General features: G+C 46.9%; 2 protein-coding genes across 2 annotated transcripts in view; one reads left to right on the forward strand and one right to left on the reverse strand.

Annotated features, from left to right (window-relative positions):
* Positions 1-3,742: 3,742 nt before the first annotated feature.
* Positions 3,743-25,849, reverse strand: LOC141164646 (E3 ubiquitin/ISG15 ligase TRIM25-like). The gene is made up of 2 exons (XM_073650128.1): positions 25,770-25,849; positions 3,743-5,973 (listed from the first exon to the last, which is right to left on the reverse strand). Exon 2 carries the CDS (start codon positions 5,969-5,971, stop codon positions 4,364-4,366), a length of 1,608 nt encoding a protein of 535 aa, XP_073506229.1. The 5' UTR covers positions 5,972-5,973; positions 25,770-25,849; the 3' UTR covers positions 3,743-4,363.
* A 40,227-nt stretch (positions 25,850-66,076) lies between these two features.
* Positions 66,077-72,089, forward strand: part of LOC141164651 (uncharacterized) — an 8,211-nt gene continuing 2,198 nt past the window's right edge. The window contains exon 1 of the mRNA XM_073650132.1: positions 66,077-66,186. The gene's annotated coding sequence lies outside the window, so the exon portion shown is untranslated. The remainder of the gene's footprint in view (positions 66,187-72,089) is intronic.

Below are 72,089 nucleotides of genomic sequence, written 5' to 3' on the forward strand. Positions count from 1 at the left end.
AGTGGACAATAAAGACAATACAAAGTAACACATAGTAAAACAGTTACAAGCGGAGCGAGGGTCCTGCTTCACTGGTGGACCCATACAGAAAACGGCCCCAGTGCAAGAACAATATGTGGGCCCTTTGCAGTCTAGTAGCTCATCATAAAGCACAATTACATGAGTTTTAGAGGTAGAAATGGGCCCCCTTACCTCTAGGACCCCTGTACGGCTGCACAGCTTGCATCAATGATAAAAAATTAGTGTAAAAAAAAAATTCATATCATGGTCTAAAATCGCAAATTAAGAACTGACTGTGGGTCTCCAGACCCGAACTTAATAGTGTCATATATACCAATGAGGCTATTGAGTTCGGGTCAGTAGTCCAGGAGCCAGTCTGAAAAATAATCATAGTGGGACAGTAATATACAGATATCTTAATTCCACCATAAGGTACTTTCAAACAGATTTATTTTCAGCATATGTACTATCAAATGTCAGCCTTTGTGCAGTGTAAAAAAATTGCAACATGCTGCCGTCCGGTCCGATTCACAGGCCAGACTAATGCATGGAAATAGTAGACAGTTCCTGCACCCATCTATGTGGACAAGCAAAGGGGGCCATCTGAATGTACCTTAGAAAAAGTAGTAGGTACACTGGCCCTTAGATCCATATTAACCTGGAAAATCCAGAATAACCCTCTAACGACTAGTGATAACTAGTGATGTGTGAGCGTGCTCGTCACTCGCCCGAGCATCACAGTGCTCGAGATGCTGGTTGTTACGCACACGCCCGGACTGACTGGCGTGAGCGTGGTTAGTGATCTCACTGGACCATGAACCGAGGAGTGCCTGGAGGGGCATGACCAAGTATCAACTTGGGCCGACCAAGGTCGCACGGCGGCTCAGTCGACTCCGTGAACCAGGGAGGAACCGAGCAGAGGGACCAGGTGCCACTCCAGGTCAGACCCCGGTCACAGCTGTTGACCCACACCGGGGAATGCAGGAACAGGCAGGTTAGGCTGGCATACAGACAGGTGGGTACTGGCAGGCACAGCTGGCAGGCAGACAGATGGGTACTGACAGGCACGGCTGGTGTGCAGACAGGTGGGTACTGGCAGGTAGGAACGCAGGCAGGATAGGGGCCAGTACAGACTGGTATACAGGAACAGAGCCGCAGGTGCGGTAGACAAGCAGAGCAGAACAAAACCCGCAGGTACGGTAGACGAGCTGAGCAGAGCAAAACCCGCAGGTGCGGTAGACGAGCAAAGCAGAGCAAAACCCGCAGGGGCGGTAGACGAGCAAAGCAGAGCAAAACCCGCAGGTGCGGTAAACGAGCAAAGCAGAGCAAAACCCGCAGGTGCGGTAGACAAGCAAAGCAGAGCAAAACCCGCAGGTGCGGTAGACGAGCAGAGCAAAGCAAAATCCGCAGGTGCGGTGGACAAGCAGAGCAGAGCAAAACCCGCAGGTGCGGTAGACGAGCAAAGCAGAGCAAAACCCGCAGGTGCGGTAGACAAGCAAAGCAGAGCAAAACCCGCAGGTGGGTAGACGAGCAGAGCAAAGCAAAACCCGCAGGTGCGGTGGACAAGCAGAGCAGAGCAAAACCCGCAGGTGCGGTAGACGAGCAGAGCAAAGCAAAACCCGCAGGTGCGGTAGACGAGCAGGGCAAAGCAAAATCCGCAGGTGCGGTAGACGAGCAGAGCAGAGAAAAACCCGCAGGTGCGGTAGACGAGCAGAGCAAAGCAAAACCCGCAGGTGCGGTAGACGAGCAGAGCAAAACCCGCAGGTGCGGTAGACGAGCAGAGCAAAACCCGCAGGTGCGGTAGACGAGCAGAGCAAAACCCGCAGGTGCGGTAGACGAGCAGAGCAAAGCAAAACCCGCAGGTGCGGTGGACAAGCAGAGCAGAGCAAAACCCGCAGGTGCGGTAGACGAGCAGAGCACAGCAAAACCCGCAGGTGCGGTAGACGAGCAGAGCAGAGCAAAACCCGCAGGTGCGGTAGACGAGCAGAGCAAAGCAAAACCCGCAGGTGCGGTAGACGAGCAGAGCAAAACCCGCAGGTGCGATAGACGAGCAGAGCAAAACCCGCAGGTGCGGTAGACGAGCAGAGCAAAACCCGCAGGTGCGGTAGACGAGCAGAGCAAAACCCGCAGGTGCGGTAGACGAGCAGAGCAAAGCAAAACCCGCAGGTGCAGTAGACGAGCAGAGCAAAGCAAAACCCGCAGGTGCGGTAGACGAGCAGGGCAAAGCAAAATCCGCAGGTGCGGTAGACGAGCAGAGCAGAGAAAAACCCGCAGGTGCGGTAGACGAGCAGAGCAGAGCTAAACCCACAGGTGCGGTAGACGAGCAAAGCAGAGCAAAACCCGCAGGTGCTTTAGACGAGCAAAGCAGAGCAAAACCCGGAGGTGCGGTAGACGAACAAAGCAGAGCAAAACCCGCAGGTGCGGTAGACAAGCAAAGCAGAGCAAAACCCGCAGGTTCGGTAGACAAGCAGAGCAGAGCAGATACACACAAGGTGCTTACAATGAAGTAACGAGTGGACACTAAACTCACAAACAGAAGTACAGAGACGAGTTGGAGTTAGGTGCAGGTTCAGACACTGCAGGAAAAGGGAAGGTACAGACATAGAGACGAACAAGTAACGGGCTAGGACACTGTTCAGACAGGAACTGAATCAGAAACAAGATACAGGAACGAGCCTGGGAACTCAGCCCCCAGGGTGGCAGAAACAGACTAGAAGTCACAGATACAAGTAACGGGCCTGGGTATACAGCCCCCAGGGTGGCATAACAGACAAGATACAGGACAGGACCTGGCAACTCAGTTGCCCAGAACACACTGAAAGTGTTGCTCAGGCACCTCCTACTGGGTGGAGGGGGTTTAAGTATCCAGCGACTAACAGCAAATAGGCTGGGGACACATTAGGAGTGCGCTCACAGTAACTTTAAGAATCAGGCAGTAACCGCACCACCACCCTAAGCAATCAGACAACAGACATGCACACAGCAGGTACTGGAGCAAAGTGTGCAGCCTGGACTGATAGGTAAGATGGCGGTCTTGCATGGTGGGAGGTGGTAAGCCATGCCAGCACGCCGCCAGGGATGTTACACTGGATACTCGGCGAGTATTTATTTTAAATCTCTGGCGGAAGCTCGAGTCCCCGCCCCGCATGTTTGGCGCTGTTTAGACAGCCAATAAACATGCAGGGATTGCCTGCCAGTCACGGTATTGCCGTAGCCAAGTTGGAAGTGGCATTACTGTGATTGACGCTAGGCGGCCAGCCATCGGGTCTATATAAAAGACTCGGGACCCTATGCTCGTCACAGTCTAGCCTTCAGACAGGCAGAGTAGAGAGAACTGCTGCTGAGCGAGGGAGAGAATTTTACCTGCATTTAGGCAGGGATTCAACATCACATTTATTTCTGAAATCTGCAACAACAGCCCTTATTAGGGCTCATTCTAATGAATATTAATACTGTCACATTTCCCCCACAACATTGCCATAGTTGTTTAGGAAATCACAACCAAAGTGACAAGTGGCCATTACAGTAAATGGTTGTATTTATCCGGCTTTTCTGCTTTCCTCTGCACATCACTGACCACAATGAGAGCACAGATATAACTTTTTCACATTCTTACTTTGCGGCATTTTTTCCACATCTGCCTCAATTTTCTGCTCAGTACTATAGATCTGACCCGACTGCAGGTGGCCGGGTATAGTGTCACAATTCCACCATATTCAAAAATAATAATAAAATAAATAACTAATATTGTACAGAATTTTATTTTCTATTTTTACCAAATTTGGCAGTAAAGGCAGTAGCGTTAGATATTTTATGCACATTTTTAATACAAATTGATAAATCAGATTCCTTTAGAAGAAGAACATATAGGAGGTAAGGTACAATCAGTGCGATCAAGACCAAGAAATAGATATTCCACCCCAATCCCAGTTACTAATGGAGGACAGTAATCAATTATGTCACCAGATGATCACAGAGAGTCAGATACAACTTGTCCTGTTCTTTTATGTTCTCCATCTATTAGATTGGCAAATGGCACTAAGAAGTCTCCTTACAAATTGTTGGGCAAATTATTAAACTAGTACAGAAAACAAGTCAACAATTTCCCAGGATTATGTTGTGAAGAACAGCTCGTCTGACCTTTACTAGCTGCTTCATTTATGTAGAAAACTGAGGAACATCTGATCAGAGATTCCATTGTAGAACAACAGCGCGATGGGATGGAAATGTCTTCTAGTAACTGAGAGGGAATTATAAGCAGCGTATAGATATATGATCAGGAGGATATAATATTAGCAACTGATTATCAGCAAAAATAATATAATCCCTTCATTATTAGATTCTTTATCACCATTTTCTTATATTATGATGGTTTCTTCCAGTTGCTTCTTCTCCCGAATATCTTTATAGAACCTTCCCATACATATAATGCAGCATGAAGGGGCTCGGAGAAGGTGGCAGTGAAGGTGTGTAAGTGTCTGATGGGGTCACACAGCTCATAAAAGGACAGCTGCCCGGCCTCATAATCCAGACATATCCTGACTCTATCACTGGAGATCTTGTCAGCTAACCGGATCACATTACTGTCATATCTCACTGAATCCTGATTGTTATATCTCCTCAAACTCCAAGACTTGTCATTATCTCCAATCAGTGACTGATCTTCCCTCCTGTCTATACTGGGATAACACATCCCCACCCTCCACCACCCTGATCTGCTGATCTCCACATCCCAGTAATGTCGTCCTGAGGTAAATCCCCTCCTGCTCATCACCTGATTATATGTCTGGAATTTCTCTGCTGTTTCTGGACGTTTCTGCTTCTCTCGTGTCCAGGTTGCAGTTTTCAGGTCGTCTGATATAAGGATATAATTATGAGCTGTGTTTACATCCAGTAATATGTCTGCAGGACCCTCCATATAGATCCCGCTCCTTATACCTGATATTACATCACATAATGTGTGTAATGTGTGTGAGATCACAGCCACATCCAGGTCATCTCCATCATGGGGCTGTTTATCATGTCCCCCTGTGTCCTCATCACCTCCCTCCTCCTCAGGATCACACAAGTCACCGGTGTCTGGTTCCTGTAAGACAGTCAGTGGATCCGTCATGTTACACAGCTCCTCAATGTGTCTCATCTTCCTGGACAGCTCGTCCTTCTTTATCTCCAGCTGATGGATCAGAGCAGACAGTGACAGTGACTCTTCCTTTTCCTGCCTGGAGATCTCACTCAGGACCTTCTTCTCCAGGTCGTCCACCCGTCTCCTGATGTCTGTACACAGGGCAGTGACTCTCTCGGCTTCTCCAGATGCATTTTCTTGAGCTTTTCTCCAGCGCTCCTCCAGACTCCGGACTCTTTCCTCAGTCTCCCCTCTTTTTGTGATCAGTTTCTGAAGAACATTTTTACATTTTTTCTTCTTCTTCTCAGAGGCCTCATCCAGTGACTCCATTTTATGTCCATTATGTTCCCCAATCAAACTGCAGGACACACAGATACAAGCCGCGTCCTCAGTGCAGTAATATTCCAGGATCTTCTTATGGACAGAACATTTCCTTTTCTCCAGAGAAGTGCTGGGGTCAGATAAGACGTGTTCTGGTGATTTGTTGTGAGACCTCAGGTGTTTATCACACAGAGAAGCCTCACAGTGTAGACAGGATCTAACAGCAGGTACAGGAGAGTCCACACAGTAAGTGCAGCAGATCCCGGTGATCTCCTCTTGTTCTTGCTGAGTAATCAGGAAACGTTCTGCGACATTATGAAGATTTATGTTCCTCATCAGTGTCGGCCGCTCCTGAAACTCTTCTCTGCATTCAGGACAGGAATAAACTCCAGACTCGTCCTGTGTATCCAGCACACGATCAATACAGACCCGGCAGAAGTTGTGTCCACATCTCAGCGTTACAGGATCCTTAAAGATAGATAAACAGATGGAGCAGAGCAGCTGGTCTCTCAGATCAGCAGACGCCATGGCTGTCGGAAGAAGGAAGAGAGAAATTAAAGTATCTGATACTCAGAAAGCAAATGGAGAGTTCACCTATATAGACACAGGATACGGCACGATCTTAACAGGTATTCAGTCCTTTAAATATGATGTAAGAATCTACTATATAATTGTCTTATCCCGTCTGTCTGTCTGTCTGTCTGTCTGTCTATCTGTCTGTCTGTCTGTCCAGGAAATCCCGCGTCGCTCATTGGTCCGGCAGCGGCCAATCAGCGCCGCGGGATTTCAGAAAAAAGATGGCGGCCGTTAGCGGCTCATCTGCAGGACGGAGCTCAGCGGCGTTGCAGCCGGGAGAGTAGCGCCGCGAGGCGCTCATCTCCCGGCCGTTACCAGCAGAAGGACCCCGACCGCCGGACCCAACTGCGGGACGGAGATGCAGCCGGGAGATGAGCGGCGCGAGGCGCTCATGTCCCAGCCGGCAGCAGCGGAAGGACCGCCGGCGTCGCTGACATCCATGCGGAAGGGAGGACCGGGGAGCGGCGCTGTGGGTCGGGATACTTCTGCTGCGAGCGCCCGCTCATGTCCCGGGTTCTCGCAGCGGAAGTAGCCGCACAGGCAGCGCCGCTCCCCGGTCTTCACCAAGACGATTCAATGATTGGTCGGATCCGAAGACCGCGACCAATCACTGATCTTAGCGCAAAAGTTAAATACCGCTGTGCTGATTGGTCGAGGACGCTGCCCGCGACCAATCACCGATTTGGGCGCCAAATTTAAATATCGGCCGCGACCAATCACCGATTTGGGCGCCAAATTTAAATATCGGCCGCGACCAATCAGCAAAGTAGTGGTTAACTTTCTCCGCAAGATCAGTGATTGGTCGCGGGCGCTATTTAAATGTGGCGCCCAAATCGGTGATTGGTCGCGGGCAGCGCCCGCGACCAATCAGCGATTTTCAACACAAATGTCCGGACCTTTGTAACACCATGTGGATACTGTGGGGAGATCAGCGGCTAGGGTGTGAAGGGAAGACCGGGGAGCGGCGCTGCGGGTTGGGATACTTCTGCTGCGAGCAGTTGCTCATGTCCCGGGTTCTCGCAGCGGAAGTAGCCGCACAGGCAGCGGCGCTCCCCGGTCCTCACTAATACGATTCCGCTCCCCGCTCCTCACCAATACGATTTGCTGATTAGTCGCGCTCTCCGCACGCGACCAATCAGTGATCTTGGCGCTAAAGTTAAACACCGCTCTGCTGATTGGTCGCGGCCGCTGCCCGCGACCAATCACCGATCTTGCCACCACATTTAAACACTGCTGTGCTAATTGGTCGCGGACGCCAGCCGCGACCAATCAGCGAGCTTGGCGCCAAATTTAAACAACGCTCTGCTGATTGGTCGTGGACGCCAGACGCGTCCAATCAGCAGTATTGGCGCAAAATTTAAACAACGCTCTGCTGATTGATCGCGGCCGTCAGCCGCGACTAATCAGCGATTTTGGCGCCAAATTGAAACACCGCTCTGCTGATTGGCCGTCAGCCGCGACTAATCAGCGATTTTGGCGCCAAATTGAAACACCGCTCTGCTGATTGGCCGTCAGCCGCGACTAATCAGCGATTTTGGCGCCAAATTTAAACCCCGCTTTGCATCGCTCTGCTGATCGCAGCCGGCGACCGCGACCAATCAGCAGTATTGTCGTCAAATTTAAACACCTCTTTGCTGATTGGTCGCGGTCGCGACTAATCAGCGATTTTGGTGCCAAATTTAAACATGCTCTCCATTCCTCACTAACACGGTTCGCTGATTGGTCGTGGCCGCCATCCGCGACCAATCAGCGAGTTTGGCGCCAAATTTAAACAACGCTCTGCTGATTGGTCTAGGCCGGCGACCGCGACCAATCAGCAGAGCGATGCAGAGCGGGGTTTAAATTTGGCCCCAAAGTCGCTGATTAGTCGCGTCTGACGGCCGCGACCAATCAGCAGAGCGTTGTTTAAATTTTGCGCCAAAATCGCTGATTGGTCGCGGCCTTGACCAATCAGCGATTTTGGCGCCAAATTTAAACACCGCTCTGCTGATTGGTCGCGGCCGGCGGCCTCGACCAATCAGCGATTTTGGTGCCAAATTTAAACACGCTCTCCAGTCCTCACTAACACGGATCGCAGATTGGTTGCGGCCGCCGCCCGCGACCAATCACCGATATTGCCGCCAAATTTAAACACCGCTTTGCTGATTGGTCGCGTTAGGCAACCGCGACCAATCAGCGATTTGGGCGCCAAATTTAAATGCCGCTCTGCTAATAGCGCCCCGTCGGTCGCATACCTATTCTAGAATACCCGATGCGTTCGAATCGGGCCACCATCTAGTCTATATATATAATCGTCTTATCCCGTCTGTCTGTCTTTCTGTCTGTCTGTCCTGGAAATCCCGCGTCGCTCATTGGTCCGGCAGCGGCCAATCAGCGCTGCGGGATTTCTGAAAAAAGATGGCGGCCGTTAGCGGCTCATCTGCGGGACTGAGATGCAGCCGGGAGATGACTGGCGCGAGGCGCTCAACTCCCGGCCGGTAGCAGCAGAAGGACCTCGACTAACAGAGCCATCTGCGGGACGGAGATGCAGCCGGGACATGACAGGCGCGAGGCGCTCATCTCCCGGCCGGTAGAGCGGCGCTGCGGGTCGGGATACTTCTGCTGCGACCAGTCGCTCATGTCCCGGGTTCTCGCAGCGGAAGTAGCCGCACAGGCAGCGGCGCTCCCCGGTCCTCACCAATACGATTCCGCTCCCCGGTCCTCACAATACGATTCGATGATTGGTCGCGGTCTTCGGCCGCGGCCAATCACTGATCTTGCCGCAAAACTTAAAGACCGCTGTGCTGATTGGTCGCGGACGCTGCCCGCGACCAATCACCGATTTGGGCGCCACATTTAAATAGCGGCCGCGACCAATCACCGATCTTGCAGACACATTTAAACACCGCTGTGCAGATTGGTTGCGGACGCTATTTAAATGTGGCGCCCAAATCGGTGATTGGTCGCGGGCAGCGTCGGTGACCAATCAGCACAACGGTGTTTAAATGTGGCGCCAAGATCAGTGATTGGTCGCGGCCGATATTTAAATGTGGCGCCCAAATCAGTGATTGGTCGCGGGCAGCGCCCACGACCAATCAGCGATTTTGAACACAAATGTCCGGACCTTAGTAACACCATGCGGCTACTGTCGGGAGATCAGCGGCTAGCGTGTCAAGGGAGGACCGGGGAGCGGCGCTGCGGGTCGGGATACTTCTGTTGCGAGCGCCCGCTCATGTCCCGGGTTTTCGGAGTGGAAGTATCCGCACAGGCAGCGCCGCTGACATCCATGCGGAAGGGAGGACCGAGGAGCGGTGCTGACATCCATGCGGCTAGGGTGTGAAGGGAGGACCGGGGAGCGGCGCTGCGGGTCGGGATACTTCTGCTGCGAGCAGTCGCTTATCTCCCGGCTTCTCGGAGAGGAAGTAGCCGCACAGGCAGCCGCTCTCCGGTCCTCACCAATACGATACGCTGATTGGTCGCGCCCTCCAATCAGCAGAGCGTTGTTTAAATTTGGCGCCAAGCTCGCTGATTGGTCGCGGACGCCAGACGCGTCCAATCAGCGAGATTGGCGCCAAATTTAAACAACGCTCTGCTGATTGCGCCCGGTCGGCCGCATACATATTCTAGAATACCCGATGCAATAGAATCGGGCCACCATCTAGTCTATATATAATCGTCTTATCCCGTCTGTCTGTCTGTCCAGGAAATCCCGCGTTGCTCATTGGTCCGGCAGCAGCCAATCAGCGACGCGGGATTTCAGAAAAAAGATGACGGCCCTTAGCGGCTCATCTGCGGGACGGAGATGCAGCTGGGAGATGACCGGCGCGAGGCGATCATCTCCCGGCTGGTAGCAGCAGAAGGACCTCGGCCGCCGGCGCCGCTGACCTCCATGAAGCTAGGGTGTGAAGGGAGGATCGGGGTGCGGCGCTGCGGGTCGGGATACTTCTGCTGCGAGCAGTCGCTCATCTCCCGACTTCTCGCAGCGGAAGTAGCCGCACAGGCAGCGGCGCTGACCTCCATGCGGCTAGGGTGTCAAGGGAGGACCGGGGAGCGGCGCTGCGGGTCGGGATACTTCTGCTGCGAGCAGTCGCGCATCTCCCGGCTTCTCGTAGCGGAAGTAGCCTCTCAGGCAGCGACGCTCCCCGGTCCTCACCAATATGATTCCTCTGCCCGGTCCTCACCAATACGATTCAATGATTGGTCGCGATCTCTGGCCGCGACCAATCAGTGATCTTGGCAAAAAAGTTAAACACCGCTGTGCTGATTGGTCGCGGACGCTGCCCGCGACCAATCACCGATCTTGGCGCCACATTTAAACCCTGCTGTGCTGATTGGTCATGGACGCTGCCCGCGACCAATCAGCGATCTTGCCGACTCATTTAAACAATGCTGTGCTGATTGGTCGCGCGCTGACCTCCATGCGGCTAGGGTGTCAAAGGAGGATTGGGGAGCGGCGCTGCAGGTCGGAATACTTCTGCGAGCAGCCGCTCATCTCCCAGCTTCTCGCAGCGGAAGTAGCCGCAGAGGCAGCGGCGCTGACCTCCATGCGGCTAGGGTGTCAAGAGAGGACCGGGGAGCGGCGCAGCGGGTCGGGATACTTCTGCTGCGAGCAGCCGCTCATCTCCCGGCTTCTCGCAGCGGAAGTAGCCGCACAGGCAGCGCCGCTCCCCGGTCCTCACTAATACGACGCTGATTGGTCGCGGTCGACGCCCGCGACCAATCAGCGATATGGGCGGATAATTTAAACGCCGCTCAGCTGATTGGTCGCGGACGCCAGCCGACCACGACCAATCAGCGAGATTAGCGCCAAAGTTCAACAACGCTCTGCTGATTGGTCGCGGTCGGCTGACGTCCGCGACCAATCAGCGAGATTGGCGCCAAATTTAAACAACGCTCGGCTGATTGGTCGCGGCCGCCAGCCGACCGCGACCAATCAGCAATATTGCCACCAAATTTAAACACCCCTCTGCTGATTGGTCATGACAGCCGGCTGTGACCAATCTGCATTATTGGCGCCAAATTTAAACACCGCTCTGCTGATTAGTCGCGACCGCCAGCTGCGACTAATCAGCGACATTGGCGCCAAATTTAAACACCGCTATGCTACTTGGTCGCAGTCGCCGGCCGCAACCAATCAGCATTATTGGGGCCAAATTTAAAGCCCGCTCTGCTGATTGGTCACGGTCGCAACTAATCAGCGATTTTATCGCCAAATTTAAACACGCTCTCCGGTCCTCACTAACGCAGTTCGCTGATTGGTCGCGGCCGCCACCTGCGACCAATCACCGATATTGCCGCAAAATTTAAACACCGTTTTGCTGATTGGTCGCGGTTGCCAGCCGCGACCAATCAGCGATTTTGGCGGCAAATTTAAACAACGCTCTGCTGATTGCGCCGCATACATATTCTAGAATACCCGATGCGTTAGAATCGGGCCACCATCTAGTATGTATATATTTCATAATAGATTAACCCCTTCACGACCTATGACGTTTTGGTACGTCATTGGTCGTGTCCCTGCCTTTGATGCGGGGTGCAGCGCTGATCTGATCAGCTGTCATTTGACCCTCATGGCATATATTCTATGAACGCCGGCCCATTGCCACATTCAAAATAAAACAATTTAAAAAAAATGTGGTATTGCTGCATTCAGAAATGTCCGATCTATCAAATATAAAGTAAATTAATCTCATCGGTAAACGGGGTAAAGAGGAAAAGAATCAAAATGCCAGAATTCCGTGGGTTTTTTTGGTCGTCGCAGCATTGCAAGTAAATGCAATAACATAGTGTCTACCCCAATATCATATCAATAAAAACGTCAGCTCGGTGAGCAAAAAATAAGCCCTCAACCAGCCCCAGATCCCAAAAAATTAAGACACTACGGATCCCAGAAAACTGCGCCTTTTTTCTACATTTGAATTTTTTTTTAACTACCGTATATTCCGGCGTATAAGACGACTTTTAAAGACTGAAAAATCTTCTGTCTAGTCTGGGGTCGTCTTATACGCCGGTAATGCTTTTGAACTTTCAGAAATTGACATGCGGGGATACTCTGGGGGTGTTAATAAGCTGCCGTGGCCGTATCCCTGCCATGTCGGAGTTAATATAAGGTGGAGGGAGTTAAAATACGGCGGCGGTAGGTCCAGATAGTCAGCGCTTCTGTGCTGAAACGGACACATCGCTGCGTATTCCCAGCTCCGGACACAGCGCAGGGCTTCTGTGCCGACAGCTTTCACTTGTCACAGAAGCGCTGCGCTGTGTCCGGAGCAGGGAAGTTCGCATCGCTTCTGTGACAATATATGAAAAGCCGGCAATTCAGCAGCGGCATAAGCCGGCACCCGACAATTTAGAATAGAAAGAATAGAGCTTCACACATAGATTAGATAGATAGAAACATGTCAGTCACATATATATGAAGTACAGTGACAGTATTGCTTACTGTACTTGTCATTTAGTGTAAAGGATTTATTAAAACAAATAATAGTGTTTTCATGCACCGTCTCTTTAAAAAAGCCGGCCGGCAATTCAGCATCTGTACCCGACAATTTAGAACAGAAAGATAGAGCATCACACATAGATTAGATAGATAGAAACATGTCAGTCACATATATAAGAAGTACAGTGACAGTGCTGGTTACTGTACTTGTCATCTAGTGTTAAAATAACGGATTTATTAAAAAAAAAAATTGGCGTGGGGTTCCCCTTAATTTTAGTCTCTAGCGGAGGTTAAGCAGACAGCTGGGGCAGATGTTTGAAGCCTGGGAAGGGGATAATACCCACGGAGCTTCCCAGGCTACTAATATCAGCCCCCAGCTGAATACCTAGCCTTTACTAGCTATTAAAATGGGGGATCCCAAAAAAATGACGTGGGGTCCCCCCTATTTTAATAGCTAGCAAAGGCTAGGCAGACAGCTGGAGGCTGATATTAATAGCCCAGGAAGGGAGCCATGAATATTGGCCCCCTCCCAGGCTAGAAACACCAGCCGTCAGCCGCCCCAGAAATGGCGCATTCATAGGATGCGCCAATTCTGGCACTTAGCCTCGCTCTTCCACGCTGCCCTGTAGCGGTGGCAGGGGTAATAGGGCTGGGGTTGATGTCAGCTTATAATGCCAGCTGACATCAAGCCCAGGTTAGTAATGGAGAGGCGTCTATAAGACACCCCCATTACTAACCCCATAGTCAAAGTTAAAAAAAACACAAACACCCAGAATAAACTCCTTTAATTGAAATAAAGACACAAATCTTTATTGTTCTAAATTAAACCATACTTACCATCACGCCCATTCCAGCTGAAGCCAACGATCTCCTGCAATAAAAGAAAAATAATAAACCAACCTCATCCTTACCTTTCCATGGTTCCCAGGACGGGTCCAGCTCTGCTACATCGAGATGACAGGCTGGACCGCAGCAGAACGCTGCCATCCAGCCTGTCATCCCGCAGACACTGAGAAGCGCAGGCATGCTTGTGCTCCTCAGTGTCTGACTGTGACGGCATCCAGATGAGCCGACAATGAACTCAGCTCACCTCCTGGACGTCCGTCACTGACAGCGTGGGAAACTTCTACTGCGCATGCGGGAAGCAGGAGAATTTTCCCACGCTGTCAGTGACGTGCATGAGGTGAGCCGAGTTCATTGGACATGATCTCGGCTCATCTGGATGCCGTCACAGTCAGACACTGAGGAGCACAAGCATGCCTGCGCTTCTCAGTGTCTGCGGGATGACAGGATGGATGGCAGCGTTCTGCTGCGGTGCAGCCTGTCATCTCGATGTAGCAGAGCTGGACCGGTCCTGGGAACCATGGAAAGGTAAGGATGATGTTGCTTTATTATTTTACTTTTATTGCAGGAGATCGTTGGCTTCAGCTGGAATGGGCGTGATGGTAAGTATGGTTTAATTTAGAACATTAAAAAATTGTGTCTTTATTTCAATTAAAGGACTTTATTCTGGGTGTTGTGTTTTTTTTAATTACTTTACTAGAAATTCATGGTGGTCATGTCTAATATTGGCGTGACCCCATGAATTTCGGGCTTAGGGCCAGCTGATAATGCCAAGCTGGCCCTAACCCCTTTATTACCCAGTGAGCCACCGCACCAGGGCCCTGGATGAGTTGGGTACAGCGCCAGAAGATGGCGCTTCTATGAACGCGCCATTTTCCGGGGTGGCTGCGGACTGCAATTTGCAGCGGGGGGGGGCCCAGAAAGCTTGGGTCTCCCTGCGCTGCAGATTCCAGCCCCCAGCTGCCTAGTTGTACCTGGCTGGACACAAAAATAGGGCGAAGCCCCACGTATTTTTTTTTTTAATTATTTCATGAAATAATTAAAAAAAAAAGGGCTTCCCTATATTGTTGTCTCCGGCCAGGTACAAATAGGCAGCTGGTGGTTGGGTGCAGCCCGTTCCTGCTTGCTGTACCTGGCTGGACACAAAAATATGGCGAAGCCCCACGTCAACATTTTTGGGAAAAATTAATTACAAAATTAATAATTTAGGGACTGCATCTTTATTAACCCCTCAATTGTCATTTAGTGTTAAAATAAAGGATTTTTTAAAAAGAAAATTGGCGTGGGATCCACCATCATTATAGTCTCTAGCGGAGGTTAAGCAGACGGTTGGGGCAGATGTTTGAAGTCTGGGAAGAGGGTAATACCCACGGAGCTTCCCAGGCTACTAATATCAGCCCCCAGCTGAATACCTAGCCTTTACTAGCTATTAGAATGGGGGACCCCCCCAAAAAATGACGTGGGGTCCCCCCTATTTTAATATGTTTATGAGTGACAGTTTTCCTGCTATATACCTGCATGTCATAAGAATTTAAATTAAAAAAGGACCATGTTAAATTCAAATCTGTTTTTTTTAAATTTTTACCGGTGTTTGGTATGCGTTGGAAAAGGGGTAGTCTTATACGGTGAATATATCCTAAACTCTATATTTTAACAGGAAAGTAGGGGGGTCGTCTTATACACCAGGTCGTCTTATACGCCGGAATATACGGTACTTAAATAAAAAAAGAACCTATACATGATTGGTATCTGCGAATTCGTAATGACCTGGAGAATCATAATGGCCAGTCAGTTTTAGCATTCAGTGAACATGGTAAAAAAATGTGTGTGTGCGTTATATACAATGGGTACGGAAAGTTTTCAGACCCCTTTAAATTTTTCACTCTTTGCTTCATTGCAGCCATTTGGTAAATTCTAAAAAGTTCATTTTTTTCTCATTAATGTACACTCTGCACCCCGACTGAAAAAAAACAGAAATGTAGAAATTTTTGCAAATTTATTAAAAAAGAAAAACTGAAATATCACATGGTCATAAGTATTCAGACCCTTTGCTCAGTATTGAGTAGAAGCCCCCTTTTGAGCTAGTACAGTCATGAGTCTTCTTGGGAATGATGCAACAAGTTTTTCACACCTGGATTTGGGGATCCTCTGCCATTCTTCCTTGCAGATCCTCTCCAATTCCGTCAGGTTGGATGGTGAACGTTGGTGGACAGCCATTTTCAGATCTCTCCAGAGATGCTCAATTTGGTTTAGGTCAGGGCTCTGGCTGGGCCAGTCAAGAATGGTCACAGAGTTGTTCTGAAATCACTCCTTTGTTATTTTAGCTGTGTGCTTAGGGTCATTGTTTTGTGAACATTCGGCCAAGTTTGAAGTCCAGAGCACTCTGGAAGAGGTTTTCATCCAGGATATCTCTGTACTTGGCCGCATTCATGTTTCCTTCAATTGCAACCAGTTGTCCTGTCCCTGCAGCTGAAAAACACCCCCATAGCATGATGTTTCACTGTTGGGATTGTATTGGGTAGGTGATGAGCAGTGCCTGGTTTTCTCCACACATACCGCTTAGAATTATCACTAAAAAGGTCTATCTTCATCTCATCAGACCAGAGAATCGTAATTCTCATAGTCTGGGAGTCCTTCATGTGTTTTAGAGCAAATTCTATGCGGGCTTTCATATGTCTTGCACTGAGGAAAGGCTTCCGTCTGGCCCATTCTGCCATAAAGGCCCGACTGGTGTAGGGCAATAGTGATAGTTGACTTTGTGGAACTTTTTCCCATCTTCCTACTGCATATCTGGAGCTCAGCCACAGTGATCTTGGGGTTCTTCTTTAACTCTCTCACCAAAGCTCTTCTCCCACGATTGCTCAGTTTGGCTGGATGGCCAGGTCTAGGAAGACTTCTGGTGGTCCCAAACCTCGTCCATTTAAGGATTATGGAGGCCACTGTGCTCTTAGGAACCTTAAGCAATGCAGAAATTCTTTTGTAACCATGGCCAGATCTGTGCCTTGCCACAATTCTGTCTCTGAGCTCCTTGGGCTGTTCCTTTGAGCTCATGATTCTTAGGCTATGTGACCACGATGCAGAAATGAAGCAGAAAATTTCTGCAGCATTGCTGCATCTCCCTGGCAGAAAAAAACGCATGCAGATTGTGCATGCGTTTTTCCTGCAGAATACATGCGGAATACATGCGAATTCACATGCGTACCCACATACGTTAACGCATGTGTTTCCGCATGCGAACTGACAAGCACTTTCCAAGCGATAGCATCACTTGGAAAGTGCTTGACAACTAGGTCTCACTATATAAATCCATGCAAAAGGCATGGATTTATATAGTGTGACCGTAAAAATAAAAAAATAAAGCTATACTTACCCCCGATCCCCCGCCGCGTGTGCTGTCGCGCTCGTCCTGGCTTCTTCCGGGTTGCCGGCATCTCGCGAGACAGCCTGCGGTCACATGACCGCGACGTCATCTCAGGTCCTGGAAGGAGAAGAGCTGCTGGGGCCGCCGGACAGGTGAATATAAACTTTATTTATTATTTTATTCTTTTTTTTACAGGTACAATGGTACCCAGGTCTGGATGAGAGTCTTCTCTCCTCCAGAACTGGGTACCATCCGCACATAGAGACGCATAAAATCCGCTTGTACAAATGTACAGACACGGATTCTTTGCGTCTCAATGCAAGTCAATGGCGGCGGTTCCGCTGCGCTTCCGCAAAATTAATGAACATGCTGCGGATTTATTTGCGCTGCAGAAACGCTGCGGAAAAATCCGCAGCATGTGCATTGACATTGCGGAATGCCATTGGGGACCATGGGGTGCGGATTACCATGCGTTTTTGATGAGTTTCCGCTGCGGAAATACCGCAGCATAAACGCATGAAAAACGCATAGTGTGCACGCAGCCTTATAGTGTCTGACATGCGCTGTGAGGTCTTATATAGACAGGTGTGTGCCTTTCCAAATCAAGTCCTATCAGTTTAATTAAACACAGCTGGACTCCAATGAAGGAGTAGAACCATCTCAAGGAGGATCACAAGGAAATGGACAGCATGTGACTTTAACCCCTTTAACCCCTTAAGCCCCGAGGGTGGTTTGCACGTTAATGACCAGGCCAATTTTTACAATTCTGACCACTGTCACTTTATGAGGTAATTACTCTGGAATGCTTCAACGGATCCCCCTGATTCTGAGACTGTTTTTTCGTGACATATTTAACTTCATGATTGTGGAAAAATTTCTTCGATATCACTTGCGTTTATTTGTGAAAAAAACGGAAATTTGGTGAAAATTTGGAAAATTTTGCAATTTTCAAAATTTGAATTTTTAAGCCCTGAAATCAGAGAGATATGTCACACAAAAGAGTTAATAAATAACATTTCCCACATGTCTACTTTACATCAGCACAATTTTGGGCACACAGGGGCTCTCCAAACGCAACATGGTGTCCGCTAACAATTTGAGCCGACAATTTGTTAGCGGATATCATGTTGCATTTGGAGAGTCCCTGTGTGCCCAAACATTGGAGCTCCCCCACAAGTGACCCCATTTTGGAAACTAGACCCCCCAAGGCACCTATCTAGAGTCATAGTGAGCACTTGGAACCCCAGGTGCTTCACAAATTGATTCATAAAAATGAAAAAGTGTTTTTTTTTTCACTTTTTCATTTTTACGAATCAATTTGTGAAGCACCTGGGGGTTCCAAGTGCTCACTATGCATCTAGATAGGTGCCTTGGGGGGTCTAGTTTCCAAAATGGGGTCAATTGTGGGGGAGCTCCAAAGTTTGGGCACACAGGGGCTCTCCAAACGCAACATGGTGTCCGCTAACAATTTGAGCCGACAATTTGTTAGCGGATATCATGTTGCATTTGGAGAGTCCCTGTGTGCCCAAACATTGGAGCTCCCCCACAAGTGACCCCATTTTGGAAACTATACCCCTCAAGGATTTTATTAAGGTGTATAGTGAACATTTTAAACCCAGAGGTACGGCACAGAATTTGTTTACATTAGGTCATCATACTGAATAAGTTGTCATTATTCTTGAGCGCAAGTGCTCGTGTAGCACCCCGAGGGCTCGGCTGCTACAGGGGTATTGCACCTCGAACCAGAGGTGTGGTATTCCACTCCCGGGTAAGGATGGAGTGTGGACTAGAACTCAGTTAGCTGCATGCACCACACACACCCCATTTCCGAGGAACAGACCGACGGTACTCCCACTAGAAAGATGTGCAGGTACGACAGCTTCTGTTCCTGGCTGGAGTGGGGAGGGGGGGGGGGGAATATCCCAGTGGTGTAGGGGCAGATGGGAGTGGGTTTCTGGGCATAGGAAGGAGCCCATTGGTTGCTAGTCACCTGGGCTCGGGTGTCAGAGGGAGTATAAAAAGTGGGCACCATCTTAGGAGTGAGTTCAGTCAGACAGAAGAAGAGTGAGAAGAGGAGTGACAGGGAGCAGCAGCCCTGTCTGGGTGCTGCCCCTGGAGGGAGCAAGAGTGAAGAAGAAAGGAACAAGAAGCAAGGAAAGAATGAAACATAAGGAAAGGCCCAGAGACATGAAGCAAGAAGGAACCCGAACACGCTAGGAGTCAGCGGGTGAAGGGTTGGCAGATCAGGGTACCGGATCCCAAACTGGTGGAGGCCACTTATCCTCAGCCAGGAACCGGAGGTCGTGGCCACGTCTTGGTGCGACCACTCACTACACCCACCACGAAGGCACGCCACATAGGGTCAGGGAGACCGGAGAAAGGTTTCGCCACCAGAAGGCCCGAGGAAGCTGGACATGGGTGGGCCCCTAGTGGGGACGGCCAGAGAAAGGAACGGGGAAAGGAGTTCAAGGTCACACTCTGGAACTGCCTGGGGGTTGGTCGAGCCCCGTACCTGGTGGACGCAGCATGGCTCGGGTCGTCATCACCTGCAGGACTGACGTTAATAACAACTGTGAGTAAAGCATTGAAAACTGCAATCAGTCTCTGTGTTCCATCGCACCACCAGCACCATAGGTACCGGGACACTCTTACTATCACTCCCTTCACCCGCACCAGCTGCCCTGAGGCTATACCTCTCCCGTTGGGGGTTATACCACCATAGCTGCACATATATACCATCGGCCTCAGCGGACTGTTTTGCAGTGGCGGCCTTGCGACCGCAAATCAACGGGTGGCGTAGTCGGACACTAATACCATCATACCAATAACTGCCACTTAGTTTGACCACCCTGGGCGCGGACCGGGTCACCGCCACACGAAGACTACTACCCCCATCGGATCCGGCTCCGGGTATCCCCCGCGCGCACGCGCGCCGCACTACAGCACTGGCCCAGGGGGTGAGTCACTCGCTACTTGAGTTTGCATCGGGTACTCAGGTATGCACCATGTACAGCGTGTGCTCGAGTGACATGCTCGAGTCCCTGCTCCGCATGTTTCACGGTTATTAGACACCCAAAAAAAAACATGCGGGGATCGCTCGTGCATGGCAGGCAATCCCCGTAAAGTTTTTTTGGCCGCGAAGCATATGGGGCAGAGACTCGAGCATGTCACTCAAATACCCACGATACTCAATGCATACCAGAGCACCCGATGCAAACTCAAGTAGCGAGCACTTTGGCTCAACACTAGTCGCCATATCGTCATCTTTTTTTCTTACTTTTGAAAAAAATCCCAACCCCAGCCCTAACCCTAACCATAGCACAACCCTAGCCCCAGCACAACCCTAGCCCCAGCACAACCCTAACCCCAAACCCAGCCCTAACCCTAGCCCAATCCTAACCCAAGAGTTTATTTTTTACGCCGTTCCTTGTGCGGTATAAGTGATTAGACGACTTTATTCTTCAGGTCGGTGTGATTACAGCAATGCCAGAATCATATGGGGTTTTTATGACTGACAGCTGTCACACACTAAAAGACGCATTTTTTGTAAAATCTAGTTTTTGCATCGCCATATTTTGAGAGCTATAATTTTTCCAGATTTTGGCAGACAGTCATGTGACGGCTCGTTTTTTGCGGGATGACTTGACGTTGTTATTGGTGCCATTTTCAGGCACGTGACATTTTTTGATCGCTTTCTATTCCGATTTTTGGGAGGCAGAATAAACAAAAACCAACAATTCAGGAATTGTTTTTTTTTTTTTTTTTTTTTATTCTGTTCCGCGTGTGGTAAAATTGATGAGGTAGCTTTATTCTTCGGGTCAGTACGTTTACAGCGGTACCACATTTGAATCATTGTTCTATGTTTTGGCGCTTATACACAATAAAAGCTATTTTATAGAAAAAAATATTTTTTAGCATCGCTTTATTCTGAGAGCTATAACTTTTTTATTTTTCGGCTGATGGAGCTGTATGGCGGCTTGTTTTTTGCGGGACGAGATGACGTTTTCAGCGGTACCATTTTTATTTATATGCGTCTTTTTGATCGCGTGTTATTCCACTTTTTGTTTGGCGGTATGGTGATAAAGCATTGTTTTTTGCTTCGTTTTTTTTTTTTTTTTTACCGTGTTCACTGAAGGGGTTAACTAGTGGGACAGTTTTATAGGTCAGGTTGTTCCGGACGCGGCGATACCAAATATGTGTACTTTTATTGGGTTTTTTTTTTTTTTTTTAGAATAATATTTATTGATGGGTATATTAGATTTTTATTTTTGGTGGATTATTTTTTTTTATATATTTTTGCAATTTTTTTTTTTTTTTCCACTTTCAGACAGTTTATATACTTTATTACTTTGTCCCACTATGGGACTTTCACTTTTTTTTCTCTGATCGCCTGCATGGCATAGGAATGGAGCACCATCCCTATGCCATGCAGGCTGTCAGCGGTGCACAGTGTGAAGATTGTTTGGAGATGCACTGCGCATGTCCAAACAATCTTCCTGCTGTCTGGTGACCCGGATGTTGTCATGACGACATCGGGTCGTCATGGCAACACCCGGGAAGCCTTTGCAGACTGCGCTGGAAGCCGGAAGAGGAGGTGAGTATCGGCGATCACCTCCCCTTGCCCCCGCAATGCCGCGATCGACTTCGATCGCAGCATCGCAGGGGTTAATGTGCTGGGAGCGGTGCAGGACCGCTCCCTGCACATAGTACCGGGTGTCAGCTGTGACAATCAGCTGACACCCGGCGGCGATCGCGCCCGCACAGCCTGTGTGCGCGCGCGATTGCGATGACGTACTAATACGGGTCTGGCTCTTAAGTCCCAGGGCACAGACGCGTATTAGTACGTCAGATGTTGTTAAGGGGTTAAAGCCCATGACGTACTAATACGCGTCAGTGCCCTGGGCTTTAAGAGCCTGACCCGTATTAGTACGTCATGGCGATCGCGCACGCACACAGGCTGTGCGGGCGCGATCGCCGCCGGGTGTCAGCTGATAGTGTCGGGTGTCAGCTGTGACAATATGCAGGGAGCGGTCCTGCACCGCTCCCAGCACATTAACCCCCGCAATGCTGCGATCAAAGTCGATCGCAGCATTGCGGAGGCAAGGGGAGGTGATCGGTATACTCACCTCCTCTTCCGGCCTCTAGCGCTGTCTGCCGCGGCTTCCCTGGTGTTGCCATGATGACCCGATGTCGTCATGACAACATCCGGGTCACCAGACAGCAGGAAGATTGTTTGGACATGCGCAGTGCATCTCCAAACTATCTTCTCCCTGTCCAGCGCTGACAGCCTGCATGGCACAGGGATGGTGCTGCATTCCTGTGCCATGCAGTCGATCAGAATAAAAAAAGTGAAAGTCCCATAGTGGGACAAAGTAAAAAAGTAAAAAAACTGTCTGAAAGTGAAAAAAAAAAAATTGTACAAATATTAAAAAAAAAATAAAAAAAATAATCCACTAAAAATAAAAATATAATGTACCCATTAATAAATATTATTATGAAAAAAAAACAAACAATAAAAGTACACATATTTGGTATCGCCGCGTCCGTAACGACCTGACCTAGAAAACTGTTCCACTAGTTAACCCCTTAAGTGAACACGGTAAAAAAAAAAAAAAGCAAAAAACAATGCTTTATCATCATACCACCAAACAAAAAATGCAATAACACGCGATCAAAAAGACGAATATAAATAAAAATGGTACCGCTGAAAACGTCATCTCATCCCGCAAAAAACAAGCCACCATACAGCTCCATCACCCGAAAAATCAAAAAGTTAGAGTTCTCAGAATAAAGCGATGCAAAAAAATAATTTTTTCTATAAAATAAAAGCTCCAAAACATAAAAAACTATATAAATGTGGTACAGCTGTAAACGTACTGACCCGAAGAATAAAGCTGCCTTATCAATTTTACCACACGCGGAGCAGAATAAAAAAATGTAAAAAAACACAATTCCTGAATTGTTGGTTTTTGTTTATTCTGCCTCCCAAAAATAGGAATAGAAAGCGATCAAAAAATGTCACGTGCCTGAAAATGGCACCAATAAAAATGTCAACTCATCCCGCAAAAAACAAGCCGTCACATGACTCTGTCTGCCAAAATATGGCAATGCAAAAACTAGATTTTACAAAATATGTGTCTTTTAGTGTGTGACAGCTGTCAATCATAAAAACCCGATATGATTCTGGTATCGCTCTAATAGCAACGACCCGAAGAATAAAGTAATCTCATCACTTATACCGCATGAGGAGCGGCGTAAAAAATAAACGCTGGGGTTGCGGTTGTGCTAATGTTAGGGTTGGGGTTGTTTTTTTTTTCCAATGTAAAAAAAAAAAGACAATATGGCGAGTAGTGTTGAGCGCAAGTGCTCGCTACTTGAGTTTGCATAGGGTGCTCGGGTCTCCGCCCCATATGCTTCGCGGCCAAAAAAAACATGCGGGGATTGCTTGCCATGCACGAGCGATCCCCGCATGTTTTTTGGTGGGTGTCTAATAACCGTGAAACATGCGGGCGGGGACTCGAGCATTTCACTTGAGCACCCGTGATACATGGTGCATACCTGAGTACCCGATGCAAACTCAAGTAGCGAGCACTTGCGCTCAAGAGTAATGACAACTTATTCAATATGATGACCAATCCTTGAGGGGTATAGTTTCCAAAATGGGGTCACTTGTGGGGGAGCTCCACTGTTTAGGCACATCAGGGGCTCTCCAAACGCGACATGGTGTCCGCTAACAAATTGAATGGAAATTCGGCTCAAATTTTTAGCGGATACCATGTTGCGTTTGGAGAGCCCCTGTGTGCCTAACCATTGGAGCTCCCCCACAAGTGACCCCATTTTGGAAACTAGACCCCCCAAGGCACCAATCTAGATGCATAGCGTCCGCTAATTATTCAAGCAAATTTTACAATCAAAAAGTCAAATGGCGCTCCTTCCCTTCCCAGCCCTGCCGTGCGCCCAAACAGTGGTTTTTCCCCACATATGGGGTATCTGCGTGCCCAGGGGAAATTGCACAACAAATTTTGGGGTCCATTTTTTCCTGTTATCCCTGCGAAAATAAAAAAAATTGGGTCTAAAGTAACATTTTTGTGAAAAAAGTTAAATGTTCATTTTTTTCTTCCACATTCAAAAAATTCCTGTGAAGCACCTGAAGGGTTAATAAAGTTCTTGAATGTGGTTTTGAGCACCTTGAGGGGTGCAGTTTTTAGAATGGTGTCACTTTTGGGTATTTTCTGTCATAAAGACCTCTCAAAGTGACTTCAAATGTAATGTGGTCCCTAAAAAAATGTTTTTGTAAATTTTGTTGGAAAAATGAGAAATCGCTGGTCAACTTTTAACCCTTATAGCTTCCTAACAAAAAAAAATTTTGGTTCCAAAATTGTGCTGATGTAAAGTAGACATGTGGGAAATGTTATTTATTAACTCTTTTGTGTGACATATCTCTCTGATTTAAGGGCATAACAATTCAAATTTTGAAAATTTCAACATTTTCGCCAAATTTCCGTTTTTTTCACAAATAAACGCAAGTGATATTGAAGAAATTTTACCACAATCACGGAGTACAATATGTCACGAAAAAACAGTCTAAGAATCAGGGGGATCCGTTGAAGCGTTCCAGAGTAATTACCTCATAAAGTGACAGTGGTCAGAATTGTAAAAATTGGCCCGGTCATTAACGTGCAAACCACCTTGGGTTGTAAAGGGGTTAAATATGAGTGTCTAAGCAAAGGGTCTGAATACTTATGACCATGTGATATTTCAGTTTTTCTCTTTTAATAAATTTGCAAAAATTTCTACATTTCTGTTTTTTTTTCAGTCAAGATGGGGTGCAGAGTGGACTTTAATGAGAAAAAAAATGAACTTTTTAGAATTTACCAAATGGCTGCAATGAAACAAAGAGTGAAAAATTTAAAGGGGTCTGAATACTTTCCGTACCCACTGTATATACTGTATATGCTCCATCCTGATTTCTTCTGCTTTCTATGTTCGTTACAATTATAAGTTTTAAATGTTCATATAAGTTGTAAAACAAACTAAAAAAAAAAACACAAAAAAATTAATGAAGGTTGAAGTTTAACTGTATCAACAAAAGACCCTCCATAAATAAATTCTACATCCGCACAGCACACGACTCCTCAATGCTCGTCTCAGGCTATGTGCCCATGATGCAGAAATGCTCCGGATTTTTTCCTGAGCGTTTCTGCATCTCCCTGGCAGAAAAAAACGCATGCGGATTGTACATGCGTTTTCCTGCCAGGGACATGCGGAAATGGAGCGTTATTCACTGACATTTCCGCATGCGGATTGACAAGCGCTTTCCAAGCGATTAGCATCACTTGGAAAGTGTTTGTGACAACTAGGTCACACTATATAAATCCATGCAAACGGCATGGATTTATATAGTGTGACCCGAGAGAGTGGTTAAAAATAAAAAAATAAATCTATACTTACCCTCCGATGGCCCGCGCTGGCTTGTTTCGCTCGGTCCCGGCTGCCGTGGATTGAAAGACCTGCCGACGTCAGCGTTGCGTGACCCGTCACATGACTCTGACGTCAGCGCTGCGTGACCCGTCACATGACTCTGACGTCAGCGCAGGTCCTTCAATCCACTGCAAAGTGCCGGGAAGCAAGTAGGAGCGCAGCGGGGGCCGCCGGAAGGTTAATATTCATTTATTTTTTATTTTATTCTTTTTTTACTGATTTTTTAATGGTACCTGGGTGTGGAGGAGACTCTCCTCTCATCTACACCCGGGTACCATCCGCACATTAGAACGCTTGGATTACGCATCTACATATACAGTGATGCGTAATCCATGCGATCTAATGCAAGTCAATGGCGGCAAAGACGCAGCAAAATAATTGGTAGTGCTGCGTTTTTTTCCGCAATGATAATCCGCAGCGGAAATTTCCGCAGCATGTGCAGAGCACATGCGGATTATCATTGGGGAACATGGCAGGCCTTCTACCATGCGTTTCCGCAGCCGCAAAAACGCTGCAGAAACACATTAAAAACGCATCGTGGACACACAGCCTTACAGAGATTAGCCAGGACCCTTAATGATTTTCTTCCAATAACTCTTGCTCTTATTTGCCTCCTATGACTTCTATAATCTTATTTCCGCAGTGTTCACCTTGTTTCCGGCTTCTCCTCTTTGTTGCTGCAGCTCTGAGGCACAGAGAGAACTTCCTCTTCCCTGACTTCCTGTGTTCTGTTACTACAAGTTCCATCATGCATTGCAGGCGCCTGTAAGCCACCACCTATCACACCCGGCCAAACCCCACCAAGACCCCACCTACTTATTACTTCTTACCTAAGACCTGCAGCCTCCTATCCCCAGTGACACAGACCAAACACCTACTGCTAATGAGGAGAAGCCCCATCAGTATCACCAGCATCGCACAGCCATGGTAGTGGGGCTTACCGCCCATAGCGACAGCCACGCAGCTGCTATGGGGCCCGTGAGACATTGAGACTCGAAGTTAAACAGTATCGACCTCTACATCATATCCTTAGGATGCTGACACAGGTGCTTCTCACAAAATTAGAATATCATCAAAAAGTTAATTTATTTCAGTTCTTCAATACAAAAAGTGAAACTCATATATTATATAGAGTCATTACAGACAGAGTGATCTATTTCAAGTGTTTATTTCTGTTAATGTTGATGATTATGGCTTTACAGCCAATGAAAACACAAAAGTCATTATCTCAGTAAATTAGAATACTTTATATCAACAGCTTGAAAAATGTTTTTAAAAATCCAAAATGTTGGCCTACTGAAATGTATGTTCAGTAAATGCCCTCAATCCTCGGTCGGGGCTCCTTTTGCATCAATTACTGCATCAATGCGGCAATGTGGCATGGAGGCGATCAGCCTGTGGCACTGCTGAGGTGTTATGGAAGTCCAGGTTGCTTTGATGGCAGCCTTCAGCTCGTCTGCATTGTTGGGTCTGGTGTCTCTCATCTTCCTCTTGACAATACCCCATAGATTCTCTATAATAGATTCTCTATGGGGTTAAGGTCAGGCGAGTTTGCTGCCAATCAAGCACAGTGATACTGTTGTTTGTAAACCAGGTATTGGTACTTCTGGCCGTGTGGACAGGGGCCAAGTCCTGCTGAAGAATGAAATTTCCATCTCCAAAAAGCTTGTCGGCAGAGGGAAGCATGAAGTGCTCTAAAATTTCCTGGTAGACGGCTGTGCTGACTTTGGTCTTGATAAAACACAGTGGACCTACACTAGCAGATGACATGGCTCCCCAAACCATCACTGATGGTGGAAACTTCACACTAGACCTCAAGCAGCTTGGATTGTGGCCTCTCCACTCTTCCTCCAGACTCTGGGACCTTGATTTCGAAATGAAAATTGGAACTCTGGACCTTGTCGAGTGTGTCAATGACAGCCTTCTGTGAATATGAATAGCGGTACCAGAGCGCCAATAACAGGGCAAAAATATTAAAAGGACTGATTTATTAATACACACACACAACGCGTTTCGGTGGACACAGCCACCTTCATCAGTCCTTTTAATATTTTTGCCCTGTTATTGGCGCTCTGGTACCGCTATTCATATTCACTGATTGTCCTTTTCCCCCTGTTGGGGTGCGGTAGAGCTGCCTATAACCTATTGTTTTTTCACCTGTGGGAGCAATTTAATTAGAATCACTACCCTGGTTTTCCAAGCTGCGCTGCCTTAACCCCTCCGGAATGCTGCCGGGGGTGTTGGTGAAGCTGGGCGTCTATCTCGGCATTACATGCTACTAACCTGACCACGTGATATACCACCAAGAGATCAGGATCTGTGAACGCCGCTGGAAATAGATGACAGCCACCAACAGAGCGGAGCTTGTGGAGCTTTACACTGGGGTTGTGCAGAGGTGCACAACTTCATAAGGTTAGTAGCCATCCCCACACCCCTCTACAATTGCAATACTGAGTCACCCATTGCGCCTTGTTCTCTCCTCTCTTTACAAAATGACTGCCTTCTGGACATCTGTCAAGTCAACAGTCTCCCCCATGATTGTGGAGCCTACTGAAACAGACTAAGGCTATGTTCCCACGATGCAGAAATGCTCCGGATTTTTCCTGAGCATTTCTGCATCTCCCTGGCAGAAAAAATGCATGCGGATTGTACATGCTTTTTTCTTGCCAGGGACAAGCGGAAGTGAAGCGTTTTTCACATGCATTTCCACATGCAAGTTGTCAAGCGCTTTCCAAGCGATTTTAGCATCACTTGGAAAGTGCTTGACAACTTGGTCACGCTATATAAATCCATGCAACCGGCTTGGATTTATATAGTGTGACCTTAAAAGAATGATCTATATAAATAATTGTCTTATCCCGTCTGTCTGTCTTTCTGTCTGTCTGTCTGTCAAGGAAATCCCGCGTCGCTCATTTGTCCGGCCGCTGTCCGTCCAGGAAATCCCGCGTCGCTCATTGGTCCGGCCACGGCCAATCAACGACACGGGATTTCAGAAAAAAGATGGCGGCCGTTAGCGGCTCATCTGCCGGACGGAGGTCAGAACTACCCCGACCGGCGGCGCCGCTGACCTCCATGCGGCTAACGTCGGGAGATCAGCGGCTAGGACCGCTGATCTCCCGACGGCAAGTGTGAACGGAGGACCGGGAAGCGGCGCCGTCGGTCGGATTGCTTCTGCTGCGAGCAGCCGCTCATCTCCCAGCTGCTCGCAGCGGAAGTACCCGCACAGGCAGCACCGCTCCCCGGTCCTCGCTAATACGACGCTGATTGGTCGCAGCCGCCGGACACAACCAATCAGCGATATGGGCGGCAAATTTAAACGCCGCTCTGCTGATGGGTCGCGGCCGCCGCCCGCGTCCAGCCAGCGTTTTGGGCGCCAAATTTAAACTCGCTCTCCAGTACTCACTAACACAGGATGGATCGGATAAGGACACCGGGGGTCATCAGAAGGTAAGTATAATGTATATTTTTTATTTTATTCTTTTTTTCTACAGGTACTATGGTACCCGAGTCTGGAGGAGAGTCGATTGTATGAAAATGTCCTTTAATATATAGTTGTTTAAATAAGCAGATATTCCTTTAAACAATGAAAGAAGAGATCATAACTCACAACTAGCAAATAATATCCATGTTTATATTGGACAAAAATACAGAATAAAATGGTTGAGTAATTAAGGTGTGTACAACATTTAAAGCTACTGAACTATTTTTTGCCTCGGAAGACAATCAACTTTATTTAGTACTTGAATTTCCATCCCTCCTTTTTGTCAGTCAAATCGTTGAATGAGCGAATAATTTCAATTTGCAGTACAAAATTTTCAAAAGTTGAATGAGTTTTTTCGGTCCCTTAAACGATTTCATGCTCGATGAATGAGCGTATTTGGACACATTGTTCAGTTGCTGAACACATTCACATTATACAGTTATTGTTAACGAAGGGTCATTAACATTAGAATCTGTTGGATTATTGGGCAATGCAAATGCAGATTAAGAGAGAGGGAATTATAAGTAACAGATATGTATGACAATATATTATTGTCAACTGATTATTAACAAACGCAAAATCAGGCCCGGCTCCAATTTTTTGTGGGCCCCGGGCGAAAGAGTCTCAGTGGGCCCCTTGAGCACATTCCATGATTCATGATGCACAGATACCGCAGAGAAATTATACATATACACATCATACGAACACATGACCTACACATTGTACATATACACATTGTACGGACACATGACCTACACATTGTACATATACACATTATACATATACACATTATACGGACACATGACCTACACATTATACGGACACATGACCTACACATTATACATATACACATTATACGGCCACATGACCTACGCATTATACATATACACATTATACTGACACATGACCTACGCACTATACATATACACATTATACGGACACATGAGCTACACATTATACATATACACATTATACTGACACATGACCTACGCACTATACATATACACATTATACGGACACATGAGCTACACATTATACATATACACATTATACTGACACATGACCTACACATTATACATATACACATTATACGGACACATGAGCTACACATTATACATATACACATTATACGGACACATGACCTACGCATTATACATATACACATTGTACGGACACATGACCTACACATTGTACATATACACATTATACGGACACATGACCTACACATTATACATATACACATTATACGGACACATGACCTCCACATTATACATATACACATTATACATATACAGTCATGGCCAAAAGTATTGAGAATGAGACAAATAGTAATTTTTCCAAAGTTTACTGCTTCATTTTTTGTAATGGCAATTTGCATATACTCCTGAATGTCAAAGAGTGATCAGCTTAACAGCAATTACTGTACTTACAAAGTCAATATTTGCCCAGAAAATGAACTTTAACCCCCAAAACACATTTCAACATCATTGCAGTCCTGCCTTAAAAGGAGCAGCTAACATCGTTTTAGTCATTGATCCATTAACACAGGTGTGGGTGTTGATGAGGACAGGGCTGGCGATCAATCAGTCATGATTAAGTAAGAATGACATCACTGGACACTTTAAAAGGAGGCTGGATCTTGGTATCATTGTTTCTCTTCAGTTAACCATGGTTATCTCTAAAGAAACACGTGCAGCCATCATTGCACTGCACAAAAATGGCCTAACAGGGAAGAGTATCGCAGCTACAAAGATTGCACTTCAGTCAACAATCTATCGCATCATCAAGAACTTCAAGGAGAGAGCTTCCATTGTTGTCAAAAAGGCTCCAGGGTGCCCAAGAAAGACCAGCAAGCGCCAGGACCGTATCTTAAAACTGTTTCAGCTGCGGGATCGGACTACCAGCAGTGCCGAGCTTGCTCAGGAATGGAAGCAGGCTGGTGTGAGTGCTTCTGCACGCACTGTGAGGCGGAGACTCTTTGTGCAAGGGCTGGTTTCAAGGAGGGCAGCAAAGAAGCCACTTCTCTCCAGAAAAAACATCAGGGACCGACTGATATTCTGCAAAAGGTACAGGGAGTGGACTGCTGAGGACTGGGGCAAAGTCATTTTCTCTGATGAATCCCCTTTTCGATTGTTTGGGACATCTGGAAAACAGCTTATTCAGAGAAGAAGAGGTGAGCACTACCACCAGTCTTGTCTCATGCCAACTGTAAAGCATCCTGAACCCATTCATGTGTGGGGTTGCTTCTCAGCCAAGGGAATCGGCTCACTCACAGTCTTGCCTAAAAACACAGCCATGAATAAAGAATGGTACCAGAATGTCCTCCAAGAGCAACTTCTCCCAACCGTCCAAGAGCAGTTTGGCGCCCAACAATGCCTTTTCCAGCATGATGGAGCACCTTGCCATAAAGCAAAGGTGATAACTAAATGGCTCATGGAACAAAACATAGAGATTTTGGGTCCATGGCCTGGAAACTCCCCAGATCTTAATCCCATTGAGAACTTGTGGTCAATAATCAAGAGACGGGTGGACAAACAAAAACCAACAAATTCTGGCAAAATGCAAGCATTGATTATGCAAGAATGGACTGCTATCAGTCAGGATTTGGTCCAAAAGTTGATTGAGAGCATGCCAGGAAGAATTACAGAGGTCTTGAAGAAGAAGGGGCAACACTGCAAATATTGACTTGCTGCATTAACTCATTCTAACTGTCAATATAACCTATTGGTACTCATAATATGATTACAATTATATTTCTGTATGTGATATAAACATCAGACAAACACTAATAAAAACTAGAGGCCAGCAGATCATGTGAAAATATAATTTTGGTGTCATTCTCAAAACTTTTGGCCATGACTGTACACATTATACGGACACATGACCTACACATTATACATATACACATTGTACATATACACATTGTACGGACACATGACCTACACATTGTACATATACACATTATACATATACACATTATACGGACACATGACCTACACATTGTACATATACACATTGTACGGACACATGACCTACACATTGTACATATACACATTATACATATACACATTATACGGACACATGACCTACACATTATACATATACACATTATACTGACACATGACCTACGCACTATACATATACACATTATACGGACACATGAGCTACACATTATACATATACACATTATACTGACACATGACCTACGCACTATACATATACACATTATACGGACACATGACCTACACATTATACATATACACATTGTACGGACACATGACCTACGCATTATACATATACACATTATACATATACACATTATACATATACACATTGTACGGACACATGACCTATACATTATACATATACACATTGTACGGACACATGACCTACACATTATACATATACACATTATACATATACACATTATACATATACACATTGTACGGACACATGACCTATACATTATACATATACACATTGTACGGACACATGACCTACACATAAAAACATTATACAAAGACATAATCTGTTAGCACATTATACAAATACATTACCTATATACACATGACCATATAACCACACACATTATACTGGGACATGACATATACATACTTACTCTCTTCATCAGCATGTATCCAGTGGCAGCAGTGGGGGAGTCCTGACCTTGGAAATCAGCAGTAGGAGCGCGGCTTGTACACCCTGTCAGCCCTGCACACCCTCCCCCGTCACGACTACTGAGCTGTCTGTAACATTACAGGAGGTGGGGGATGGGGTGCTGTGCAGGCACAGAGGAGAGAGTGGTGATCTCTATCCCCTCTCCCTACAGCCGGTGGCTATATTCCCTGACAGATCTGGCCTGAGGCCTCATTAACCTCCTTCCTCCCCCATCCAACATATACTCCCCCTAGGTGGCGCTGTGCAGTTGCTCCGCACATGGATCCTCTGCTCTGACTTGCCAGAAGGATGAGCAGGGAGAGAAGCACATCCACTGCACGCAGGGGAGCCTGAACCCTGCCTGTTGTGTGGTGCGTGCACTCGCACTTAGGCTGCGTGCCCACGTTGCGGATTACAAGCGTTTTTGATGCGGAATTTCCGCAGCGGAAACGCTTGTTAATCCGCACCCCATGGTCCCCAATGAGAATCCGCAAGTTCTATGCACATGCTGCGGATTTTTCCGCAGCGTTTATGCTGCGTTCAAAAATCCGCAGCATGTTCATTAATTTTGCGTTTCCCGATGCGGAATTGCCTTATTCAATGCATGAAAAAACGCAAGGCAATTCCGCATGTCGAAAACGCGTGAAAAACGCGCGATAAACGCGTGCGGAATTCCGCATGCATTTTTCCGGGAGAGGACATGCGGAAATGAAGCAGAAATTTTCTGCTTCATTTCCGCAACGTGGGCACATAGCCTTATGATCCAGGCCCCGGATCTAAGTGCATAGCGACGCCCCTGAGTGGTGGAGCAGCAGCACATGAAGCAGAGCAGGGCTCGGACAGCACCGACGGCCCTGCACTCATGCCGGTGAAGTGGCCCGGGCCCCCCTGATGGTCCAGGGCCCCGGCACTTGCCCGGGTATGCCGGGTGCTGACGCCGGCCCTGCGCAAAGTGATCCTTTATTATATTATTTATCATCAGTTTCTATTATTACGATGGTTTATTACAGTTACTGCTTCCCCCTAATATCTTTATAGAAGATTTGTACAGATGTAATGCTGCAAAAAGGGGCTCTGTGAAGATGGCAGTGAAGGTGTGCAAGTGTCTGATGGGGTCACACAGCTCATAAAAGGACAACTGCTCGGCCTCATAATCCAGACATATCCTGACTCTATCACTGGAGATCTTGTCAGGTAACCGGATCTCTTTACTGTCATGTCTCACTGAATACTGATTATTATATCTCCACAAACTCCAGGATTTTGTATTACCTCTAACAGGTGACTGACTTCCCCTCCTGTCTATACTGGGATAACACATCCCCGCCCTCCACACTCCTGATCTACTGCTCTCCACATCCCAGTAATGTCGTCCTGAGGTAAATCCCCTCCTGCTCATCACCTGATCATACTGGAATCTCTCTGCTGTTTCTGGACGTTTCTGCTTCTCTTGTGTCCAGGTCGCAGTTTGCAGGTCGTCTGATATAAGGAGATTATTACCAGCTGTGTTTACATCCAGTAATATGTCTGCAGGACCCTCCATATAGATCCCGCTCCTTATACCTGATATTACCTCACATAATGTGTGTAATGTGTGTGAGATCACAGCCACATCCAGGTCATCTCCATCATGGGGCTGTTTATCATGTCCTCCTGTGTCCTCATCACCTCCGTCCTCCTCAGGATCACACAAGTCACCGGTGTCTGGTTCCTGTAAGACAGTCAGTGGATCCGTCATGTTACACAGCTCCTATGTACAGTCAGGGCCAAAAGTGTTGGCACCCTTGAAATTGTTCCAGATAATACAGTATTTCTTCCAGAAAATTGTTGCAATTACACGTTTTGTTATTTGTACTGGAACAACAGAGAAAAAGGAAAATTGCACATAATGTCAAACAAAACCCAAAATATGAGCTGAACAAAATTGTTGTCACTTTTCCAAAATTGTGGGTAAGCAACTTTGTTTCAAGCATGTGATTCTCATTCAAATTCACCTGTAGCAAGTGAGGGCTATATGAAAATCACACCTGGATCCAGATAAAAGGGGAGATGTTGAGTCAATCTTGCCATTCTGTGTCTGTGTGCCACACCAATCATGGAGAACAAAAGAGGAGAAGAGAACTGTCTGAGGACTTGAGAACCAAAATTGTTGCACAAAATCAACAATCTAAAGGTTACAAGTCCACCTTCAGAGATCTTGATGTTCCTTTGTCCACGGTGTGCAACATAATCAAGAATTTACAACCCATGGCACTGTAGTTGCAATGAAACACTATGGCAGGAAACCCAGGAGGACCCCAATGCTGACACGGAGACTTAAAAAAGCTAGATTGCAGTCTGCCAAAATGTGCATGAGTAAGCCAAAATCCTTCTTGGAAAGTGTCTTGTGTACAGAAGAGAACAAGACCAAGAGCTTTTTGGTAAATCACATAATTCCACTGTTTACTGAAAATGGAATGAAGCCTACAAAAAAAAGAACACCGCACCTACAGTCAAATATGGTGAAGGTTCAAAGATGTTTTGTGGTTGTTTTGCTGCGTCTGGTATTGGGTGCACTGACTGTGTGCAAGTAATCATTAAATCTGAAGATTACCAAAGGATTTTGGGTCACAATGTAGTGTCCAGTGTCAGAAAGCTGGGTTTATGTTCTAGGTCAGGGGTCTCAAACACGCAGCCCGCGGGCCGCATGCGGCCCCTGAGGCTGCTTTATGCGGCCCGCAGGCACAGACCCCTTGATGATCCCGACTTGGTCCAGGAGGAGCCGCCGACAGCAGCGCTGAATTGCCACACAGAGACTGTTTCCCAGCACTGCATTTCCAATGCCAGCCGCTGGCCAATCAGAGGCCAGCAGCTGATATCTGCGTGTCGGCGCAGCGAGTATGACGTCATTGCCATATGCAGATGTCAGCTGCTGGCCTCTGATTGGCCGGCGGCTGACATTGAAAATGCTGTGCTGGGAGACAGTCTCTGTGCGGCAATGCAGCGCTGCTGTCGGCGGCTCCTCCTGGACCAGGTCGGGATCGTCAAGGGGTCGGACTCTGTGGTGCCTGCGGGCCACATCTGCAGGAAGGCCGCCGAGGGAACGGAGGACAGGTGAGAATCATCTTTTTTTTTTTCTATTTTATGTGTGTGAAGAACAGCACAGGGGGCACAGAGCCACAAGAGGGGACCTGGATGGGGCACATAGCCACAAGAGGGGACCTGGATGGGGCACATAGCCACAGGATGGAGACCTGGATGGGGCACATAGCCACAGGATGGGGACCTGGATGGGGCACAGAGCCTCAAGATGTGGACCTGGATGGGGCACAGAGCCTCAAGATGTGGACCTGGATGAGGCACATAGCCACAAGATGGGGACCTGGATGGGGAACATTGCCACAGGATGGGGACCTGGATGGGGCACATAGCCCCAAGATGGGGACCTGGATGAGGCACATTAGTACAAGATGGGCGCCAGGATGGGGAACGTTGCCACAGGATGGGGACCTGGATGGGGCACATAGCCACAAGATGGGGACCTGGATGGGGCACAGAGCCACAAGATGGGGATCTGGATGGGGCACAGAGCCACAAGATGGGGCACAGAGCCACAAGATGGGGACCAGAGCCACAAGATGGGGACCTGGATGGGGAACATTGCCACAGGATGGGGACCTGGATGGGGCACATAGCCCCAAGATGGGGACCTGGATGAGGCACATTAGTACAAGATGGGCGCCAGGATGGGGAACGTTGCCACAGGATGGGGACCTGGATGGGGCACATAGCCACAGGATGGGGACCTGGATGGGGCACATTAGTACAAGATGGGGACTTGGATGGGGAACATTACTACAAGATGTTTTCCATTATTACTATATGATGCTAATTGTAAGACAATATTACTGTATGTGGCCAATTGGGGCAAATAAAATTGTAAAAGAAATAAAAAATAAAATAAAGCATGAAAAAATATTGGGCACTAAAAATGCTGTGTTATATGTAAACTAAAGTAAACACAAAAAAGTGCACGTTTATTATCGCCACATCCATAACGACCCAAGCCATAAAAAAATAAACACAGCAAAAATGTTCAAAAGGTGTATACAAAAAAAATGGTATCACTAAAAATGTCACATTGAACAAAGAATGCGGCCCCCCAAATTCAAATTTTTTCCATGTGCGGCCCATATACCCAGCCGAGTTTGAGACCCCTGTTCTAGGTCATAGTTCTTCCAGGAGCACAATGAGCCCAAACATACTTCAAGAAGTACCCAGAAATGGATGGAAACAAAGTGCTGGAGAGTTCTGAAGTTGCTAGAAAGGAGTCCGGATACAAATCCCATTGAACACCTGTGGAGAGACGTGTAATTGCAAACATTTTCTGTGAGAAATACTTCATTTTCTGAAATAATTTCAAGGGTGCTAACATTTTCGATCAAGACTGTGTGTGTATATTATATCTATATATATAATCGTCTTATCCCGTCTGTCTGTCTGTCTTTCTGTCTGTCTGTCCAGGAAATCCCGCATCGCTGATTGGTCCGGCCGCTGTCTGTCCAGGAAATCCCGCGTCGCTCATTGGTCCGCCAGCCGTGACCAATCAGCGACATTGGCGCCAAATTTAAACAACTCTCTGCTGATTGGTCACGACCGCCGGCCGGCCGCGACCAATCAGCGAGATTGGCGCCAAATTTAAACCCCGCTCTGCTGATTGGTCGCGACCGCCGGCCGCGACCAATCAGCGATTTTGGCGCCAAATTTAAACACCGCTCTGCTGATTGGTTGCGACCGACGGCCGCGACCAATCAGCGATTTTGTCGCCAAATTTAAACACCGCTCTGCTGATTGGTCGCTGCCGCCAGCTGCGACCAATCAGCGAGAAAGGCGCCAGATTTAAACAACGCTCTGCTGATTGGTCGCGGCCGCCGCCGACTGCGACCAATCAGCGATTTTGGTGCCAAATTTAAACACCGCTCTGCGAGATTGGCGCCAAATTTAAACAACTCTCTGCTGATTGGTCGCGACCGCCAGCCGCGACCAATCAGCAAGATTGGCGCCAAATTTAAACCCCGCTCTGCTGATTGGTTGCGACCGACGGCCGCGACCAATCAGCGATTTTGGCACCAAATTTAAACACCGCTCTGCTGATTGGTCGCGGCCGCCAGCCGCGACCAATCAGCGAGGTTGGCGCCAAATTTAATCAACGCTCTGCTGATTGGTCGCGGTGGCCGGCCGCGACCAATCAGCGATATGGGCGGCAAATTTAAACAACACTCTGCTGATTGGTCGCGGCCGCCAGCCACGACCAATCAGCCATTTTGGCGCCAAATTTAAACACCGCTCTGCTGATTAGTCGCAGCTGGCGGCCGCGACCAATCAGCGAGATTGGCGCCAGATTTAAACAACACTCTGCTGATTGGTCGCAGCCGCCGGCGGCGACCAATCAGCGATTTTGGCGCCAAATTTAAACACCGCTCTGCTGATTGGTCGTGGCCGCCAGCCGCCACCAATCAGCAAGATTGGCGCCAAATTTAAACCCCGCTTTGCTGATTGGTCGCGACCGCCGGTGGCGACCAGTCAGCGATTTTGGCGCCAAATTTAAACACCGCTCTCCTGATTGGTCGCAGCTGGCGGCCGCGACCAATCAGCGAGATTGGCGCCAGATTTAAACAACGTTCTGCTGATTGGTCGTGGCCGCCGGCCGCGACTAATCAGCAAGATTGACCAAATTTCAACAACGCTCTGCTGATTGGTCGAGGTCGCCGGCCGCGACCAATTAGCGAGATTGGCGCCAAATTTAAACAACGCTCTGCTGTTTGGTCCCGGCCGCCAGCCGCGACTAATCAGCAAGATTGACCAAATTTCAACAACGCTCTGCTGATTGGTCGAGGCCGCCGGCCACGACCAATCAGCGATTTTGGCGCAAAATTTCAACAACGCTCTGCTGATTGGTCACGTGGGTTTTAAATTTGGCGCCAATACTGCTGATTGGTCACGGCTGGCGGCCGCGACCAATCAGCGAGATTGGCGCCAAATTTCAACAACGCTCTGCTGATTGGTCGAGGTCGCCGGCCGCGACCAATAAGCGAGATTGACGCCAAATTTCAACAACGCTCTGCTGATTGGTCGAGGTCGCCGGCCGCGACCAATCAGCAATTTTGGCGCCAAATTTAAATACCGCTCTGCTGACTGGTTGCAGCCACCGGCCGGCCGCGACCAATCAGCGAGATTGGCGCCAAATTTAAACAACGCTCTGCTGATTGGTCACGGTCGCCTGCCGCGGCCAATCACCATTATTGGCGCCAAATTTAAACCACGCTCTGCTCATTGGTCGCGGTGGCCGGCCGCGACCAATCAGCGATTTTGGTGCCAAATTTAAACACCGCTCTGCTGATTGGTTGTGGCCGCCGCCGACCGCGACCAATCAGCGATTTTGGCGCCAAATTTGAATACCGCTCTGCTGATTGGTCGCGGCCGCCAGCCGCGACCAATCAGCGAGATTGCCGCCAAATTTAAACAACGCTTTGCTGATTGGTCTCGGACGCCGGCCGACCGCGACCAATCAGCGAGATTGGCGCCAAATTTCAACAACGCTCTGCAGATTGGTCGAGGCCACCTGACAAATTCAATGGACGAGAGAGTTCAGAAGCTCCTTTCGAACAAGCGGTCCTATGTGCAAATGTAACATCACCTAGAATAAAGTTTTGAGTTGAAAACTGTTTGATTTCAGTTTGTAATAACCTGCTAATGCTTAGAATTTCAAAAATGACCATTTTTTTGTTCTTTATTAAAATGAAAAGGTTGAAAACTCTGCTGTGCATAATAATTTGGAACATGCATTTTGAGTGCAGTTTGAGTTTTTTATTTTTTTTAAAATGTACTGTTATCATAGGCAGTTTGTACAAAAACCTTTGTACTCTAGTTATTTGACTGGAAAATTACAATGACTACAATTCATATAGGTAATTTGGGAAAATCTGAGAAAATATTATTTGCATAATAATTTGGAACACAGTGTATATGTATCTATATATATAATCGTCTTATCCCGTCTGTCTGTCTGTCTGTCTTTCTGTCTGTCTGTCTGTCCAGGAAATCCCGCGTCGCTCATTGGTCCGGCAGCAGCCAATCAGCGACGCGGGATTTCAGAAAAAAAATGGCGGCCGTTAGCGGCTCATCTGCGGGGCGGAGATGCAGCCGGGAGATGACCGGCGCGAGGCGCTCATCTCCCGGCCGGTAGCAGCAGAAGGACCTCGACCGCCGGCGCCGCTGACCTCCATGCGGCTAGGGTGTCAAGGGAGGACCGGGGAGCGGCGCTGCGGGTCGGGATACTTCTGCTGCGAGCACCCACTCATCTCCCGGCTTCTCGCAGCGGAAGTAGCCGTACAGGCAGCGGCGCTAACATCCATGCGGCTAGGGTGTCAAGGGAGGACCGGGGAGCGGCGCTGCGGGTCGGGATACTTCTGCTGCAAGCAGTCGCTCATCTCCCGGCTTCTCGCAGCGGAAGTAGCCGCACAGGCAGTGGCGCTCCCCGTTCCTCACCAATACGATTCCGCTCCCCGGTCCTCACCAATACGATTCGCTGATTGGTTGCGGTCTCCGGCCGCGACCAATCAGTGATCTTGGCGCAAAAGTTAAACACCGCTGTGCTGATTGGTCGCGGCTGCTTCCCGCGACCAATCACAGATTTGGGCGCCGCATTTAAATAGCGGCCGCGACCAATCAACGATCTTGGCACCACATTTAAACACTGCTGTGCTGATTGGTCGCGGATGCTGCCCGCGACCAATCAGCGATTTTGGCGCCAAATTTAAACAACGCTCTGCTGATTGGTTGCCGACGCCAGCCGTGAGCAATCAGCGAGATTGGCGCCAAATTTAAACAACGCTCTGCTGATTGGTTGTGGCCGCCAGCCGACGCGACCAATCAGCGAGATTGGCGCCAAATGTAAACAACGCTCTGCTGATTGGTCGCGGACTCCAGCCGCGACCAATCAGCGAGATTGGCGCCAAATTTAAACAACGCTCTGCTGATTGGTCGCGGACGCCAGCCTCGACCAATCAGCGAGATTAGCGCCAAATTTAAACAACGCTCTGCTGATTGGTCACGGCCGCCAGCCGACCGCGACCAATCAGCGAGATTGGCGCAAAATTTAAACAACGCTCTGTTGATTGGTCACGGCTGGCGGCCGCGACCAATCAGCGAGATTGGTGACAAATTTAAACAACGCTCTGCTGATTGGTCGCGGCCGCCAGCCGACCGCGACCAATCAGCGAGATTGGCGCCAAATTTAAACAACGCTCTCATTTCCCGACGGCAAGTGTGAACGGAGGACCGAGGAGCGGCGCCGCCGGTCGGGATGCTACTGCTGCGAGCAGCCGCTCATCTCCCAGCTGCTCGCAGCGGAAGTACCCGCACAGGCAGCGCCGCTCCCCGGTCCTCACTAATACGACGCTGATTGATTGCGGCCGCCGGCCGCGACCAATCAGTGCCAATCAGCGATTTTGGTGCCAAATTTAAACACCGGTCTGCTGATTGGTCGCAGGAGTTAGTGCGTGTACATACAGAGCTATCCAGCCCATTTTTTTTCAATACAAAAGTGCTTGCTAATTTGCATATACAGTCTCCTCAATTAAATGGCACCGGAGATTGCGATATGCACACGCACCGACTCCAGTGCAATTTTATTGAAGTAATGTATAGCATCGCAACATAGCAGTGCACACACGCCAGTCAATGGCGATGGCTGGCGCATGCGCACAGCTATGCTGACATTGTAGTAGTAAAATTCTTCAATAAAATAGCACCTGAGTCAACGTGTGCGCATCCCGTGATATCCAGTGCCATTTTGTTGAAGACACTGTGAAAATTTGTCTTCAATAAAATGGCGCCGGAGATCGCGCTATGCACAGGTGCTGACTCCGGCGTCACACTCTTCCTCCATCCTAGTCCTCCTCCCCATCACCTTGAGGCACTATCTATTAATGCTGGATGCATCCTTCTGACTCCTGCCACAGTGTGCAAGTGCAGCCTATACCGGCTTTGGACAGAAGGAAGCATCAAACGTTATATTATAGATAATGAACCCCGTAGTCATGTATAGTAGTATAATGCACCCCATAGTCATACATAGTAACATAATGCACCTGCATAATCATATATAATAGTATAATGCACCCCATAGTCATACATAGTAACATAATGCTCCTGCATAGTCATATGTAATAGTATAATGCACACCATAGTCATACATATACGGTAGTATAATGCACCCGCATAGTCATATATAGTAGAATAATGCACTCCATAATCACATATAGTAGTATAATGCACCCCATATTCATATATAATAGTATAATGCACCCCAGTATAATGCACCCCATAGTCATATATAGTAGTATAATGCATCCCAAAATCATATATAGTAGTATAATGCACCCCATAATCATATATAGTAGTATACTGCATCCAAAAATCATATATAGTAGTATAATGCACTAATCATATATATTAGTATAATACACCCGCATAGTCATATATAGTAGTGTAATGCACAGTCATAGATAGTAGTATAATGCACCCCCATAGTCATATATAGTAATAAAATGCACCCCCGTAGTCATATATCTAATATATATAATCGTCTTATCCCATCTGTCTGTCTGTCCTTCTGTCCAGGAAATCACGCGTCGCTGATTGGTCCGGCCGCGCCCAATCAGCGACGCGGAATTTCAGAAAAAGATGGTGGCCGTTAGCGGCTCATCTCCCGGCAGCTAGCAGCAGAAGGACCCCGACCGGCGGCGCCGCTGACCTCCCGACGGCAAGTGTGAACGGAGGACCTTCTGCTGCTATCAGCCGCCTATCTCCCAGCTGCTCGCAGCGGAAGTACCCGCACAGGCAGCGCCGCTCCCTGGTCCACACTAACACGACGCTGATTGGTCGCGGCCGCTGCCCGCGACCAATCAGCGATCTTGGTGCCAAATTTAAACACCGCTGTGCTGATTGATCGCGAATTGGCGCCGGATTTTAAACACGAAGGCCACCGTCGGGAGATCAGCGGCACTAGCCGCTGAACTCCCGACGGTAGCCGCATAGAAGTCAGCGGCGATGCAGCCGGGAGATGACCGGCGCTACCCGTTCATCTCCTGGCTGCTCACACTGAAAGTACCCGCACATCAACGCCACTCCCCATTCTCAGTAACACGGGTTGCTGATTGGCCGCAGCCCCCGCCCGCGACCAATCAGTGATTTGGGCGCCAAATTTAAACTCGCTCTACAGTACTCAGTAACACGGCTCGCTGATTGGGTGCGGCCGCCGGCCGCGACCAATGACCGATGATGCTGCGAAATTTAAAACCCGCTTCTGTGATTGGTCGCGCCCAGCCAGCCGCGATCAATCAGCGACTGACGCAGCACGTCCGCGAATTGGCGCTGGATTTTAAACACGCAGGCCACCGGCGGGAGATCAGCGGCACTAACCGCTGATCTCCCGACGGTAGCCGCATGGAAGTCACCAGCGATGCAGCCAGGAGATCACCGGCGCTAGCCTTTCATCTCCGGGCTCCTCACACCGGAAGTACCTGCACATCAACGCCACTCTCCGTCCTCAGTAACATGGGTCGCTGATTGGTCGCAGCCGCCAAATTTAAACACGGTCTCCGGCCAATTGGCGCCGGATTTCAAAGAAGTACGCCACCTTCCGAAGATAGCAGGGCTGACTCCGCCTATGTGGTCATGTAACTCACCAACTGCCCATAACGTACTGAGCTTGTTTTGTCAGTCACAGTGTGTGATGCACTTCTGTCACACTTACTGAACACGTTCTGCCTGTGACAGCGCACTGAAGAGATACTTCTTGAAGCTTACTGTCTTCCAATGGGTCGTAAGCGAAAATACGCCACGGAGGATGACAGAAAAGCAGCAGAAGCAGCAAGGAAACAACAACGTCGAGAGCAACAGACACCACAACACACTGCCGCCAGACAAGCCCAGGATGCGGAAGCTCACAGACAACGTCGGGAAGAGGAGACACCGCAACACACTGCCGCCAGAAAAGTCCGGAATGCGGAATCTCACCAAAAACGGCGGGAACAGGAGACACCACAACACACTGCCGCCAGACAAGCCCAGGATGCGGAAGCTCACAGAAAACGTCGGGAACGGCAGACACCGCAACACACTGCCGCTAGACAGGAACGCGATGCGGAATCCCATAGACAATGTCAATTGAATGAATCTCCAGAATCCAGGACAAACAAAGAACAACACGATCGCCAAATTTATCAAAAACGAATGCTCTACCAACTAAGGCAGACCCAGCAGAATATTCAACAACTTGCACGTTACGTAACAGACAATGAAACTATAATTATTCCACACTACTGTGGGAATATGAATGTAGTTTGTTCTAAATGCGACTCTCTGAATTTCATTGAAGAAAAGCCATCTGACAATCAGTTTATTCAATGCTACCAAGACGTCACTACTCAGATCTGTTTGAGTAGTTGATGAAAGGAACGCATGAACACAGTAGAAATTTTATGGAAAATATCCGAAGTATCAACAGTTCTCATGCGTTTGCTTCATTTGGTGCCAACATTGCACCGCCCCCTGGATTCAGACCGTATTGTTTTAAAATTCATGGCCAGATCTACCACCGCACTGGAACACTTCACCCAGAAATAGCACAACCACCAAAATTTGCACAATTATACATCTTTGATCCAAATGAAGCTACAGAACAAAGGATGAACCTGAAAGAAAATGAAAAGTGTAATGCAGAACTGATTAACCTAATTGCCGTACATTTACAAACAATCAGCCCATTTGCTGCCGCATATCGCATGCTAAAAGACGTCGAAGCTGAGGAGGAACAGAGAGCTATACAAAATGGGACGGAAATGCCTTCTATTATCATGGCCAATAAACAAGAACGTCAACAAGATCCCCGATGTTTCAACAAACCACGTGTAAGTGAGGTCGCAGTTGTTTTTCAAAATGATGATGGAGAGCCTCCTTTTCAAAGGGATATATTAGTCCATCTTAAGCCAGACCAAACCAACCCTTTCGTTCCTAAAACACAACGAATTAGCATTTTGCACAGCAACCTTGATGCTCTTCTGTATCCGCTATTCTTTCCAAGCGGTGATCAAGGGTGGCATGAAAAGCTACACCAGCAAGGAACTTCAAGAAGAATTACACAACTCCAGTACTACAATTTTCTTCTGTCTGTCTGAAATTACTTCAATCCTATTTTAAACGGTGGGAAACTGACACAACAGTACTTAGTCGACGCATACGTTAAAATTGAAGCTAATCGGCTCAATTTCATACGAATGAACCAAAAACAACTTAAAGTTGAAGACTACTGCGTTCTTCAAGAACATTTGCAAAAACAATCCATACAAAAAGGAATTCCAATTGGAAAAACAGTAATTCTCCCGTCGTCGTTTGAAGGTAGCCCCCGCAACATGCAACAGCATTATCAAGATGCAATGGCAATAGTAACAAAGTATGGAAGACCTGACATTTTTTTAACAATGACCTGTAATCCTAAATGGCCGGAAATGACCAAAAATCTACAACCCTGGCAGCAAGTTGAACACAGGCCGGACTTAGTTGCACGAGTATTTCGACTAAAACTCAGAAGCCTTTTTAAAGACATCAAAAATGGGCTTTTTGGAACAGTCGTAGCAATGGTACACGTCATAGAGTTTCAGAAACGAGGTCTCCCACATGCGCATATACTAATTATCTTAGACGCGGATTCCAAGTTTCGCACAGAGGATGAAATTGACTACATAGTGTGGGCTGAAATTCCTAACCAAGAAAAGTATCCTGAATTGTATAATATTGTAATCTGTAATATGGTTCATGGCCCATGCGGTGTAGCAAATCCAAAAAGTCCATGCATGTAAAACGGAAAGTGTACAAAAGGGTTTCCAAAGCAGTTGAAACAGCACACTGTTAAAGATTTGGATGGCTATCCATCCTACCGGAGACAACTGATTGATAACATTGTACACAACAAAAAGATTATAAATAACTCATGGATAGTTCCATACAACCCGTACTTATTAAAACGCTACAACTGTCACATCAACGTTGAAATCTGCGCTTCAATAAAAAGTGTCAAATATCTTTTCAAGTACATCTACAAGGGGTATGACAAAGCTAACGTCGAAATACAACAGAAGACAGTCAATCACAATGAATCATCACATTTTGTTGACTCAAGATATGTCAGTGCTCCAGAAGCTGCTTGGAGAATATTTGCGTTTCCAATGCATTCACAGTCCCATGCCATTATACGTGTAGCTATACATTTACCAAATCAACTGCAACTTTATTTCTTTGAAAATGCTCAAGTCGAAGATGTCTCAAAAGCTTTAAGCACAACGTCAACATTAATGAAATGGTTTTTGCTGAACCAACGTGACGAAAACGCAAGGCAGTATTTGTATCGAGAGATTCCAGAGCATTACGTTTGGAATAAAACTTGGAATCCAAAACAATGAGGACTTAGCAGAATAATTGGACGCATGTATACTGTTAGTGTCAAGGATCAAGAAAGATATTGCCTTCGTCTGTTACTATTGCATGTCAAAGAAGCTAGAAGTTACGACGATTTGAAAACAGTTAACAGAGTATTGCGCGATACATTTAAAGCTGCAGCTTTGGCTTTTGGACTTCTATTGGATGATACTGTGTGGACACTTACTTTAGAAGACGCAGTTACCCTACATATGCCTAAGAAACTTCGTGAATTGTTTGCCTACATTTGTGTCTTTGGACCGCCTACCAATCCGGCTCAACTTTGGACAAATTTCAAAGAACATATAATTGAAGATTACTGCTTACGTCTTCACAACAGAAGTGGAAATTGTTAAAATTGCGAATCTTATGCCATGCAAGATGTCCAAAATGTCCTACTACTGCATGGAAAAACGTTTTCAGACTTTAATTTGCCACAGCCTGCAAGTCAAGTTCCACAAATTCAAGAGTATGACGAAGCTTATGAATTATTGTTGGCAACAGAGAAGAAAAACTCCTTAAATCAACAACAACGGATTGCATATGACACTATTGTCAGCGCTGTAGAAAACCAAGCTGATCCAATGCCAAAATGTTTCTTTATTGACGGTCCTGGAGGCAGCGGTAAAACATACCTCTATGAAGTTTTAATGCATCACGTTAGAGGGTTAGGAAAAGTCGTATTGCCATCGGCTACAACAGGTATTGCAGCAAACCTTTTACAAGGAGGTCGCACTGTGCATTAGTCTTTGGGATACCAGTTCCAGTCAATGAAATCTCCAAGACACATTTGCAGGAAAACAGTTAAACAGTGCTAATCTTTTGATACTTGATGAGTGCACCATGGCACCCAAATATGCTTTGAGCTTAATTGACAGACTTCTGCGTGAAGTTATGACTACAAATGTTGCTGAAAAAAATGAAATTCCTTTTGGAGGTAAAGTTTTTGTCATTGGCGGAGATTTTAGGCAATGCCTTCCAGTTGTACCAAATGGAACAAGAACAAATATTATCGAGTCCACCTTAAAAATGTCTGACCTTTGGAAAGAGTTTAATAAACTCCAACTAATTAACAACATGCGATCTTCTGACCCAGAGTACAGCAACTGGCTTCTTAAACTTGGTAATGGAGAACTTAGCAATGAATATAACCTTGGAGAAGACATTATTGAAATTCCAGAAGACATGTTGTGCACTGACTGCATCGTAAGTGATGTTTTTGGACACCGTGTTGACATTGATGTGAATGACCAAAGCAGTGTTGGGAGGGCCTCTTCCTATGCAATTCTCTGTCCCAAGAACGATGACGTAGCTCTGCTAAATTCCCGTGTGATAGATAGAATGCCTGGAGAGTATAAATTGTACAAAAGTGATGATTCGGTGGATGTAGACAATGAAGATGAACGAGAGCATTATCCAGTTGAATTTTTAAATAGTGTTACGCCATCAGGAATGCCATCCCACAGACTACAACTTAAAGTTGGAGCAATCGTAATGTTGCTGCAGAATCTTAATACAAGAAATGGCCTATGTAATGGAACTCGCCTTATTGTTACTGGACTCCATTCCCACATAATTCAATCAAAAGTGATCACGAGTTCAGCGAAAGGAGACTAAGTGTTCATTCCACGCATTGATTTATGTCCTTCAGACACCGGTCTTCCATTTAGGCTTCGACGTCGACAGTTTCCAGTAAAACCAGCATTTGCCATGACAATAAACAAGTCACAAGGTCAAACTCTACACTGTGTTGGCATATATTTACCGGAGCCCGTTTTTGGTCATGGACAACTCTATGTTGCATTTTCAAGACTTAAAATGAGATCCAATGTCAAGGTGCACGTTTTGGATACCCATTTACAAGGAAAGTTGCTTACAGATAGTCCAAAAGTATTCACCAAAAATGTAGTGTACAAAAATATTTTGGATTGATATTGCTAAAAAATATATTATAGGGTCGTACTTATTTTGTCGGATAATTTCTTTAAAAATATAGTTAGATATTCATGGAATAGTTTATATATTTGGATTATCTGTGTAATAATTTTGTTCAGTTGTATTAAGTTCTATAAGCAATAATATTTAATAAAAAAGTATTATTTTACCCAGAAAATTCTGTGTATTCATTGTATTATTCTTAAATCTTCATAGCGGCATCTGCAGCATCTGCTACTAAAGTGAATGCTGATTTGTGCCTCTCCACGCACTTAGTCCCGGCGTAGAAAGGAGCGAATCTACAGATAGCAGCAACACAGGGCAGTATCTGAGAGCGCGTGCTGTGCCTCACATCCTGCGAGGAGCTGCTGAAAACAGAACAGACAGCGCTGGAGCAGAGAAAAGGAAACAAGGTATTAGGGTTTAGTTTTTTAACTATGCTGTGGAGATGGGGGAATGAGTAGGTCATACAAAACCACGATAAGGAGACCATACAAGCTAGGATGAGGAAGCCGTCCAATCCAAGATAAGGCAGCCATACAAACCAGGATTAGGGGAATGACGGAGCCATACAAACCACAATTACAGAATGAGGGAGACATACAGACAAGCATATGGAAATTTAACATTAGGTGCTGCACTTCCCACCCTAGGCTTATACTCAAGTCAATAAATTGTCCCTTTTTTTTGGTTGAAAAATTATGGGTCTCGGCTTATACTCGGGTCACCGCGCACAGGCAGCATGTACCCCCGCCTGCAGCTGGCTCTTGCTTCCGCTTAAGTCACAACTATTTGCAGCTGCAGTCAAGGGGTTTCCTGTTTCGCGTTCCACGGTGAGTGATGGGCTGTGGCCGGGGTTATCCCCTATCCCGTCACACCCGCCATTCACCGCACAAGCATACATTGACAGAGCGCGCGGTAGATGCTGGGTGTGACACGATGAGGGATAAGCCCGCCCACAGCCCGTCATTCACCGTGGTACACGGAACAGGAGACCCCTGGCTGCAGCCGCAAATAGTCGTGATGTAAGCGGAAACAACAGCCGGCTGCAGCCGGGGGAATTATGTGCTGGCTGTGCGTCGTCAGCGATGTTGTCACAAGCAGTATTCACAACATGACGCAATGACAAAATTCATTAGGGGCCCCGGGGGCATACATTGGGCGGTTAACTTAAAGTAGTGCACAACCCATTTAAACACTGCTTCGCTTCTTAGTCGCGCCCGGTCGGCCGCATACATATTCTAGAATACCCGATGCATTAGAATCGGGCCACCATCTAGTAGTAATATAATGCACCCCATAGTTATACATAGTAATATAATGCACCCCATAGTCATACATAGTAATATAATGCACCCCATAGTCATACATAGTAGCATAATGCACCCCATAGTCATACATAGTATAATGCACCCCATAGTCATATATATTAATATAATGCACCCCCGTAGCCATTCATAGCAATATATTGCACCCCCATAGTCATTCATAGTAATATAATGCATCCCCATAGTCACCCATAGTAGTATAATGCACCCCATAGTCATCATAGTAATATAATGCACCCCATAGTCATCCATAGAAATATAATGCACCTCCATAGTCATATATAGTAGTATAATGCACCCCATAGTCATATGTTGTAGTATAATGCACCCCATAGTTATCCATAGTAGTATAATGCACCCCTATAGTCACCCATAGTAGTATAATGCACCCCCATAGTCATCCATAGTAGTATAATGCATCCCATAATCATCCATAGTAATATAATGCACCCCATAGTCATCCATAGTAGTATAATGCACCCCATAGTCATCCATAGTAATATAATGTGCCACCATAGTCATCTATAGTAGTATAATGCACCCCCATAGTCACCCATAGTAATATAATGCACCCCATAGTAATATAATGTACCCCCATAGTCACCCATAGCAGTATAATGCACCCCATAGTCATCATAGTAATATAATGCACCCCATAGTCATCTATAGTAATATAATGCACCCCCATAGTCATATATAGTAGTACAATGCACCCCATAGTCATATGTTGTAGTATAATGCACCCCATAGTTATCCATAGTAGTATAATGCACCCCCATAGTCACCCATAGTAGTATAATGCACCCCCATAGTCATCCATAGTAGTATAATGCATCCCATAATCATCCATAGTAATATAATGCACCCCATAGTCATCCATAGTAGTATAATGCACCCCATAGTCATCCATAGTAATATAATGTGCCACCATAGTCATCCATAGTAGTATAATGCACCCCCATAGTCACCCATAGTAATATAATGCACCCCATAGTCATCTATAGTAATATAATGCAACTCCACAGTCATCCATAGAAATATAATGCACCCAAATAGTCATAAATAGTAATATAATGCACCCCCTAGTCATCCATAGAAATAAAATGCACCCCCATAGTCATAAATAGTAGTATAATGTCATCCATTGTAAAATAATGTACCACATAGTCATCCATAGTAATAGAATGCACCCCCATAGTCATACATAGTAGTATAATGCACCCCAATAGTCATACATAGTAGTATAATGCACCCCATAGTCATACATTTAGTATAATGCACCCCCATAGTCATACATAGCATAATGCAATCCATAATTATATATACTCATGGCGCCGGAGATCGTGTTAAATATTTACATAAAATGGCGCTGGAGTCAGCGCATGCGTATACCACACTATCCAGCGCCATTTTGTTGAAGACTGTGTGCTAATTTGTCTTCAATTAAATGGTTCCGGAGATTGCGCTATGCGCAGGTGCTGACTCCGGCGCCACACTCCTCCAGCCTCGTCGTAGATAGCGGTATGTCCTCATGGCGCCAGACATCACAGTATGCGATCAGCACCTACGCATACCGCAATCTCTGGTGCCACACTCCTCCATCCTCCTTCCACTCACCTCACTGCTAGATGTTTCCTTCTGACTCAGGCTACCCTGCACAGGCGCAGTCTATACCGGTTTCGGATAGAATGACTCATCCAGCGTTATATTATAGATAGGAAAATTCTGACTTCTATGCCATACCTTTAGTGGTATTCCCTCTTTCCAGATGCACTGTATCCTCTCTGGTTTCAGCATTGAGTCCTATATTCTTCTATGACAATCCATATATCTGAACGTCTAAACTGAGACTGAAACGTCATATACAGTACAGACCAAAAGTTTGGACACACCTTCTCATTTAAAGATTTTTTTTAATTTTCTTGACTATGGAAATTGTACATTCACACTGAAGGCATCAAAACTATGAATTAACACATGTAGAATTATATACTTAACAAAAAAGTGTGAAACAACTGAAAATATGTCTTATATTCTAGGTTCTTCAAAGTAGCCACCTTTTGCTTTGATGACTGCTTTGCACACTCTTGGCATTCTCTTGATGAGCTTCAAGATGTAGTCACTGGAAATGGTTTTCACTTCACAGGTGTGCCCTGTCAGGTTTAATAAGTGGGATTTCTTGCCTTATAAATAGGGTTGGGACCATCAGTTGTGTTGTGCAGAAGTAAGGTGGATACACAGCTGATAGTCCTATTGATGCAGACAACAAGGATTTGGATTCCTGGACCACGGTGTGAATTACCTCTATGACGGACTCCTTGCCAGAGACGGACTACACCTCAACAAACCCGGGAAACACACATTCGCCAGGAGACTCGCAACACTCATCAGGAGGGCGTTAAACTAGAAGAAGAGGGGATGGGAAGAAAAACGCCGGACACGAACATGAAACCAGAGAACATACTAATGAAAGATATGAAGTGCGACAAAGAAGGTCCAAGACAAGATACTTGGAAGGGAGGTAAGAAAATTTCTAATACAATCCACAGGGAGAAGATTGGAACAAAACAAAATTGTGTAAACTGCGTGCTAGCAAATGCCAGAAGCCTGACAAACAAGATGGATGAACTGGAAGCAGAAATATCTACAGGTAACTATGACATAGTGGGAATAACCGAGACATGGTTAGATGAAAGCTATGACTGGGCAGTTAACTTACAGGGTTACAGTCTGTTTAGAAGGGATCGAAGAAATCGGAAAGGGGGTGGAGTCTGTCTATATGTAAAGACGTGTCTAAAGCCTACAATACGGGAGGATGTATGGGAGAGAAATGAGGAGGTCGAGTCCTTATGGGTGGAGATACATGGGGCAAAAAACAATAATAAAATTATCATAGGAGTCTGTTATAAACCACCAAATATAGCAGAAGCCATGGAAAGTCTATTAATGAGACAAATAGATGAAGTAGCAAAAAATAACGAGGTGATTATTATGCGGGACTTCAACTACCCCGATATAGACTGGGAAACCGAAAGCTGTAGATCTCAGAAAGGAAACAGGTTTCTGTCAATTATCAAAGACAATTATTTGTCACAACTTGTGCAGGAACCAACTAGAGGGACGGCCCTTTTAGACTTAATATTAACTAACAGGCCAGACAGAATAACTGAGGTGCAGGTCGGGGGGCACCTGGGAAATAGTGACCACAACACTATACAATTCCACATGTGCTTCAGTAGGGTGCCCAGCAAGGGAGTCACAAAAACACTGAACTTCAGGAGGGCAAAGTTTGATCAGCTAAGAGATGCCCTTCACCTTATAGACTGGGATAGTATCTTCAGTAATAGGAGCACGGATAGAAAATGGGAAATTTTCAAAACAGTCCTACATAGTCACTGTAGAAGGTACATACCTTATGGGAATAAAAGGGCTAGGAATAGGAGGAAGCCAATGTGGCTAAATAAGGAAGTCAAGAGGGCAATGAAAAACAAAAAAAGGGCTTTCGGTAAACTTAAACAAGAAGGCAGCGAGGAAGCGCTAATATCTTATAGGGAAAAAAACAAAATCTGTAAGAAACAAATAAGAATAGCAAAAGAGGAGACAGAGAGACTAATTGCCAAGGAAAGTAAAACGAATTCCAAACTGTTCTTTAACTATATAAACAGTAAAAGGATTAAAACTGATGGAGTTGGCCCATTGAAAAATAACCTGGGTAAAATCATAGAGGGCGATGAGGGTAAAGCAAACCTACTCAATAGCTTCTTCTCCACTGTTTTCACAAAAGAAAACAATTTATCGGAGGAAATGCAGAGTGATAAAGTAAACCCTCCGCTAAATATCACCCACCTAACCCAGGAGGAAGTTCAGAAACGCCTAAATAATATCAAAATAGACAAGTCACCAGGCCCAGATGATATACACTCCCGGGTACTAAAAGAATTAAGTAATGTGATAGACAGGCCGCTGTATCTTATATTCAAGCACTCTTTATGGACAGGGACTGTCCCACAAGACTGGCGCCAAGTAAATGTGGTACCAATATTCAAAAAGGGGTCTAAAGGTGACCCTGGGAACTATAGACCAGTAAGCTTAATGTTTGTTGTGGGTAAATTGTTTGAAGGATTTCTTAGAGATGCTATTGTAGAATATCTTAATGATAATAACTGTCTAACTCCATATCAACATGGATTCATGAGGGATCGCTCCTGCCAAACAAACCTGATCGCCTTCTACGAGGAGGTGAGCTCACAGCTGGACCGGGGAGAGTCAGTGGATGTTGTATACCTTGACTTCTCCAAAGCGTTTGATACCGTGCCACACAAAAGGTTGGTATATAAAATGAGAATGTTTGGTCTGGGGGATAATGTGTGCAAGTGGGTAAATAGCTGGCTGAGTGATAGAAAGCAGAGGGTGGTTATCAATGGAGTAAGCTCAGGGGGTGTCAGGGTTACTAGCGGGGGGCCTCAAGGGTCTGTCTTGGGCCCTATATTATTTAATATATTTATTAATGATCTAGTGGAAGGGTTGCATAGTAAAATAGCAATATTTGCAGATGATACTAAATTTTGTAAAGTAGTTAATACAGATGAGGATAGGGCACAGCTACAGGAGGATTTAGATAAATTGGGGAGTTGGGCCAAAAAATGGCAAATAGGGTTCAATGCCGATAAATGTAAGGTCATGCACATGGGAAAGAAAAACAGCAGTCACCCTTACATATTAAATGGGAAACCGTTGGGGAAATCTGACATGGAGAAGGACCTGGGCGTCTTGGTTAACAGCAAATTAAATTGGAGTGCCCAGTGTCAGGCAGCAGCTGCGAAGGCAAATAGAGTCATGGCATGCATCAGAAGAGGAATAGGGGCATATGATGAGAACATTGTTCTTCCTCTGTATAAAGCGCTGGTAAGGCCGCACTTAGAATATTGTGCACAGTTCTGGGCTCCGGTGCTCAGGAAAGACATATTGGAGCTAGAGAGGGTACAAAGGAGGGCGACTAAGGTAATAAAGGGAATAGAGGGACTAGAATACCCAGAGAGGTTGTCAAAATTAGGCCTATTTACGTTGGAAAAGAGAGAGCTTAGGGGAGACCTCATAAACATGTATAAATACATCAGGGGGCAGTACAGAGATCTCTCCCATGACCTGTTTATACCAAGGATGGTGACAAAGACGAGGGGGCACACTATGCGTCTGGAGGAAAGGAGATTCCTGCACCAGCAGAGAAGGGGATTCTTTACGGTCAGAGCCGTGAGACTCTGGAACTCTCTGGGAGAGGAAGTGGTGATGTCCAACTCACTTAAGGAGTTCAAGAGAGGCCTGGACGCCTTTCTTGAGAACAATAAAATTACATCTTATGCTTAGTGATAGTTAATTAATCCAGGGATTTAATCTGACTGCCAGATTGGAGTCGGGAAGTGAATTTTTCCTCAATGATGTAAATTGGCCTATACTGCATGGGATTTTTTTGCCTTCCCCTGGATCAACGCTGCGGAATAGCTGCAGTGCACAAGAAATAGGCTGAACTGGATGGACGCTTGTCTTTTTTCGGCCTTATAAACTATGTAACTATGTAACTAATAGACTGTTAGAATTTGTATTATGGCAAGAAAAAAGCAGCAAAGTAAAGAAAAACGAGTGGCCATCATTACTTTAAGAAATGAAGGTCAGTCAGTCTGAAAAATTGGGAAAACTTTGAAAGTGTCCCCAAGTGCAGTTGCAAAAAACATCAAGCGCTACAAAGAAACTGGCTCACATGAGGACCGCCCCAGGAAAGGAAGACCAAGAGTCACCTCTGCTTCTGAGGATAAGTTTATCCGAGTCACCAGCCTCAGAAATCGCAGGTTAACAGCAGCTCAGATTAGAGACCAGGTCAATGGCACACAGAGTTCTAGCAGCAGACACATCTCTTTAACAACTGTTAAGAGGAGACTTTGTGCAGCAGGCCTTCATGGTAAAATAGCTGCTAGGAAACCACTGCTAAGGACAGGCAACAAGCAGAAGAGACTTGTTTGGGCTAAAGAACACAAGAAATGGACATTAGACCAGTGGAAATCTGTGCTTTGGTCTGATGAGTCCAAATTTGAGATCTTTGGTTCCAACCAGTGTGTCTTTATGCGACGCAGAAAAGGTGAACGGATGGACTCTACATGCCTGGATCCCACCGTGAAGCATGGAGGACGAGGTGTGATGGTGTGGGGTGCTTTGCTGGTGACACTGTTGGGGATTTATTCAAAATTGAAGGCATACTAAACCAGCATGGCTACCACAGCATCTCGCAGCGGCATGCTATTTTATCCGGTTTGCGTTTAGTTGGACCATCATTTATTTTTCAACAGGACAATGACCCCAAACACACCTCCAGGCTGTGTAAGGGCTAGTTGACCAAGAAGGAGAGTAATGGGGTGCTACGCCAGATGACCTGGTCTCCACAGTCACCAGACCTGAACCCAATCGAGATAGTTTGGGGTGAGCTGGACCGCAGAGTGAAGGCAAAAGGGCCAACAAGTGCTAAGCATCTCTGGGAACTCCTTCAAGATTATTGGAAGACCATTTCCGGTGACTACCTCTTGAAGCTCATCAAGAGAATGCCAAGAGTGTGCAAAGCAGTCATCAAAGCAAAAGGTGGCTACTTTGAAGAACCTAGAATATAAGACATATTTTCAGTTGTTTCCCACTTTTTTGTTAAGTATATAATTCCACATGTGGTAATTCATAGTTTTGATGCCTTCAGTGTGAATGTACAATTTCCATAATCAAGAAAATACAGAAAAATCTTTAAATGAGAAGGTGTGTCCAAACTTTTGGTCTGTACTGTATGTTCACTGTGGATTGCAAATAAATTATCTTTTGTCTACATCAATTGAGTGCCAAATTTTTCATAGATATTATACTACAGAATGGGCTCCTTGTTGTGCACCTGCTGTCGGGAATGCCATGCTCTACTACTACTTTTCAGTACATACAGTGGGGAAAATAAGTATTTGATACACTGCTTATTTTGCAAGTTTTCCCACCTACAAAGAATGGAGAGGTCTGTAATTTTTATCGTAGGTACACTTCAACTGTGAGAGACAGAATCTTAAAAAAAAATACAGAAAATCACATTGTATGATTTTTACATAATTAATTTCCATTTTATTGCATGAAATAAGTATTTATTACAATAGAGAAACAGGACTTAATATTTGGTACAGACACCTTTGTTTGCAATTACGGAAGTCAGACATTTCCTGTAGTTCTCGACCAGGTTTGCACACATTGCTGCAGGGATTTTGGCCCACTCTTCCATCTTCTCTGTGACGCTGAATCACTTTTCACGGCCAGGCAGTGAGACGAGATAGTCAAGGAGTCCGAAGTCAAAGCCAGGAGGGTACGTCATAAACAGAGAGAAGAGGCAAAGGCGTAGTCAGGTAACGTTCCGTAGATCAGAATACCAGGATGAAAGCAGATCAGAGCAGAAGGGGTTAAACAGACGGATGGTCAGAACAAGGTCCAAGGTCAGGCAACAGAAGATCAATAAACAGAACTCAAGGCACAGAGAATAAACCGCACTAGCTGAATGTACGTCTGGCAGAGATCTGGGGCAAACAGCTCAGTTAAGTAGCCAGGAATACAACTAGGATAATGAACACCTGAAGATAGCCAGTGCCTTGTGGCGCCCTGCTGCGCATTGGTGCCACAGATCCCAGAGGGGTGCATGGATGGACTTCTCCACAAGAGGCCTCACAACATTCACACACCTCTACCCTACCACCTCAGACCACCAGAGGGAGCCCGGATAGGGATATATATATACTGGAGGGTGGAGTTAGGCAGTCAGTTCCTGCTCAGCCACAGAAAGAGCTCAGTCAGTGAGTCTGTGGAGGCAGTCGAGCTCAGTTAGTTCCTCTAGGGAAAAAGTCTAGAGTGGAGCTCAGTTAGAGCCAGGAGCGTGCCGACGCTCGGAGAGCGGTGAAGAGTAGCGAGGCCTACTGCACGTGTGAAGCCTAGTGAGGGCCCCGAGCGTGGCCGAAGGCGAGTGGAGTAAGCAAGCAACTTAGGGGGCAGAGGAGCTTAACCAGCTCACCCCAAAATCATTTACCGGACACCGGGTCCGTGCCTACAGGGGCCTATATCCCCAGCAGGAATAACCGGAACCCCTGGCGAACTACACATCCCAGGTTCACCAGAAGCTGACTGTTATACCAGGGCCAGGAGTTACTGAGGCCCCAGAGACCCAGGAGAGTGATCTCCAACAGAAGGCCCTACCACCAGGTCAGCAGGTGCAAGAGAGAGACCAAGTTAGGCCTAGCTCCAGGCAGGTCAGAAACTTAGCAAGGAAAGACAAGTGTGGCGCCCTTGAGGGTTCGACCACCACAGGAATGCTGCACTTCTTCAATGGAGTGTGGTGTTCCTCCTCTGAGGTAAGGCCGGTGTGATGGTAGTGATCTAGCCTTTTGCATCCAACACCACATTTCCACCAGAGGGAGCTAGTATGCACTAGGTGCTGCTCCCCTGGTTACAGGGAGACTGGGGAACACAAAGTGGTAGGAACCAGTTAGTGAGTGTGGGTGGAGGAACACTAGTTAGTTACACTTCAAATTTGATATTTAATAGAATGCCATCTTTGATCTTGGTTCTACTCTGGTCCTTCCGTCCTAAGTCGACTGTTCTAGTGGTCGTACTGTGCAGTCAAACTACTGTGTGTTAATGTGACTTCCCTCCGGGAGCGCAGATCCTGTGTGGGCCTGCACCGAGAAGGGACACAGCCCTCGTACCCTGGCCATGGGACGAGAGGTAGGTTGCTGAGAAGGAATGTCTCAACCCGGCCAAGGACCAGGATCAAGAAGGCCCGGGAGCTTTAGAGTGTGGCTCCCTAGCAAATGGGTCCCGGGGAGGATGCAGACGGAGCGGAGCACGCCACCTCTCCTCGCCTACCTGATCTATTCAGAGGGATTCCAGCTGCAAGAGGGGTACCGGCCCCCGACACCCGACCTCGTACTCTACGTCCAGGACGGGAAAGCCCGGTTAGGCCCTGAGGATCCCACCAGGCGTCGGATGGAGAGGAATTGCCACCCGAGCCCTACACCTGAGAGGAGCTCAGAGGGAGACCCGGCCTATCTACACATGCACAGACGGGAAAGGGTGAAGTCTGTAGTGCAGGAACACTCTGGTGTAGGGTCGCTACCGAACACTGGACTTCCTCGGAGGTAGTCGGACCCCCGTCCCTGGTGGCCGCAGGACTCCGCGAGGAGCAGGGATTCGCCTTCCCGCTAACGTCTCTGAGTGAGTAAAGCCTTGGAAGTTCACCCCTATGGCCTCCGGACTGTTCATTATGCGCCATACCACGCGACGCGGTGCCCGTACTCCCAGCGCTACTACTACCCCCCATCATCCTGTTTGCCTGCCCTGAGGCCTTGCTCCGCCTGTGGGGAGCAGTGAGAACTTTAGCCGCCATGACACCAGGCCTCAGCAGACTGTAGCGGCGCTGGTGGCCTTTCACCAGACACCACAGGTGGCGTAGTCGTTAATCAGCCACTCAACCCGGAATAGCCCACACCATCTCTTTCTAATGTGACGGCCCTGAGCACGGGTCGGGCCCAGGCCACGGCTGCATCCCATCTCTTAAACGCAGGGCCCAACGCCGAGTCCCCCAACACCCAGGGTAAAACACGGGCTTTCTGAGTAGAGGCGTCACACAAGGAACAGGAGGCCCTACACCCGCTCACTGGGGAGAGTCCTGATATGCACCCTTCACCCTGAAGTACCCTGGACCGTGCCTGAAACACCACCAGTAAAGGTACTGAAGTGAACTCCGGTGTGCGTGCCTGTTCTTCTTCTGACCCGGCTGGGTCCCCTCTGTCCTGCATCCCTACACTTACGCTGCCCTGAGGCCCCGCTCCACCTGTGGGGAGCTGCACCAACTAAGCTGCCTGAACACTGGCCTCAGAGGACTGTCGCAGCGCTGGTGATCCTCACCAGACACCACAGGTGGCGTCACGAACATTCCCCTATCCCATATAACTTTCCCCTTCCTTCCTTTTTAAGAGTGACCCCAGGGTGCGGGCCCGGGAGCCGGCCACCGCGACATACCCAAGACCAGGCAATAAGGCCCGGGCGCCTAGTCGTCCCCATCCCCTAGGTGCGTCAGCCTTCCAGTCTCAGATTGGACAGCCGAGCTGTCAATCACCACACTGGCAGCTATTGCATGCCCCTGTTCCAGATTGGATGATCGAGCTGTCAATCACAGCACTGACAGCTCCAGCATGCCCCTGTACAAGATTGGACGGCTGGGCTGTCAGTAACTGCATCCCAGACACAGTGAGGGGTGGAACCGTGACATTCTCCAGATCTATCAGGTTTCAGGGCTGTGGATGGGCAACATTGAGTTTCAACTCCCTCCAAAGATTTTCTATTGGGTTCAGGTCTGGAGACTGGCTAGGCCACTCCAGGACCTTAAAATGCTTCTTACAGAGCCCTGGCTGTGTGTTGCCCCGGCTGTGTGTTTCAGGTCATTGTCATGCTGGAATACCCAGCCACAATCCATCGTCAATGCTCTTACTGTGCATACATAATTATCTGTTTTGTGCATATATAATGGGTGTTTGTGTATGTGTGTGTGTGACTCGCCCCCTGAGCCGTGGGGTACTCGGAACCGGGCCTTCAGGGCAATGCTGGGAGTAGTGGCGACCCGATCCCGTGGCTCAGGGTGGTCAGACCAGTGGCAGCCTTTTATATGTTTTAGGTAATGTCCGACTACGCCACCCGTGGATTGCGGCTATTATGAACCGCCGCTGCAAGGCAGTCCCCTGAGGCTGATGGTGTGTGCAGCTGAGATCGTATAACTCCCCACGGGAAGAGTGTAGCCCCAGGGCAGTGAAGTAGATGGAGGGGGTGATGGTGCAGGGAGTCCCAGTACCGTTAGTGCTGGCGAAGTAAGAAGCACAAAGACAACGTGTTGCAGTCCAGGGTCTTTTACTCACAGTTAGTATACTCCAAGCCACTTCGGTACCGGTAGTGACTGCCCAAGCCGTGCCGCGTCCACCAGGCGAGGGGCTCGGTCAACCCCCAGGCAATTCAGGAACATGGCACAGGACTCCCTTCTATCCTTCCTCTGGCTCGTGCTCCACCAGTGACCAAGCTTTTGTCCAGCTGCCGCGGATCTATGCGGGTAAACGTGGGCCCCGTTTCCCGCTATCCTATATGGTGCCTTCCTAGCAAGGTTTAGCAGGGGGTCGCACCAAGTGATGATCACGACCTCCGGTTCTTGGCTGAGGATTATTTGCCTCCACCAACTTGGGATCCGGTACCCTTTTCTTGCCTAACCCGTCACCCGTAATTTCCTGGGTCCTTAGGGTCCCTTCTGCCTTCTTGTTTCTGAGCCCTTCTGTTTCTCTGTCACTCCTCCTTTCCTGTTCCTTCTTCTCCTCCTTCCCTCGGCCTTTTCTCCAGGCCTACTTCTCCTTCTCCTCCCAGGCTCCGGCCTTTTCTCTAGGCCTGCCTTTGAGCTGAGCTCCTACAGAGCCTCCGCTCCCTGTCTTCTCCTCTCACTCTGAATTCACCGCTGTCCTAAGATGGTGCCCACCTTTTATACCTCCCCTCTGACTGTGAGCTCAGGTGACCAGCACCCAATGAGCTCCTACCTATGCTCAGAAACCGTCCCCTCCTGCTCCTACATCACTGGGTTTTCCTCCCCCCTCCCCACTCCAGCCAGGGACATGGTCTGTCGTGCTTGCGTTACTGTTTAAATGGGAGCATCGTTGAGCTGTCCCTCGGAAATGGGGTGTGTGTGATGCATGCAGCTAACTGAGCCCTGGTCCATACTCCATCCTTACCCGGGAGTGGAATATCACACCTCTGGCAGAGGTGCAATACCCCTGTAGCGACCGAACCCTCGGGGCGCTACATGTGCATTTTTCAGACTATACACAATAGTATATGGTTGTGCATGTGTAATGTGTGCTCATGAATCTATATACACAAGCAGGAAAAAAGTAAAGAACAAAAAAATCTTGTTTAAATCATTCATTTGCGTTATTGTCTGTACGACCTGACAGCACCAGGTCATATATACTGTATATACATAGATATATCACATTAACACACTTTATACGTGCACAATTATACACAGTATTCTAATGCGGTGCACATACATTAAATATCCACACATTACAGTAAATTACACTTACATTTTTATGCAGAATAGCTGGATACAGGGAAAGAGGCATCGAGATGAGAGCTGTAGTCATCCCTCCTCCAACCTGAACAAGATGATGGATTAGGTTGCAGCAGCACCTACCTTTGGTAAGATAAATGTCCATGTGTGAGGAGGCGCTGGGTGGGAGGATTCTTTATTAAGATGGCACAAAGAGTTATATTACAGTAGCCCAAGCAGTCTTAATAGTAATTGCTAGAGCCACCTTAACAATGAGTGGAAGAAGTCTCTGCTAGCAGTTAGCTGGTGCACTGATTACAGGTAGCTATTGCCTGATACTGGTGGTGCTGCTTCCAACCCTATAGACCTGTAGTAACTGTGTAGGGTCTGGCTAGCAGGGGGCACCTTTGGGGATTGTGGCCGTGTGTAATTGCTTAGTTTGAGACCCCCTAATGCTGGCCTTGACTCAATATGTCTTGACAGCTTGGCTTTCTTAATTTCCAGATGATGGATCAGAGCAGAGAGTGAGAGTGACACCTGCTCTTCCTGCCTGGAGATCTCACTCAGGTCCTTCATCTCCAGGTCGTCCAACTGTCCCCTGATGTCTTTACACAGGTAGGTATCTCTCCGCTTCTTCAGATGATTTTTGTTAAGCATTCCTCCACACTCCGGACTCATTCCTTAGTCTCCTCTTTCTTTGTTGTTAATTTATGGAGAACATTTTTCAGTTTCAAATATAGCATGGTGTCCCCAATGTTCTCCTGCCAAATAAAAGTATCTGAACTCCACGGTGCCCCTGAATAAATAATTGCACCTCATTGTGCTCCCTACACAAAATATGATCCCCAAACTGTCCCTATTATGGCATGTCCTCTCCTTTACATAATGGGTAACTACTTCACATTGTCCTCTCACACTGTCTCCCCCTATACTGTGCCCCCTTCCCATACCACCCCCCTTTTTCATACTGTACCTTCCATACTTTGCCTTCACACTGTCCCCTCCATGCTGTCCTCCCATTACTCAGTCCCTATACTGTTCCCCCTGGCACTTTCCTCACATCACTTTTTCCACACATTATCCCTCCTGTCTCCTCATACTCCCAGAGGTGTATCTAGGTCTTCTAGCACCCGGGGCAAGAATTCAGTTTGGCGCCCCCTCCATCACATATGCGATTTGCACACTAATGCCACGGCCCCACTATCAGTATTCGGTCAGTATTTTTTCTCAGGAGTGGGAGCCAAAACCAGGAGTGAGTGATAAATGCAGAAATGGTGACTTGTTTCTATAAGGGTATGTGCACACGATGCAGAAATGCTCAGGATTTTTTCCTGAGCGTTTCTGCATCTCTCTGGCAGGAAAAAACGCATGCGGATTGTACATGCGGTTTCCTGCCAGGGACATGCGGAAATGAAGCGGTCTTCACTTTCATTTCTGCATGCGGGTTGACAAGCGCTTCCCAAGCGATTTTAGCATCACTTGGAAAGTGCTTGTCAACTTTACACTATATAAATCCATGCAACCGGCATGGATTTATATAGTGTGTGAATGTCAAAAAATAAAAAATAAATCTATACTTTACCCTCTGATGGCCCCCGGTGTCCGGCTTCGCTCGGTCCCGGCTGCCGGCAGTGAAGACTTTAGGACCTTCCGACGTCAGCGTCACGTGACCCGTCACATGACTCTGACGTCAGCGAAGGTCCTTCTTCATTCAACCGCGAAGTGCGGGGAATCAAGCAGGAGCGCTGTGAGGGCCGTCAGAAGGTGAGAATATATATATTTTTTATTTTATTCTTTTTTTTTTAATGGTACCTGGGTCTGGATGAGAGTCCTCTCCTCCACACCCGGGTACCATCCGCACATTAGACCGCATGAAAAGCGCATCAACATATACAGTGATGCGGATTCCATGCGGTCTAATGCAAGTCAATGGCGGCAAAAGAGCAGCGTTTCCGCAAAATTAATTGACATGCTGCGGATTTTTGACCGCAGCGTTTACGCTGCGGAAAAATCCGCATCATGGGCACAGCACATGCGGATTTCAATTGGGGAACATTGCTGCCCTTCTACCATGCGTTTTTCATGCGTTTCCGCAACTGCAAAAACGCCGCGGAAACGCATGAAAAACGCATCGTGTGAACTCAGCCTTATACCTTTTCTCAGATTGTTCCTCACCTGGTTTTGGCTCCCACTCCGGAGATAAAATACTGACCAAATACCAGTGGGGCCGTGGACTTAGTTACATGCCGACGAGCTGCTCTTCCTAATTCTCTCTGAGAGAAGCAGGAAGAAAAGCTCGTTGTTACTTGACCGTAAGTATGAAAATCTCATATGAGTGAAGTGGCCATGTGATGACTGATGGAACCTGCAAGCAGAGCTGAATCCTGACAGTGAGGATATTACTTGCTGTCAGGATTGGCTACAGGACTTCATTTTATAATTAATGGGCTCGTCCAGGTTTGAGATGAAAGTCTGCAGTCACTGTGTCTGACCACAGGCTTCTGAATTCTCACTGCTCATGCACTGCACACTCTTAGAATTCTCCCTTGCCGTGGCAAGAGTGGACGGTCATGTCACCACAAGTATGTGATTTGTATACTTCTGGCCACATTCCGACCAGACATGTCCGGCCTCTCTCAATTCATTTTCATTGAGTGAGGCCACGCATGTCTAGTCAGCACATGACCGCATGTATACAAATCGCCGGCACGAGAGAATCCTGACAGCGTGCAGCGCGCACTGTGAGAATTCAGAAGTCTGCAGTCACATAGAATGACTGCAGACTCATCATAAACGTCGACAACATTTTTAATGCTCCTAACATAAATAAAAATATAAAAATCTCAGCATCACAAAAAACATTTACATCCAGGTACCTGATAGATGACATTGTCTCTGGAGTCGTTCTCTTTCTTTTCTTCATCTTGTCCGGACTCCATGATGAGTTTTCTCATCCACACCTCGTCTCTGCAGACTTCCATCTTCTCCGGTCTTCTGCAGCACATCCACATGATGCTCTTAAAGATAGCAGTGTCATTATAATGCTCCTGAATAAAAATATCTGCCCTGCGCTGAGCCCCTAAATAAATAATTGCCCCTCACTATATTCCCTGCACAAAATATCACCTCCACACTGTCCCTCTTATGGTACATGCTCTCCACACTGCCCTCTCCTTTCCATACTGGGCCCCCTCTTCACACTGTCCTCACTGTGTCCCCCCTATATGGCTCAGTTTCTATACTGTGCCCCCTCATCATATTCCCCCCTCATCACACTCCCCCTCCTTAACATACTGTTCCCTCCTGGCTGTGACCTTACACTGTCCCCCCATGCTATCGCCCACCCACTACTCAGTCTCTAATCTGTGCCCACTCACACTTTTCTTCCCCCATACTGTCTCCTTACACTATTCCCCTCAATAGACTCCTAACACGTTTCCCCTACCTCCTCATATTTCCTCCTCACACATCCCCCCAACTCCCCATACTGTGTCCGCACACATCCCATCACCCCCAACTCCCCATACTGTGTCTGCACACATCCCATCACCCTCGCTTCCCATACTGTGTCCGCACACATCCCATCACCCTCGTTTCCCATACTGTGTCCGCACACATTCCATCACCCTCCCTTCCCATACTGTGTCCGCACACATTCCATCACCCTCCCTTCCTATACTGTGTCTGCATACATCCCATCACCCTCGCTTCTCTAACCACACGCGTCACTAACCACACTCATTGGGTGTCACATGATCACGGGCCGCCGATGGGTTGGCATGATAACCAGGGGTCTGCAGGAGACCCCTGTGGTTGTCACAGCCGATCTGCTATGAGTGCTGCTCATAGAAGATTAGTACTTTTGTTACACATAGCAGGGTTGGAGCCCTGTTGTGTATAGCACAGGCAATCAGATGATCGCAGCTTCTAGTCTCCCAGGGAGTGTATTGAAGCAAGTAAAAAGTAGAAAAAAAAAGTTTTTGAAAATATTACCCCAAAATGATATAAAGAAAAACTTCCGCTTGGCGAGCAAAAAATAAGCGCTCACACAGCCCCAGATCCTGAAAAATGGAGACGCTATGGGTCTCGGAAAATTGCGCTTTTTTTTAACAAACTTTGCATTTTTTTTCCACCACTTAAATAAAAAAGAACCCATACATGTTTGGTATCTATGAACTTGGAATGACCTGGAGAATCATAATGGCCGGTCAGTTTTAGCATTTAGTGAACATGGTAAAAAATAAACCCAAAAAACAATTGTGGAATTACACTTTTTTTTGCAATTTTACCACAATTTTTTTTTCTCGCTTTCCTGTACACCAAATGGTAAAACCAATGGTGTCGTTCAAAAGTACAACTTGTCCCACAAAAAAACAATCCCTCACATGGCCACATTAACTGAAAAATAAAAAAATGATGGCTCTGGGAAGTAGGGAAGCAAAAAACGAAAGAGCAAAAACAGAAAATGGCCGCAGCATGAAGGGGTTAAGCCCCATGGGTATGCCATGGAGAGTTCAGGATTGAAAAACCCTTTCCCTATATACAGACAGCAGGCTTCACACTTCACTGCTTTCCTGTAATGGGGATACAATTACATATTGCTCTGTTTTCTTGAACATATTGCTTATTAGACGGTGACATTATTACTAGGGATGAGCGAATGTTTCAATATTCGGTTCGGATTACATTTGCTGAATTTGCAATATTTGCCCAATTATTCGTGGAATATTGGTCGAACATTTCCGAACGCCATAGGAGTCAATGGGGGCCAAAAATAACGCATATGCAACACCTTCAAACGGGCCCAAAAGCTGCCAAAACACATAAAATTATGGGTAGACACCAGGAAAGTGCCATAAATTGAACCAGAGTACAAGCACTATAATTATTATTATTATTATTACAGCGACATTTATTCCGTGGCGCTTTACATGTGAAAAGGAGTCACCGACCGGTACAAGAGGAGAGAGGACCCTGCCCGAGAGGTCGCACAAACAATCTACAAGGGATAGGTGAGGATATAGTAGGTCAGTGTACAGATAGTACAGAGGTATGCTGGAGCGAGGGTTACCGCAGATTGCACGTTTGTCACAAGAAGTGGGTCTTCAGCTTCCTTTTCAAGGTTTCCACGGTAGGCACCAGTCTGATGTGTTGGAGTACAGCATTACACAGTAGGTGAGATGCACGGGACAAATCTGTTGAGAGCCTAAATCACGGTAAGGTTCCATGAGCTCACAACTGAGCAGATTAACCCCTGCACCAATTAATATGAAGGCAAAATGTTTCCAATGACTGCAGGAGTGGGAGGAATCAGGCGCTGCAGTCTTCTGGCTCCTCTCTATCACGGTAAACCCGTGACACCTTGCAAGCTTCAATACAATGTTCACAAGGTAGACAGCAGCGGTGGTCAGTCTCCTAGACAGCGAGCTTACTCCTTTATGATGATAAAGGTCACCATCTTTTCTGTGGGAATGAGCTTGTCTCCAACCAGCCTTGAATATTTCCAGTGAATTATGGCATGACGCCATGGTATTAGCAGTGCACCCAGTACCAGAAGCGAAGCCATCCACAATTTCCTTCTCAGGAATTTTATTTGGTAGACAGAGTGGCTGCCCAAATACATTAGTTTCTCACAAAGGAGCTGAAGACACTGAGTGGCAGTAGGTGCAAGTTTCTCCAGCATGTTAGATATCAGAGCGGGTAAAACAGTAGTATGGTTAGCACTGCAGCCTTGCAGCACTGGAGTCCTTGGTTCAAATCCCACCAAAGACAACATCTGCAAGTATTTTGTATGTTTTCCCCGTGTGTACTGGAATTTTCTCCAGGTTCTCCGGTTTCCTCCTTAGTAAAAAAGCAGACATACAGGAGTGTGAACAGTTCAAAAAATTAGGGCCTGACATCACCAATTCCATGGCCAACAGATTGGAGATGGCGGAGTTCAACCTCTTAGCTTTGTCATGTGTAGGAGGCAACAATCTTTTATGGGACTGATGGCTGGCTTCTGTGCTGAGAGAGAGCGGAGTACGTTGAACCAGACAAACTGCTGGACTGTGAGTGAGGTACAGGTGGAGATGTTACAATGGATTGATAAAGTTGTGGTGTGCTCGTTTTCTGAGATCAGTCAAAAACAGCAGGCATGTCCACTTCCTTTACAGCTGATAGGCTCTCACTCAGCCTGACTGGAGTGGGTAAAGAACCGGAGGTTCTGCGATGGGAGACTTGGGTGACAATACTTGATATGGTAACAGAGGAGGAGGAAGAAGCAGCAGAGGCGGTTGATGGGGCGGCTGATGGTTGTTGAGCTCCGCATTTTATCACAGTGAGATTGCCAGAGTAACGCATGTTGATTTTGCATGTGAAGGTTCATGCATGCAGTAGTCAAATTATTGTCCTTTTTCCCTCTGCTGAGTTTTTTTTTTGCAACGTTGCCAGATAACGTGAGTTGGCTCTTCCTTTGCGGTGTCAAAAAACAACCCTTGCAGCCCCTGCAAGCTGCAGACCCGCGATCGATGCTGTTCACTGCCACGGTTGTGGCTAAGGATGTAGTGCTTGTCGTGGTTGCATCACCTTCTTGTCTTCCTCCTCCTCCACCTCCTCAGATGAGCTACTCAGCCGCATTCATGAGTTCACACCAAGTGGGATCTACAACCTCATCATCATTCAATGTGTTATCCCATTCCTCGCCCTGACAGTCACCCTCTTCCTCCTCCACTTCTTGCCCTGTCAGCACAATACAGTGCAGGATCAGGAAGCTGCTCAGATCCAACCTTTTTTTTTTTCTCCTGTATGGCGAACAATATTTGCTCCAAAGAATTTTAAGCTGAGATGTAGTCTGCTTTATATACCATGGTAGAAAGAAAACCAATTTCTATTTTATCATGTGTTCCCTGTGAGAACAATATATGCACCAAACAATTAATTTCAATAGAGTATAAGTATTATAATGGTGACCAACACCTCTTCCACTACAGTCAACCCAGCAGATGGAGACACAATCAGGAGTGTTCACATTTCCCTAAATTAGGGCCTAACACCACCGAAGTGGCATCAATTTCACTAGAGTAGAAGCAGTATAATGGGGACCGACACCTGTTCCACTACAGCCAACCCAATATATGGAGACCCAGTCAGGATTCTCCACATTTCAAAAAATTAGGGCCTAAAACCACCAAAGTGGCATGAATTTCAGTACAGTAGAAATGATGGAATTAGAAATGACACCTCTTCTACTACAGCAAACCTAATAGATTGAGACCCAATCAGGATTCTCCACATTTCCAAAAATTAGTGGCAGACACCACAGAAGTGGTATCAATTTCAGTAGATTAGAAGTAGTATAATGGGGACGGACACCTCTTCCACTACAGCCAACCCAGTAAATGGAGGCCCAATCAGGATTCTCCACCTTTCCAAAAATTTGTGGCAGACACCAGCAAAGTGGCATCAATTTCACTACAGTAGAAATAGTGTAATTAGGAACGACACCTCTTCCACTACAGCCAACTCAATAGATGGAGACGGCACACATATGCCACATGGATGTATAACATCCATGTGGCATACGTGTGCACCATCAGTGTGACACATCCCGGCATCTGGGAAAAGCAGTACAGTTAGAGCTGTTCCTATAACTCTCATTATTGTCACTTTGTCTCCCTGCGATCAGCATGACCAGGCGACCCTGATGAGAGCTGAAGTCAGCACTCGCCGTCTGTGTATCACGTGTATTAAATGAATACATTAAAAAAAAATGCGTGGGATCCCCATTAGTTTTCCAAACCAGCTGAGGGAAAGCAGGCAGCTGGGGGCTGGTGTTAATATTCTGGGAAGGGGCCAATAGCTATAAAGGTTCCCAACCTATTAATAATCCCCCATATTTTTGCTAACCAACAAAGGCTATACAGACAGCTACGGGCTGATATTAATAAGCTGGGAAGGGGCCATGGATATTGGCCCCCTCCCAGACGAAGAACACCAGCCCTCGACCACCCCAGAAATGACTCATCCATTAGACGGCAATTCTGGCACTTAGCATCGGCTCCTCCCACTTGCCCTGGTGTGTTGGCAATAGCTTTGGTATTGACGTCAGCTGTTTTATGTCCGCTGACATCAAGCCCAGGGGTTAGTAATGGAGAGGCGTCTGTCAGACACCACCATTAGTAAATGGGTAAAAGAGGGTTGAGGAGTGTTTTTTTCAATTAAAGGACTTTTCTTAGTGTGTTTTTATTACTTTTGACTATGGGGTTAGTTAAGGGGGTGTCTGCATCCTCTCCATTACTAAACCCCGGGCTTGATGCCATCGCACATAAAATAGCTGACATCAACCCCAAAACTATTACCCCACTTACCAACACACCAGGGCAAGTGGGAAGAGCCATGGCTAAGCTCCAGAATTGATGCATCTAATCGATGTGCCATTTCTGGGGCGGATGAGGGCTGTTGTTCTTAGTCTGGGAGGAGGCCAATATCCATTGCCCCTCTCCAGTGTATTAATATAAGCCTGCAGCTGTCTGTTTAGCCTTTTGCTGGTTAGCAAAAATAGGGGGACTCCATGTAATTTTTTTGTATGGTCCCCTTTTTTACTAACCAGTAAAAGCTAAACAAACAGTTGTGAGCTGGTATTAATAGGCTGGGAACCTTTATGGCTATTGGCCCCCTCCCAGAATATTAACATCAGCCCCCAGCTGATGGGGCAGCGACGCAGACAGCAAACAGGCACTGATTATCCATCTACAGGTATTTATCTGTCCATATCAACCTGTATACACTGCTCAAAAAAATAAAGGGAACACTTAAACAACAGAATATAACTCCAAGTAAATCAAACTTCTGTGAAATCAGACTGTCCACTTAGGAAGCAACACTGATTGACATTCAATTTCACATGCTGTTGTGCAAATGGAATAGACAATAGATGGAAATTATTGGCAATTATCAAGACACCCTCAATAAAGGAGTGGTTCTGCAGGTGGGGACCACAGACCACATCTCAGTACCAATGCTTTCTGGCTGATGTTTTGGTCACTTTTGAATGTTGGTTGTGCTTTCACACTCGTGGTAGCATGAGACGGACTCTACAACCCACAGAAGTTGCTCAGGCAGTGCTGCTTATCCAGGATGGTACATCAATGTGAGCTGTGGCAAGAAGGTTTGCTGTGTCTGTCAGCGTAGTGTCCAGAGGCTGGAGGTGCTACCAGGAGAAAGGCCAGTACACCAGGAGACGTAGAGGGGGCCATAGGAGGGCAACAACCCAGCAGCAGGACCGCTACCTCCGCCTTTGTGCAAGGAGGAACAGGAGGAGCACTGCCAGAGCCCTGCAAAATGACCTCCAGCAGGCCACAAATGTGCATGTGTCTGCACAAACGATTAGAAACTGACTCCATGAGGGTGGTATGAGGGCCCGACGTCCACAGATGGGGGTTGTGCTCACAGCCCAACACCATGCAGGACGCCTTGCATTTGCCACAGAACACCAGGATTGGCAAAGTCGCCACTGGCGCCCTGTGCTCTTCACAGATGAAAGCAGGTTCACACTGAGCACATGTGACAGACGTGACAGAGTCTGGAGACGCCGTGGAGAGCGATCTGCTGCCTGCAACATCCTTCAGCATAACCAGTTTGGCAGTGGGCAGTAATGGTGTGGGGTGGCATTTCTTTGGAGGGCCGCACAGCCCTCCATGTGCTTGCCAGAGGTAGCCTGACTGCCATTAGGTACCGAGATGAGATCCTCAGACCACTTGTGAGACCATATGCTGGTGCGGTTGGCCCTGGGTTCCTCCTAATGCAGGACAATGCCAGACCTCATGTGGCTGGAGTGTGTCAGCAGTTCCTGCAAGATGAAGGCATTGAAGCTATAGACTGGCCCGCCCGTTCCCCAGACCTGAATCCGATTGAGCACATCTGGGACATCATGTCTCGCTCCACCCACCAATGTCACGTTGCACCACAGACTGTCCAGGAGGTGGCGGATGCTTTAGTCCAGGTCTGGGAGGAGATCCCACAGTAGACCATCCGCAACCTCATCAGGAGCATGCCCAGGCGTTGTAGGGAGGTCATACAGGCACGTGGAGGCCACACACAATACTCAGCCTCATCAGGAGCATGCCCAGGCGTTGTAGGGAGGTCATACAGGCACGTGGAGGCCACACACAATACTCAGCCTCATCAGGAGCATGCCCAGGCGTTGTAGGGAGGTCATACAGGCACGTGGAGGCCACACACAATACTGAGCCTCATTTTGACTTGTTTTAAGGACATTACATCAAAGTTGGATCAGCCTGTAGTGTTTTTCTACTTTAATTTTCCAAATCCAGGCCTCCATTGGTTAATAAATGTGATTTCCATTGATGATTTTTGTGTGATTTTGTTGTCAGCACATTCAACTTTGAACAGAACAAAGTATTCAATGAGAATATTTCATCCATTCAGATCTAGGATGTGTTATTTGAGTGTTTCCTTTATTTTTTTGAGCAGTGTATTTGATTGAATGCTATATATGATATGCACATGATTGACTTTGAGCATAACACTGGCAGCTAACTGGAGTCTATATGGATTAAAAAGGCACATGTTTTGCACATTGCACTTTATCCCCACCTAGTGGTTGAAATCAGTTAGGACTACTTATTATCATTATAGGAGTTAACATAGATGTATAAACTGAACAGTGTAACCTGCATGCATAAAAATGATAATTTAGTATTGTAGTCACCAAAGTGGTATATTCCTAATTAGCATCAGTTAATTTGGTGATCTATATCAATAATATCCTTATGTATGTTTAAAACTCCTCACCTCCATGGATGCACCCCATGTTTAAATTTACATGTTTTAAAATAATTGTAATATTTTTTCAATAAAGATTATTTGGTAAAATATTCATATGTTTCCTAAACTTAATAGTTTCCGGATTTTG

Source organism: Phyllobates terribilis, unplaced genomic scaffold (genome assembly GCF_046119375.1).
Source record: "Phyllobates terribilis strain yellow unplaced genomic scaffold, ASM4611937v1 Scaffold_10__3_contigs__length_209671492, whole genome shotgun sequence".
Classification (NCBI taxonomy): domain Eukaryota; kingdom Metazoa; phylum Chordata; class Amphibia; order Anura; family Dendrobatidae; genus Phyllobates; species Phyllobates terribilis.

What these genes read in the sequence shown, in the direction of transcription:
- LOC141164646 (XM_073650128.1), bottom strand. Translation starts at nt 5,971, where the DNA reads ATGGCGTCTGCTGATCTGAGAGACCAGCTGCTCTGCTCCATCTGTTTA.